This window comes from Lytechinus pictus, chromosome 7, assembly GCF_037042905.1.
Source record: "Lytechinus pictus isolate F3 Inbred chromosome 7, Lp3.0, whole genome shotgun sequence".
Taxonomy (NCBI): Eukaryota; Metazoa; Echinodermata; class Echinoidea; order Temnopleuroida; family Toxopneustidae; genus Lytechinus; species Lytechinus pictus.
Genome location: NC_087251.1, coordinates 22,723,168 through 22,795,256, shown reverse-complemented (window position 1 = coordinate 22,795,256; position 72,089 = coordinate 22,723,168). Strand labels below are relative to the sequence as shown.

General features: G+C 35.3%; 3 protein-coding genes and 1 long non-coding RNA gene across 8 annotated transcripts in view; all 4 read right to left on the bottom strand.

Moving 5' to 3' along the window:
* Window positions 1-10,394, bottom strand: part of LOC129264739 (uncharacterized) — a 25,251-nt gene extending 14,857 nt beyond the window's left edge. The window contains exons 1-3 of one of the 2 annotated variants that reach the window (XM_064102232.1): window positions 10,251-10,394; window positions 2,243-2,323; window positions 1,638-1,778 (exon numbers count right to left, since the gene is read on the bottom strand). In XM_064102232.1, the coding sequence (XP_063958302.1) occupies window positions 1,638-1,640 (3 nt within the window). In that variant the 5' untranslated portion in view covers window positions 1,641-1,778; window positions 2,243-2,323; window positions 10,251-10,394. Of the gene's footprint in view, window positions 1-1,637; window positions 1,779-2,242; window positions 2,324-10,018; window positions 10,181-10,250 lie in introns of those variants that run through there. The other variant, XM_064102231.1, reaches the window with a different exon arrangement.
* Window positions 10,395-28,158: 17,764 nt separating this feature from the next.
* On the bottom strand, window positions 28,159-37,165 carry LOC135154735 (uncharacterized). Its single transcript, XR_010294125.1, has 2 exons — window positions 37,038-37,165; window positions 28,159-31,579 (listed from the first exon to the last, which is right to left on the bottom strand). It is a non-coding gene; the product is annotated as an uncharacterized LOC135154735 (long non-coding RNA).
* Window positions 37,166-37,793: 628 nt separating this feature from the next.
* On the bottom strand, window positions 37,794-40,578 carry LOC129265907 (retinol dehydrogenase 13-like). Its single transcript, XM_054903818.2, has one exon. It carries the CDS (start codon window positions 40,432-40,434, stop codon window positions 39,622-39,624), a length of 813 nt encoding a protein of 270 aa, XP_054759793.2. The 5' UTR covers window positions 40,435-40,578; the 3' UTR covers window positions 37,794-39,621.
* Window positions 40,579-41,953: 1,375 nt separating this feature from the next.
* LOC129264741 (cleavage and polyadenylation specificity factor subunit 2-like) lies at window positions 41,954-71,817 on the bottom strand. Of its 4 annotated transcripts, none has more exons than XM_064102230.1 (20): window positions 71,766-71,817; window positions 63,838-64,054; window positions 62,366-62,525; window positions 61,721-61,826; window positions 60,733-60,978; window positions 60,201-60,289; window positions 58,869-58,967; window positions 58,241-58,363; window positions 57,066-57,233; window positions 56,183-56,283; window positions 55,739-55,838; window positions 55,192-55,356; window positions 52,366-52,402; window positions 51,509-51,557; window positions 50,264-50,351; window positions 49,835-49,969; window positions 49,308-49,488; window positions 48,415-48,494; window positions 46,828-46,962; window positions 41,954-45,199 (listed from the first exon to the last, which is right to left on the bottom strand). In XM_064102230.1, exons 2-20 carry the CDS (start codon window positions 63,984-63,986, stop codon window positions 45,107-45,109), a joined length of 2,304 nt encoding a protein of 767 aa, XP_063958300.1. In that variant the 5' UTR covers window positions 63,987-64,054; window positions 71,766-71,817; the 3' UTR covers window positions 41,954-45,106. The 4 variants fall into 4 exon arrangements, with proteins under 4 accessions (XP_063958300.1, XP_063958298.1, XP_063958299.1 ...); XM_064102228.1 differs by having other exon boundaries at window positions 56,910-57,233; window positions 71,766-71,806; XM_064102229.1 differs by lacking the exon at window positions 71,766-71,817 and adding an exon at window positions 67,141-67,354.
* Window positions 71,818-72,089: the final 272 nt, after the last annotated feature.

The following is a 72,089-nucleotide window of genomic DNA, read 5'->3' as shown; positions in this document are numbered from 1 at the left end:
AACATACTTGAACATGATAATATCTGTTCCAATAAATCTACAGATCAAATTATTTCAATAATGAAATTTAAACATCTAAGCTTTATTTTACAGTGCATTTATTATGACCATATGAACAGATGTCTTTACAGGACAAAGAAAAGTATCAGAATAGTCTATTTAAACAGTAAGTCTGCATACAAAATTTGAATACAAGAAAAATTATGCATAAGTTAATATTATAAATAAAATAATTCAAGAAAAAATAAATTTACAAACTAAACTTGATGAATCAACAACATAACTAAACATGAAAGATAAACATCAAACTGACAAAATGTACATCATTATACTAATCAAATCTAAAAGAATAATTTCAAAAATTCTTTTTATTTGCATGAGTGCTGTGATTCTGTTATACAAGGACTCATCACTCTCTTTTAAAAGGGTGAATCACAAAGCCTAGAGGGATTAGAAATATCAGTCGAGGTGATTCTTTCTCATAATGATGAGTCACCAGGGATAATAACACTCGCAGCAAGTTTGAGTAACAATAATCATAATGTCTATGGGACAGTCTTTTGAAGCTTGTTCATTTTTATGATAGTGATATTTACATACTGCGTGTTTATACACTACTCAAATACATATCACTCTGAATATGATTACAGAAACAAACGGAACAATCTTGATTATTGACTTATCTTGAAAATTAAATCCACCCAAAAGTTAATTAAACATCTTAGTTGAATTTATCGAGATAAAATATTGAAAGTTCGATTGGAATAGAAAAATCCATTACAGAATGGCTTGATGCAAATCACTGAACCAATGATGTCATAAGCTCAGGTTTCTGCATGTTATGTGGAATTCAAAATATCATTAAATTCATTCCCTGACACCTTAACAGCTACAAGACGATCTTCTATAATCGAACCTGCCAATAAGGTGTTATATATAAGCCAACTTATTAATGTAAATTAATTAGCATAATCAGTGGATATATCAAAACAGAGGGCACACAAATGCCATAGTAACAAACATTGATTAGCATGCTGTGATAAAAGTGTGCATTTATTATTGGATGCTTTCTAAGTGCAATCAATTAAGCTAATTAATGCATGAAGTTAAAAAAAATAATGGTTAAAACCATAGATTCAACACCACCTTTGTGAATTGAAGTCATATGGTGAATTCAGACCGCCTCTATCACCAGAGTACCTGTGAAATTACTTGTTCAGGCTTGCTAAGAAATATCTGATAATTAATTTCTATGCATTCACACCGACACAAAGTACACCTTTTCGGTGTAAGTTCTCAAAGATACGAGCATGTGCAGTATGGTCGGATTAGCAGGCAAGGCCATGGCGCTCACACCCACATGCTGTATGGCTAAAGGTCTTGTAATTTGATTTCACACTGCCAAAATACCTGCGACCTTGGAAAAATCCTTGCAAAAGTTCCAATTATTTCAGCAAGAACCTACTATTGTGCGGGTATTTTCTTTTGGGGATATGAAGGGTATTTTGCTTTCACATAGGCAAAAATTTGTATTTTTTGTAAAATTCTGGTATTTTAAAATTCCAGATCAGAGAATATCTGGAACTCTTGAACTTCAAGATGGTCTGAATATACCAAGTTTTCCCCCATATACTTACCATTGCACTGGATGAAACAATAGCACTTGATCCATGAAGACTGTAGTAGCTCCCACCAAGTCTAACCTGTTTCTCCCAACACCGGAGATCATGTTGGACACCTAGTAGCTGCCAACCTGTGCTGGAATCTATTGGGAGAATCTGCAAATTCAAGTTTTTACGATACAAAGATTATCTCTCCAGTACCAGCTTGTATTCTGTGACATCACAGGCCCTCTTGCACAAAAGTTACTTTATGGTAGCTTTGCCATCCTACTTTGTATGGTTACACTGCTCAACATTCAACAACCAATCAAAATCAAGTTTAAATACGATTACAACATTACCAATATCAACATTTTAATGTAACAATGCCCAGACCAAACTGAACAATAGAGACTGAGTGAACCTAGATTGTGAAGAATGCACAGAGATGGTAAATTGGATTACTTTTTTTTCAACACCCAATATTGTAAATGTTTCAAAAATTATATACTTTTGTTCATGTACAGTAAAAAATTGTATATGAATTACATGAAAGCAAAGCCCCTATAAAAAATTCAAATAGCTTTTAATGATAATAGTAGTAGTGATGATGACGATGATGAGGAAGATAACCAATTTACCTTTTGGGAGAAGAGTTGTTGGAAGACTTCTAGTCCCTGAGGTGGTTGCCCAAGATCATCTGTATGTAGTCCTTCATTCTCCTATAGACAAAAATAAGAATAAAAGGAAGAATGCTAAGGAAATAAGAAGAAAAATGAGAATATCAAATCCAAATCATGATAAAAAGAGGTTGACAACTACTTTTTTAGTGCAAAGAGAAGCAAAAGAATGGAGAAAGCCAGTTTGGGTCTCAGTTTGTAATTTCGAAAGAAACATGCAATTGTTGAGATTGAAGTATCCTTGTTCTTTAAAGGATGTGTCACTTTATCTTTTAAACACAGCTGCAGCCTAGAGCAAGTTCAAACAAGTGGAACGCCTCTGGCAGTCTCGCCTGCATTACGCAATTTAATATAGCAGCAGTGCTAACTTTGAAAACTACAATCAAATAATCATTCACAAAAACACCATTCATATAATGACATAATACCACGTTCATTGACCATAAACGACATTTGAACGGTGACTTAAGACTTGTCAACTACACCCATGTCCACATTTCATTCACTCTATCCATAAACTTTCAAAGTTATGATGGCAATTCAACAATTACCCCAACATGGCCTAAGTTTATTGACCTTAACTGACCTTTGACCTTGGTTTTGTGACCTGAAACTCACAGGGGATGTTCAGTGATACTTGATTACTCTTATATCCCAAGTTTTATGAACTAGATCTATAAACTTTCAGAGTTAGGATGGTAATTCAACAAATACCCCCAACATGGCCAAAGTTCATTGACCTTAAATGACCATTGACCATGGTCATGTGACCTGAAACTCGCACAGGATATTCAGTGGTATTTGATTAACCTAATGTCCAAGTTTCATGAACTAGATCCATAAATTTTCAAAGTTATGATGGTAATTCAACAAGTACCCCCAACTTGGCCAAAGTTCATTGACCCTAAATGACCTTTGACCTTGGTCATGTGACCTGAAACTCAGGCAGGATGTTCACTCATACTTGATTAACCTTATGTCCAAGTTTCATGAACTAGATCCATAAATTTTCAAAGTTATGATAGTAATTCAACAAATACCCCCAACTTGACCAAAGTTCATTGACCCTAAATGACCTTTGACCTTGGTCACGTGACCTGAAACTCGAGCATGATGTTCACTAATACTTGATTAACCTTATGCCCAAGTTTCATGAACTAGGTCCATATACTTTTTAAGTTATAATGTCATTTCAAAAACTTAACCTCAGGTTAAGATTTTGAAAATAATTCTCCCAACATGGTCTAAGTTCATTGACCCTAAATGACCTTTGACCTTGGTCATGTGACCTGAAACTCAGGTAGGATGTTCAGTAATACTTGATTATCCTCATGGCCAAGTTTCATGAACTAGGTCCATATACTTTTTAAGTTATGATGTCATTTCAAAAACTTAACCTTAGGTTAAGATTTGATGTTGACGCCGCCGCAGTCTCGCTCTGCTATGCAGGCGAGACAATATATATTAACAGGAATATTTTATGTTTTTCAAAATTACATGACTGAAAGTCTGTTACTAAATAAAAAATATTTCCTCATGTTATTCTGCAAAACCTGATATTTTTCATTTTCACTCCCATTTTGAAAAAAACAAAACACTTTTGTATATTTATCTTCATATTGAAATACTGTACATGTAAGATAACTTCAGAAGTGAATGAGAGGCAAAGCTTAAGTTGTCATTTCCTTCATAATTCCATTTATTTAGCTACATGTAGTACAAAAGTTTGTTAACCTACAAATTTTGTGGCAATCTGCCCAAATTCTCTGAAATTGTGTCTCTAATCAAATCTTCAAATCTCCATACTACAATGAAATCTTCATTGAAGTCCTTTGTCATTAATGCTTATGTCTAGATAGCCCCCCCCCCCCACATGATTTGAAGAAGGAAATATTTACTGGGTATAAAGGGTGTGTTCAATGTCGATTTTCAAATTTAAAAAGGAACATGAATCATGATTGAAAACTCAATAACAAATCACCGAACACAAACACGATCAGCAGTGCATTGTTCAGTGTTCAAATTATAAAGCCGTTTATATGTTGATCGTCTTTAAATTTCCCACTTTTGTTAATATCGCAGTTTTAGAGTGCATTTTGACCAATCACAAGAAAGGTCAGTTCTGGCACCTGTTTGTGTAGGCTTCCACTGCAAGAGCAAATTTAAAGACGTTTCAAAACTCAATTGTGTTCAATGTCGCATTCGCGATGCTCAAGGTCGTAAAATATGAGCTGTTCGCTTTTACAAACGCATCTTTTTCAACCTTTAAATTTTTCTCAGAATCATGATTTTACAGACATTTACTTTTACCACCAGGAATGGAGGACATTGAACACATTCTTTGTTTCTCATTATATCCGCATTTTGTAATCACGTTTGACGTTTTCACTAACGTTTCATGTTGCCGTTTAAATTTGGAAACCGACATTGAACACACCCTTAGATTTTAATGACAAGATGGTAACTTATTTAAAGAGAAGGAAAAGTGGAGAGTGGAGAATAATTTCCCACTTTAAGTTTGAGAGCCTGATCTCAACTGTCATCTAGGAATACAACTGCTATCTTTTCAATACATATGTTTGAAGGCTGCAATAATTGATATACTAATGGATGGGAGACTGTCCATTCTACCAATTGCCAACGTTGAAATGCCTGTAAAGCAGAGTCCCCAGTTTTCTAAAATGCGAATTTTGTGCTCTTTGATGACATGTAAAAAAAACCTAGATGATAATGGAATTAAAAATTGTAACCTTTGGTTCCATTATGTACATGTACACACGCACTACAGTATGGAGAATAAGCTGGTCGAACTACATGTAATACAGGCACGACTGGAAGATTTTCCACTGATGCACATTGGTTATCAGATTTTTTCTTTTATTTTCATTGTTTTTTCGCAATTCACTTTTATAATTTGTTGGCAGTTTCTGTGAAATTTGGTTCTTCCAAAATTAGATTAAATTTTTCTGTTTTACGCATTGCAGAAAGGTGGGGACTTAAAGTGTAAATCAATGCTAAAGACTGAAAACCATGCACTTGTTTATCATATCATAAGATGGCAGTACATGTATGTGACATGGCCTTCTTACTTTCATACTTTCATTAAAAAAAAAGTCTCTGGGTTTCCTTTCAGCTACAGTACACAGTAGGCGGTGCTGCACCATCCCAAGTTTGCTCAATCTCGAGACTTTAGCCCAATCGGCCCTCTTCGCGATTAATCTTGAGATTCAAGAAACCCCATCTCCACCATCGCAAGAAGAGCGATTCCTGCTCGAGCGAGGCATTGATGCATTATGGTCTGACGCCGTGAATAAGTAATCCTGAGTGCGTCTGCACCTACAAATTAGCGCGATAATTCGTAAAATAGCGTGCTATTTTGCAAATAATCCCAAGTTGACTTGGGATTGCAATCTCGCGATTAATCCTACGAACTAGCGCGATAATTGCGTCTCCATTGCAAATAATCTCGAGATTGTTCAGATCAGGATAATTTGCCGGATCAGATATAGCGCGCTAATTTGAAAACTTGGGATGGTGCAGACGGCCCTTATAGGCCTAAACCTCAGTATCTGAAGAAGGAAACAGGTGTAGGCCTACAGAAGGAAGGATGACAGTGGTGTTATTTACATTACCCTGACTAGACTTTTGAGCTGTATCCCTCATGTTTCCTTATTCAAAATATAGTACATCAAAGTGATGACTTCACTATTATTTTCTTTTTAGTTCGTAAATGACTTTTAATGAAAATGTCAGCTCTAGGAGCATGATGAAGCCATCAACAGTCCAACTTTGACAGGAATCCATTTGAAAGGGACCACATAAATACCAAATGAGCCCAATTAAAGTCAATGTGTGTTTGGCTGGTCGTGGGAGTATGTTTTGTTTTTTATGTGTGTACATGTATGCCTGTGATGGGACTTGCACCTGTCCTTATCTTACAGGACAGATCAGATGTTGGAAACCATTTCGCATTTTCTTGGAATCTTTAGGGTAATTGAGGTATAGATCTACAAATTTACCAGGAACTGATTCAGAACACAGAAGTTGTATTTTCAATTTCAAGAATGATTAAATTTATCTTGTATCATGGATTGTGGATCTGAAAAATATTTAAAGTGCCCTTCTACAGACTGGAATCTAATATGCACAGTACACTGACATAGAGTGATTGGAGTCACTGCCTTTAACTACACATGATGATTGTTGACAGGAAATACTTTTAACCAGGGTTGAGACAAGACTAGATCCGGGATTCACTTCCTCTTACTCTCAACACTTGATATCCATTGCACTTGTTTATAACATGCAGTTAAGAAAAGTAAACACCCAAGGAGGCCCCTCATATATTTTTCGAAATCCCCCATAAACACATTTTCAAATTACTTTCTTGGTAAATTTCACAAACTTTATTGGTAACCCCGAACATACTGTAGTGTACACACATAATAGTAGAGCGGATTAGCTCCAAAAATCACAACAATTGTGCAAATTTTGACTAAAGCATGAAACTTTCACAAGTATTAGTATATGCCGTAAGATTTATTTTAAAGGTGGGAGGTAAATTTCAAAATGCCATTTTCGGCCGTTGCCATGGCAACGGATTAATTTATCAAAAATGACATACATTCCCATGTAAATGGTAAATAAACATGACATAGATGACCAAAATGATAATTTTCAAGTTCCCAATTGAATATATATAAAATTTAGAAACATTCAAAATTAACAAGATAGTTCCAATTGGTCCGTTGCCATGGCAACGGCTTGTTTTTCCCCAGAAAAATAAACAAACTGATTAAAAAAACGTTGTAGAATAGGATTTATCTTTAATTTCCCCTAATTTTACAGTGTAAAACAACGATATTTTGGTTGCTCAATGTATAAACTACATCTCAAGCCATTGCCATGGCAACCAAATAACATCTAATTTACAAAAATAACATGGTAAACTAGACAATGGACAGGTGGAAAATACAACTGGAAATGACTTAATCTGTATGCTTAAGTTTTGACCCCCTCATTTGAACAAAAAATACAGAATGTGTTCTGCAGGAGTTCTTTATAAAGATAAAACATTATGTTGCCTTGGTAATGCTTGAATTAAATTAAAAAAACGAATGTTGCAAAGATCCCGTTGCCATGGCAACAGTTTATTTCCCTCTAGAAAGGTAAAAATATTGATAAAAATATAGAATACATGTATGATCATCATTCCATTTTCAATATTTTTAAGGAACTAATCAAAATATAATTGTGACTACATTTATAAATATAACATCTTAAGCCATTGCCATGGCAACGTGATAACATCTAATTAAAAAAACAACAGCAGGGATGACAAGGTTATGGATAGGTGAAAAGTACAATGAAAATTAACTTATGTATATGCATAAGGTTTGACCTACTCAATTAATTTAGGGGAAATAATACAGTGAGTGTTCTGCATGAACTAATTGGAATGATACAGATTGATGTTGCCTTGGTAATACTTGAATTCAACGATAAATATCAATGTTGCAAATTGCCTGTTGCCATAGCAACGGATCATTTAGTACCAGTTTTTATTAAAAAAGGACTATAGAATCTGGTTTTTCTTGCATTTCCCCCAATCTTAGTGTGTTAAACATAGATATGTTTGATGCAAATTGTTTAAATAAAATCTAATGCTATTGCCATGGCAACCAAATAATATCTAATTCACAAAAAAATAAAAATTTGGATGACAAGATCATGGACAGGTGGAAAATACAAATATAACTCAATATGCGAAAGGTTTGGCTAGTCATTTAATTTCAAACAAAAAATTCACTAAGTATTCTGCATGAGTTCATTAGAATAATAAATTGATGTTGCCTTGGTAATTCTTGAATTAAATGATAAATATTAATAATTCAAATGTTCTGTTGCCATGGCAACAGCTCATTTCCCCCAGAAAAGTATCAGCAGCTTTGATAAATAAAAACATGATAAAATCTGATTTTTCTTTCATTTTAAGTTAAGGGTGTTAGAAAATATATGTTTGCAGTTAATATGTAGATAACATCTTCAGCCATTGCCTTGGCAACCAATCAAGATGTAATTTATAAATACAAAAAAAAATTACTGTTGAAATGATAATGGTCAGGTGGGATGTAAAATAAAGGTTTACTTTTAAAAGCTCCATAATGTTTGACCAGTCATTAAAGGGGAATGAAACCTTTGGAACAAGTAGGCTTGTGTCGAAACAGAAAAATCAAAGAATAAGAACAAAGAAACAAAAGAAAAATCAGACAAATAATAAGAAAGTTATGAGCATTTGAATATTGCAATCTCTAATGCTATGGAGATCCTCTCATTGGCAACGCTACAAGGATGTGTGATGTCACACATGAACAACTTCCCTCTGATGGACCCTGAAAATGTGTCTTTTTGCTTTTTCGTATGGTGATACAAACTCTTTATCCATGATGTATTCTTTAAAAATCTGTATTACATGCCCTCCTATAGAAAGAATACATGTTCTACTGATAGATGTAATAAAAGAGGCAATTTAAGTGAAATATATACTAAAGTAATGGGGAGAGTTGTTCAAGAGTGACATCACACATCTTTGTCGCATTGCCAATGTGAGGATCTCCATAGCATTAGTGATCGCAATATTCAAAAGCTCATAACTTTCTCATTATTTGTCCGATTTTTCTCAAACTTTCATTGATCTGTTTCTTAGATTTTTCTGTTTTCACACAAGCTATCTTGTTCCAAAGGTTTCATTCTCCTTTAAGTTTTGAACGAAAATTACAGTAAGTGTTCTGCATGAGTACAATAGGCAATTTGGACAACTGGATATCATTGTAACAAGTCTAAACGTATTTTTCGAAACTTTAAACCAAAGTTTGAACACCAAAATCATTTTTCCTTGGTTGACTTTCAATGAACTATGTCAATTTTTAAGCAACAGACTCCAATTAAACCCCGATTGTTTGAAGCCATCTTAGATGTTTAGACATATTGGATTACTCACTGTCCTTGTAACTTGTTCCATGTCATGATGTATTTACTGACTTTTAAAACCATGGTTTTGATATCAAAATAATATGCCCTTGGCAGATATTACACGAAATATGTCAATTCTTTAGTAACAGGGCTATTCTATAATCCATTTTTTGAAGCCACCTTGGATTTTTGACATACTTGACCACTGAGTGTTCTTGTAACTTGTCCTAATGTATAGTTTGACACATTTCACCATGGCATAAACTTATTCCAGGCTATTAAACAATCTACGTTTTTTTAATGCAGCAGCAACAATTTTAGACTCTATTTTCAAAGCCATCTTGGATTTTTTAAATATACTGGACAACTGACTGTCCGTGTAACTTGTCATAGTGTATTACTTGACCATTGAAACCATGGTCTAGACACCAAATCATATATCCCAGACGGATATGAAATAAGCTACAGTATCGCTCGAAATAAAGTTGACAGATAACGCACGTGAAACGCGCTAATCGATGTGGGTCTGACTATCGCAATATTCACGCGCGTGAACGTCAGGCCAGTCTGTGGCAGATATCGCCGTGTTCTTGCCGGTGATTCGGCGCACGGCCACGGCCGCGAACTACTGTCTCGAGCTGCGATAATTATCGCGATAGGACTCCAATCAGCGAACCTTTTCTATATCATTCGCAAAGATTATGGGCATAGATTATTTCTTTCAATTACATTTTCGATAACTGATTGGCTTGGAAAACAACTCACATGTAGCGATCAGTGGAATCGCTCTGCTTTAGAATAAGAATCTAGAATCTACTCGGCCGCGCATCACATGCCTGGCCAGGCCAGCAAACAATCTTGGTTCCTGGCCTCAGTTCTCCGCCGTACGCGCGTGCGAAATGAAATGGGTTGATAGACGCTGACTACGAGTTTGTATGCCAGCGCAGCTGTCCCAAGCAAAGTACTTAAATTGTTAACGTTGAAATAAATTACTCACAATCGTCCCTCAGACCATGGACCTATTACATGCTCAGACCCAACCAATAATTATCCATTTTGTTCTTTCTTCCTTCTCCAGCTCTAGCTAGGGTCCGAGTATCTGCCTGATGTTGACTCTTTGCTGGCTGAGCCAAATCTCAAGGCCCGTATTTAGAGTCACATAGCTTTTTGCATCATTATTATTACTACTACTATTATTTCTATTATCATTATTATCATAATCGTCGATGTTATCATTAATTCTACCACTATACCGGTTTTTTTTTTCAAATGAGACCCGAGCCCTATAATGGATTGATTTAACTTGCGTGCAATTACACGAATGTAAGCTAAGAATTACCAAAATATGGACCTCTTAAGTGTTAAAAAATAGATTTAGTGATTTTGTTTCAAGCATGATAATTGTTTTGAGGGAATATCACATAATTTACCTCCCTATAATTCTCTCTTTTCTTCCTATTTCTCCGCCTACTATGATCCCCGTTATGATAATTTTGTGTTCATTCATTAATAGAGAGTATACTGAAAGAAAGAATAGAAAAACACAATTACAATAATTATTATTTGCAGCTCATCAGTACGATGCAGCATTGTACCTCTCTAAGAGGTATAACTTAAGCTTACGTTTGAAACAATAATTGAGTGAATAATTCGTCGAATTAGGCAGTCTTTAAATCAGTATTCTGAGTAACTTACGTGATGACAGTGATGGTTATTATGATCGTGATGACAGTGATGGGTATTATGATCGTGATGATGATATCGAAAAGAAAGGTAATGACGGTGATCATGATGGTGATGATTGTGATTGTAATCCTAACGATGATGACAATGACAAGAATGGTGATGATGATAATAATGTTGAGATTATGATGATGGTAATAATGATCTTAATAATTGATCATTAGAATTATGAAATAATCCCGATAATAGCAATAATAGTGATGATCATGGGCGGCGGATCAGAAGATAATATTTTGCGGTGGGGGACAAATATTGATGCACCCTATGAACATAGGATATATCCCTGCTTCGGCCCCCTCGGTGATGATTAATTAATGTTTTATGATGTTGACGGTGATGATAGTGATGAAGGTGCCGATAATAATTATGATAATAATCCTAAAAGTTTGATGATTACAATAATTATATGTCAATGATGATTATGGCGATGGTGATGACATGGCAGTGGGGAGGGGGCATGTATGCATTTTTTATTTTTTTTTGAGATTCCATTTGAAAATTAAAGGTAAGTCCTATATACTGAACAGTTTCACCGCGTGTTTGTCACCAAGGCGAACTTCTACTTCAAGCTATCGGTAATTACAGAGCTGCAACTCTCCAGTTGGTTCGGGATTCCACCCATAGTGAACGAATGAACAATAACCAGGTAACATAATCAATGGCATACGATGTCAATGGACAAAATTTTCTCCTTATGTCTATTTTTATCGTAAGGTTTCCATTACAGTGAGGCAAACATTATTTTGATTACATGGTGACTTCTTAAAAGTTGCCTAAGTGTGGGATTTTTAAGGGGAAGGAAACACGCTGCATGGATTTTCTCCAAGAAACGTGATTTTTTTAACTTGTAAGAATGATGGTTTTTGGTAGGACTACATTTTCCAAAATTTTAAAGAAAAATTGAATTATAGGCTTGAAAGAAGGTCAAAAAGAAGAGGATTTGTTCTCACAATTAGGTAATTGGCTGATCTACTTTTCCACACCTGTCCTTCCGAGCTAGCATGTACCCCGGGCATGTACACCCTTTACATGATGTCCTGATCCTTACTCTTAACCTAACAATAGATATCGATCGACCTATATATCTTTATAAACCACATCCGGTATAACGTATGCATCCACACGTTTGCTAAGAATTTGATGTCCGACTTTGTACTCGACCCCACCCCCCCCCCCCCCCCATAAACAGAAAATTCCGCGATTTACCCCCAAGTTTAATCCTGGCCAGACATTAGTACCAGAAAGTACTAATTAGTTCAAATGCCCGTAAAAGAATAACAATAAAATAAGCAGAGAACGAAATAAACGAAAATCCCTACTCCACAACCTGAGCCTAGAAATAGAAAGGCTCTGCCAAAGATCAGGCAAAAGCAGAACTTGTTCTTGTACTTTGTAGTTGGACAAGTGACTAGACCCTTTCACTCCAGTCGAGACGACGGTGGATCTACCGGTACCGGTAGGCGGTACATTACAGTCAACGGGCTCAACGCGTGTGCAGCCGTCCGGACTTGGAAGTTGTGTTAAACAATTCCACGGCACGCACAAAATTTACAATTTGAAGCCAGCCCTAGGAGAAATATACCAAAATCGCAAACAAATACATATTTCTAATACCGGTATAAATAAAACTTCAATGCATGACCGATTGCGGCCCTTTATGTGGTAGTCGCTTCTCTCCAAGACAGTAGTTGGATCTAATTTTAATAGATAGACACGAGTCTTAATATGGTATCTGCAAAATGCAAATAAAAAATCAATGCAGTCGAGCCATAATATAAAAATTACGAGGAAATTAATTACGAGCAATTAAGTCAAATATATTAGCGTTCAGAAAATTTTGAATACCTTCAGAGCCCGGGGGGGGGGGGGGTGTTCTCACGAAATAAGGCATACGGGGATGTGCCGCTGGAATGGGTCGCTTTTTTTTTTGGAAGAAATCCCTAAACGTGGGGTTTGGTTTTATGCTGGAAATTCCCTAAACATGGCCCTAAGTTTTAGATACTGGCCTTAAAAATGGGCCCATATTCTCCATATATATATATATATATATATATTTTTTTTTTTTTTGGGGGGGGGTTCAAATTTTAATAAATCCCTAATAATGGGTACCTTTTAGCCGAAATGACCCTGAGTGGGTATTGGTTTTGAACCTTCAGCCGCACACCCCTGTCCCCCGATGTAGAGGCAGAGGAAACGTTGAAACGAATAGAAAGGAAGAGAGTAGTTGGAGCCGAGATTGGGCACAACGAATGGTGAAAATAAAATACAATAGAATATAATAAAAGCCATTTTGTCAGGATTAAAACATGTTCTACGCAACCTTAGAATAATAATAAATGTGGACAGTGCATGGGGCCTCAGATCAGCTTGCATAATATGTTATACCCCCTGGTTATTTTTCCCGTATTTTATATCCCGCCCGGGGAAGGGGGTCTGATCAGGCCAATATAAATTGTTATTACCCAACTGTTGGACCAGCTAGATTTGCACCACGGGGGGGGGGGGGGGGGGGGCTTTAATTAACCAATTTGTCTATACTATAATTTTTTTTAACTTATGTTTTATTAATAAATTATCACATACCAATCCTTTACATCAAAGTGTTCACAATAAATTTAATGATAAATCATAATTACGAAAGATTGAAGTGATCAGGAAAATAAAGAGGGGAAAAAAGAGATAGAAGGCAGAGTACATACATATCATTTCATTTAAACAAAATTATACTTTTACTGTAGTCACTTGCATCGCATGTAGGCCTTTTTTTTATTATAACGTGATTTTTTTTTAAATTTTGAATAAATAAACTTGAACTTGCTTTTGATACAGTGACCTAAATGTTTTTTATAATTGGTTATTTGGCCAACCTCTCCTTCCGCCGCCCCCCCCCCCCCCCCCGTTCTGTTTATGTTTCTTTCATTTTATTTTTTAATATTCTTTAACAGATCCTTACCTTCCTCTTGCTCTTTCTCCCCTCCATCTCCGACTTCTCTGAGTAATCACTTTCTTCATTTCCGCTGACAATGGGGAAGGGGTGCAGCTCCTTTGTCTCCTTACAAGGGGAGTTGCACCCTGATAGGGCAAAATGTTTTCCTTTTAAGGGAGACCACCCTGATGTGCAAGTTTAATGAAGTGCATACTTTCAAAGTAATGACATTTCAGAAACTTTTTAAATTTTGCTGAGATTTGATATAAACGAGACGACACTCAAAACTTCTTTTTCTAAAATCTTGTACCATTATTTGAGAACTCAAATGGCGTATTATCAATAAATCATGTCATCGACCTTGCCCACTGGGCATTTTACCTGACATTACCCGGGTTGTAACAGGTAATAACATGGATATTACTACGGTAACAACAGTGGGTAATAACAGGGAAATAGTAGACCAATCCTTCCCTCTTATTACCTGGACCTGATATTACTCCATTTACCCAATATTTCTCAGTATGATGTAACTACTATTTCCAGCATTTTAATGATATCACCACCTCATATTACTCTGTTTACCCAATATTACCCAATTAATGTCGGCTCATTAAAAAAACAATTAGTGTCATTAGGGTCATTGAAGCACATTTTTACAACTCCATACTCTAAGCCATATCATCTTATCCTATCCTAAAATCCTACATCCTAATCCTAATCCTATCCTACACCTATCCACCAAACCCTGTCATTTACTTCTATATATTGAGCGAGTTTACAACACTTGACAAATTATGGTTAACAATTATTCAACCCTAAAACATTTTTCTAAAATTAATGTCATGATTATGACTAATATGATATATAAACTACACATTTTTCTGAAAATTTTCTGGGTGGAATAATTGCATAAACATAAACACATTAACTATTACAGCTATATTAGCTAAAATTTTGGCCATTTATTGTAGTAATGAATATTCATGAGTAACTAATATTCCCAGCATTTTCCTGATATTACCATCTGATATTACTCCATTTACCCAATATTAATGGGTTCCGCATGGGTTGGAGGTCTCGTTTCCATCTGAGTCCTATCTGGGCACCATGTGGGTTCAAGTATATGTTTTCATCTGGGTTCCATGTGGGCCCATATGGGACCCAGATATCCCAGATAAGAACCGTATGTGATCCAGATACGTTGCTGTCTGGGAATGGAAGCGTTTCAACATTACCCATTACCCCCTTATCAACCTGTTTGTAACTGGGTAAAATGTTGGTTTCATCAGGGTGATAACAGTAATTTTTTGGACTTTGAAAATTTCGCTGGGATTGCTGTAAGATTGCTCTTATTACTAAAGTTTGCAATGTTATAACCAATCAAAGTCATTCAACATTACCCTTATTACCCCTCATCACCCTGTTGTAACTAGGTAAATGTAGGTTTCATCAGGGTGATAACAGTAACAGGTATCAACAGGAATTATAATTTCGGTAATAACATGGTAATAACGGTAATATTTGGTGTTACTCAAATTTCCGGGTGATATTACCGGTAATAACCGGTAAAATTGGTAATCGGTAACAAATTGCCCAGTGGGTGGCACTCTTCATCAATACAGCAAATAAGATGTTCAATCGATACACGTTTGTAAAAAGTAAAACACATACATTAATTATTTCATTGATTTATCCTTTTTTTCTCATAACTGTCTTGAAGATAAAATAGGCGTAATGTTTTTTTTATCATAAAGACCATTCAGGGTTAATTCACATTCAAACCGCTACGCAAGAGATCTGAGCATAACTTCAATTGAAACGGATTCTTCCTATTGTTGGCTGCTTTGTGATTTTCACACCTTCGTCCATTGTTCTCAAAACGTGCTAGACGGCGTAATTGACGAATATTGATCCCAGTCAGGTTCAACGGGTCGTAGTAGCTATATAGGGTCATTAACTTCAACCATACACCAACGCTTCTATAACACAGTACATGATAGACGTGCAGGCACATTATGGCCCACTCTAGACCGTTGCATGAAATCACTCATTATGCAGTGACTATATTTCTTAGTTCTTAAGGATCAAGGTATATGAAATATATTTTAATTCCTTTATTAGCACCTCAAAACAATTTTGAAACATGTCCTGATCATTCGTTCATTAATCTGAGATGTTTGTGACTTCTCTTTTATTTTATTTCCTTTTCGCCGTTGACGGAATATGAATGCTTCTTCTATATTTCTTAGAGAATTTATAACGAAAGGTATATAAATATATTTTAACTCTTTAGCAGAAAGTAAAATAAAAGAGAAGTCACAAACATCTCAGATTAAGGAACGAATGATCAGGACATGTTTCAAAATTGATTTGAGGTGCAAGGAGTTAAAATATATTTTATATACCTTTCTTTATGAGCCCTCTATTGGGGTGTTGCAAGAAACTTGCGATCAATTGCAAGTCTATTCTTGGTCCCAAAATCAATCATAAGTCTTGTAATTAATTGCAAATTAGTGATTGATTGTTAATCTGCTCCTTGAAACAAGAAGTTTAATCTGATTTGCTACAGCTAACGTTGTAAAAATCAGTTGTGAAATTGCAACAGAATATTTGCAATTGAATTGCAAATATTTTCTTGCAACACCCCCTAAGAAATATATATATAAATATGAAAACGGCAAAAGGAAATAAAATAGAAGTCACAAACATCTCAGATTAATGAACGAATGATCAGGACATGTTTCAAAATTGTTTTGAGATGCTACGGAGTTAAAATATATTTTATATACCTTTCGATGTGAACTCTCTAAGAAAGATAAATGAAGCACTATTCCGAGAACGGCAAATAAGAAACAAAATAAAAGAGAATTCACAAACATCTCAGATTAATGAACGAATGACCAGAATATGTTTCAAAATTGTTTTGAGGTGCTAAGGAGTTAAAATGTATTTTATATACCTTTTGTTATAAACTCTCTAAGAAATATAAAGAAACATTCCGACAACGGCAAAAGGAAATAAAATAGAAGTCACAAACATCTCAGATTTAATGAACGAATGATCAGGACATGTTTCAAAATTGTTTTGAGATGCTATAAGGAGTTAACATATATTTTATATACCTTTTGTTATGAACTCTCTAAGAAATATAAAAGAAGCATTATTCTGACAATGGCGAAAAGGAAATGAAATAAAAGAGAAGTCACCATGATGTTCCCCCTCTTTTTGTGTTTAAATATCACGCATTGAGCTAATAATGCCCGAGCACAACTATAAAAAAATCCTGTTCGTGTTACCATGATATGACCAGGAATTTTTTTGTTCTTGCCCCCATGTATCCGTGAGTTGGTCTCGCTTGCACAAACTACACGCATTTAAAGAGAGTGAAACAAGATAAGAAAATTGAGAATTCTTAAAAAGTGACACTAGTTAAAACGAGTATATTAATGAATCATGGGGAAAACAACTGAACTCCAAATCAGAACGGATCGAGCTTTCTCATGATTTTTTATTTTGATTTGAATTTATTTTTCTTCTACATAACAATATAATATAACATAAATGTAACAAACATATATTGACAATAAATCAGGTATAAATCATTTAGCATAAAATTAATAGCAGAAGATGGATTGCCATAGTAAGCAAAAAAATGCTTGAAAAATATGACAAACCGAAACATATTTTAACCATATAATCATATTATGAGCAGAATGGACAATAACAAATTATTAAAGTATCAATTAAGTATAATATAAAAAAGAGAAGAACAAAATCTAACAAGCCAAAACTTGCTATAATATATATAATCAAGTAAAAAAAAAAAAAATTATAATAATGATAATGACAAATGAAGATGATGAAGATGATGATGATGATGATAGTGGTGACGGTGGTGGTGGTGGAAATAATGTTAATGATGATGGAAACGGAATATTGGATCACGATTATGACACAAGAAAGTTTATTTTACATATTCCGATAGTAACATGACCTTCACTTAAGCTTTGAATGAGTGTAGGGAGCAAGAGGATTTAATTGAGTCTGGGAGAGGATTCCAAAGGTCAGGACCATGATGTCTTACGGATCTCTGGGCAATACGTAGTTTTGGATTGACTAAATGTAAATTAGAGGAATTACGGGTGGGGTAATCATGAATGGTTTTATTCAAAGTATAAAAATTTTGAAATGAATTTGGTAGCATCCCATTTAAATACTTGAAAATGAACAATAAACTTTGTAGTGTATTAATGTCAAATACTGTCAGAGTTTTTAATTGGTAAAATAATGGTTTGGAGTGAGATAAATATTGTGAACCGGTACAAATGATGGCACGAGACGACGAGTGTTCTGGCATCTCCGAGGTCTGGCCAAACCATGTCACCTCCTCCGAGACGGCTTGAGTTTGTTGACTTGTCAACTAGCGCACCGTTAATCAACCCAAATCGACACCCTTGGATTTCCTGGATTTCGATCTCCGTGAGGGTAGTAAATTTCAAGATATTTACACGAGGTTTTAGTAAAACATCGGCGCGCCGATTCATCTTATTATGACAATCTTCCTGTTTATTGCGCTATTATCGCGTTCATTGTATCGCGATAATAATGCGACGTACGTCTACGAGGTACTTTTTTTTTGGTTTTTGTTTGATATCCTTCCGCGCTGGCAATAACGCGCGTGAACGTTAATGAAAAAATAAACGCAGTACGGGCCGGTGCGGCGTTACGTCCGTTAATGGTGTCAACTTTATTTCGAGCGATACTGTATGTCCATTTATATATCAACAGCCATTTCAAACTCCATTTTTGGAAGCTGTCTCAGGGTCTTGGACACATCAGACCACTGGCTGTCCTTGTAACTAGTCACAATATACTACTTCACCCTTAAAACCATTGCATATAAACCACATTAAGCCACTGGAATTAGATGTAATTTGGTTGTCATGGCAATGGCATAAGTTATTTGTATATCAACAGCAAACATAATGCTTTGCACTCTAAAATTAGGGGAAATTTATGACAAAATGCAGATTCTAAACTGTTTTTCGATCAAATTTGGTACTTTATTCGGGAAAAAAGGAGTCATTGCCATGGCAACGGGCTATATGTAACAGTGATATTTATCATTAAATTCAAGCATTACCAAGGCAACCTCAAATTTTATCATTCTAATGAACTAATGCGAACCACTGTAATCTTTGTTCAAAATTAATTGACTGGGTCAAACCTTGAGTTAATGGATTGCATTTTCCACCTGTCCATTATCATGTCAACCATGTTATTTTTTTCAAATTAGATGTTATTTGGTTGCCATGACAATGGCTTAAGCTATAATTTGAATGTTAACAGGAAACATATCCATTCTTACCCTAAAATTAGGGGAAATGAAAGGAAAAAATCGGATTCTACAGATTTTCTGATCAAAACTGGTACTTTTCTTGGGGAAATGAGTAGTTGCTATGGCAACAGGTCATTTGCAACGTTGATGTTTATCGAATTCAATTATTACCAAGGCAACTTCAATGTTTATCATTCTTAGAATGATAAATAGTTCATGCAGAACACTCATTGTATTGTTTCCCCTAGATTAATTGAGGTCAATCCTGATGCATACAGTGATGCACATCAAGTGAATTTTCATTGTATTTTTCACCTGTCCATATCCTTCTCATCCATGTTGTTTTTTTAATTAGATGTTATCTGGTTGCCATGGCAATGGTCTAAGATGTTATATTTATAAATTTAGTCACATATATATCTCGATTAGTACCTTAAAATTATTGAAAATGGAAAGATGATCATACATGTCTGTATTCTAAATTCTTATCAATATTTTTACCTTTCTAGAGGGAAATAAGCTGTTGCCATGGCAACGAGCCCTTTGTAACATTTTTAAAAGAATTTAATCCAAGTGTTACCAAGGCAACATAAGTTCATATCTTTTTAAAGAACTCCTGCAGAACATTTTAAGTACTTTTTGTTCAAATGAGGGGGTCAAAAGTTAAGCATACAGATTAAGTCAATTCTAATTGTATTTTCCACCTGTCCATTGTGTTGTCAACCATGTTATTTTTTTTTCAAATTAGATTAATTTGGTTGCCATGACAATGGCTTCAGATATTGTTTGTATGTTAACAGCAAACATATCAATTCTTACCATTAAATTAGGGGAAATGAAAGAAAAATCAGAGTCCAAAGTCCTTTTTCTAATCAAAACTAGAACTTTTTTGCGTAAATGAGCCGTTGCTATGGCAACAGGTCATTTGCAACATTGATATTTATCGTTGAATTCAAGTGTTACTAAGGTAACATCAATGTTTATCATTCTAATTAGTTCATGAAGAACACTCACTGTATACTGTTTCCCCTAAATTAATTGAGTAGGTCAAAACTTATGCATAAAAGTTATTTTCATTGGATTTTTCACCTATCCATAACCCTGTCATCCCTGTCATTGATTTTTTTTAAATTAGATGTTATTTGGTTGCCATGGCAATGGCTTAAGATGTTATATTTATAAATGCAGTCACAAACATATATTTTTATTAGTTCCTTAAAAATATTGAAAATGGAATGATGATCGTATTCTACATTTTTATCAATATTTTTACCTTTCTAGAGGGAAATATGCTGTTGCCATGGCAACGGGATCTTTGGAACATTTGTTTTTTAAATTTAATTCAAGCATTACCAAGGCAACATAATGTTTCATCTTTATAAAGAATTCCTGCAGAACACTTTCTGTATTTTTTGTTCAAATGAGGGGGTCAAAACTTAAGCATACAGATTAAGTCATTTCCAGTTGTATTTTCCACCTGTCCATTGTCTTGTTAACCATTTAATTTTTGTAAATTGATGTTATTTGGTTGCCATGGCAACGGCTTGAGATGTAGTTTATACATTGATCAACCAAAATATCATTGTTCAACACTGTAAAATTCGGGAAAATTAAAGATAAATCCTATTCTACAACGTTTTTTTAATCAGTTTTTTTATTTTTCTGGGGAAAAACAAGTCGTTGCCATGGCAACGGACCAATTGGAACTATCTTGTTAATTTTGAATGTTTCTAAATTTTATATATATTCATTTGGGAGCTTAAAAATTATCATTTTGGTCATCTATATCATGTTTATTTAGCATTTACATGGGAATGTATGTCATTTTTGAGAAATTAATCCGTTGCCATGGCAACGGCCGAAAATGGCATTTTAAAATTTACCTCCCATCTTTAAAATAAATCTTAGGGCATATACTTATACTTGTGAAAGTTTCATGCTTTAGTCAAAATTTGCACAATTGTTCGGCTAATCCGCTCTACTATAATCAGCTAATTCTACGTCACACAAAAATAAACATAAAGCTTAAAGGACAAGTCCACCCTAACAAAAAAATGATTTGAAGAAAAATAGATAAATCCAACAAGCATAACACTGAAAATTTCATCAAAATCGGATGTAAAATAAGAAAGTTATGACATTTTAAATTTTCGCTTAATTTCACAAAACAGTTATATGCACATCCTGGTTGGTATGCAAATGAGGAGACTGATTACGTCATCCACTCACTATTTCTTTTGTATTTTATTATATGCAATATGAAATATTCTAATTTTCTCCTCATTATCAAGTGAAACTGATTAATTCCTCCCTGAACATGTGGAATTAGCATTGTTTAACACTATATGATTCAGTCAAGTCGGTCCCTATGGTCAAATCTGCAAAAAATGAAACATTGTATAATTCAAACAATCAAAATCACTACTCTTTCAAATCTGTTTAGGAGCCTACATGTACAATATGATCCTGTGCATTCAAGATATTATTTTGTCTTTTTAAAAATATAAGCCTTTAGCACCTTGGGACCATCACAAACAATCTATTAAAAAAAGGGACTTCTGGATCCAAGATCAAAATAAAAGTACAAAACAGGGAATGCCCAATAATGCTGCAAATTGTATACATGTTTAATACCTTTTGGATATTTCCCAAAATGTATAAAAATGAATTCCGGCTACACTAGAAAATGCTGACTTCTTTGAAAACACTATTTCATTAGGCATACATTGTACACTGTACCCTCCCAACTTATAGGCAAGTAAAGGTCTACAGAATGAAACTAAGGAAGTTGAAGCAACCGCCAGTTGTGTGATCTGAATGAAAGCGATCATGTCAAATCAATGGACAGTTTCCTTCCTAATTAAATAACCATGATAGTGACACCTTTCCTGACACTTTTCACAGTTTTATGGCTCAACAAGCTCACATTAAAACCATTGATCCTTGCTATAACCCACATGAGAAAAAATGTTTGTTTCACAAATGACAGAAAATGTAATTTGAACAATTCATTAGCAAAACTGTTTGAAGCAGTGTTCCTAGGATCAAATACAATACATGTATGTCTGAGAATACATGTAATTTCTTATTTCATTATATTTCATATTTGGTGACAAAAAAAATATATATTAACAAGTAGAGTGATGAGATTCAAATATTGTGTAAGGCATACAGTATATACAGTGCGTATCAAAAAAAAGTTTACACTTCGAAAAAGCCCTGGGAATAAAAAAATATACAACATGTGGGTAATTTTTTCACATATAATCTTGGGATTGGGTCTCATGTATCCAATGAAAGTAAAAGTTTTGTCAGAATGTTACACTTGAGTGAGCACTGTCCATTTTTGTAAAGCTCGCAGAAATCTGTTTGCGCAGAAATGCTTGTTTTTACGCTGTGTCAAGGGGAAAGGGCGAAATCAAACTTACCCTGCGAAACATTTCTCATACATTTCCCTTGCACTTTTAGTCAATTGAAATAAAACTGATACATTCAAGCCTTTTGTAACAATTTTGCCACCCAAATTTAAATTTCAACACTTAGTAAGCACAACCTTAATACCCTGCCAGCTGGATCTGAGGACATACCTGAATCTGAACAAAAGTTTATATCAGACATCTGCAGCATTTTTTTACTAAGTTTTTATCATTTAAAGTGGGTTTACATTTCATGTTTCATTTAATACTTGTTTCTCCACACTATTCCCAAGCTTGGCAATGATTAACAAAATGAAAATCAAGCTTAAGCCATTCCATGTAATCACAGCTCAGTGTAAAGCAAATATCGTCACGATGGCCTCGGTGTGTGGGGGAGTGGGGTGGAGCGAAATGCACTCTTCGAAGTGTTTTGGGCAAGAAAACAAGTAAAAAAAGGTAAAAGATATTTTCAAATCAATTTTACTAGCTAAATTCCACGTGTTCTTCATGATTAAGGTCTACTTTTATTCGCATAACTATACACAACAAAAAAAGTAAGTCCCCCCTAAATCAAATTGCTGTAACTTTTGAACGGAATTATTTTGAGATATGATATTCTGTAGGTGGTTTTCTACACTCATTAAGCAACTCCTGGGGAAAAATAAGATTGATCAGTTGAGTCATGCATGAGTAATTAAAGATTGAATTAAAAATAACCATTTTTAAAAGTCACAAGAGTCGTTTTTCAGATTGTGCAAATACAAAGTTGGGCAAATGTTGTCTTTAGGTGAATTTTATGGTGTTATGCTGTTTTACTATCCATCATTTAGCCACTCCACAAACAATTTTGATATCATATGTTCATGGTTGAGTGAGCACAATGTATTGCAGGGGCCGCGGGGGGGGGGGGGGGCTGGGCTGGGCAGGGACCTTCAGTTCCCCCCCCCCCACTTTTTTCCAAAAGCATGTAAAAAATGTAAAAATGACCATACGATTGTGATTTTTGGCATGGTCAGCCCCCCCCCCCCCACTTTGAAAACCCTTCCCCGGCCCCTGTATTGTGACGTATCATCATAGGGGTTTATGGTATTATCCTCTACAACTTGTTAGATCATGTTAAAATTTGAAAATGTTGGTGGCTCCCACTATTATACATGTAGGCCCCTCCCCCATTTTAAAATTCTGGACCCACCACTGATTTGTCCATAAATTAAACTGATCATGAGAAATTGTTAGGAAAAGAATACATTTATGCAGTGTAAAGAGTATTCATTCCTAGGTTTTCGAATGTGCTTGCTCAACCATGAAAATGTTTAAAGTTCGGAAAGTGTGTGGTGATAGAAATGATGTATGATAAAAACATTGGCAATTAAAGTCTTATTTGAAACAGAATTTGCCCCCAATATTCACTTTATTATCGAATAATAATCGAATCACATGAACTATGCAAGGAGGTTTGTGACAGATATCCATAGTAACAAATTGCATTTTTTCCAATAACGTACAAAAGAGCTAATCGCATTCCACATGTTCATTCAAGCGTGGATATTTAATTAAACGCCTTTGAATCATTGAAGCATGTTAATTGGTCATGACCATAACGAAAAAGTTGAGAAAAGATCATTTTCAGTTCCCAAAATGAACCAATACTTGCCTATGATATTTGAAAATCGTATTTTTTGTTTTCAATAAATGTTCATTGAACCGTGAAACGATGAATATTTTTTAAGAAACTCTTCCAAAAATAACTGTCATCATATTCTATAATTTTTATTGATATAAATGTGTAAAAAATCCAATTATAGCAAATTTGGACTTGTGTTTATTCAACCGTGAAATTTAGCCAAAAAAGTTGTATCGTCTTTTAGAGAGTACCTTTTACAAGCCTTCTGACTATTTTTTATGATGAGAATGTGGAATTAGTTCCAATAAAATGGAATCAAAGTCATGATATTTGGCTTGTGACTTTTGAAAAGTGACATTTTTGCCTTCTGACGGTGCTCACTGAAGCATGAAGTGAAATACGTTCATAACGTTTACTCAGAGGGTAGCTTATAAAATTACCTACACGCTCATGTAAAAATATATTAAAGACTCGCATTGGTTCGGAAATTATTGATGTTTGTTTAAGGGGGGACTTACTTTTTTTGTTGTGTATATTTCAAAGTTCTGCGCAAATCATTTTTCACTAACTTTTCAAAAGTAAGTGGTGCTCACTCAAGCGGAAATATTTTTCGACAGTTATATTGTCATTTGCTTAAATGGATCTGTACCAATGTTAAAATGTGGAAAAATCTTCAGGATATTACAAATGTATAATTTTACAGGATTTTTTCAAAGTGTAAACTTTTTTTTGATACGCACTGTATAGTGTACATCAAACTTTATCAAAGCCATGTAAGACACCCCCTTCCAGTGCCTTGAAGGGGACTTTAATCCTACTGTACATATAAATCTATAGTTTCATGCAATGTACTTGTACTGTGGATAGAGAATGGTCATGATAAAAGAAGACTTCACAGAATCCTAATGACCTTTCAATCTATTTTTTTTTTATTTAAAGTTTCGCCATTCATTAATCGATCAAATTCTATGGTACCGGTATCAAGGTTTAATTTTTTTCATACATTGTAAGTGCTGGCTTATCAGCAATCTTGATTTTGAAGGTACAATAACATCATTTCTTGTCAATAGACTTTGTTTCTCTACATTTGTTTGGAATTGAAAAGCACTATAAAGGAACCATATTACAAAGGCCTACATGTATATATCCCAACCACTGACCTTTACATGTACCACTGTCCCTGGACCTACATGTAAATAATAGAAATCAATAGTAGTAGAAGGCTTTCTTTTATTGTTGAATTAACAAAGAGTGCTTTCGTCCCAGGCTCTTTCTAAGAATGGCTGTATTCACCCTACCAATAATGTACATTTTCCTTCTGACTGTCACAATAGAGGTGCTCCTTGGATTGTTTTTTTCTCGGCTTTAGAAAAAAAAATTATTTACTAGGATTTCACTCTTTGAACATACACAATAGGTCAAACCTTCTGACCAATCAAAACACTATAAAAAACTGCACCCCCCACAGTACAAAGAGGTCAGCAAACTTTCCTGCATAAACTTGAAACGGTGCCAATACTTGGGATGAACACACTTTTTAAACTTGAATTCCTGTAGGTACAGAGCACACTCCCAAAATAAAGTTCTGATAGTAAATTCAAGCATGCCTTTTCAAAAGTTTGCTGAGAGACAAAAAAGCAAGTCGGTGCTCCTTTTTCTCTTGATTTTTTAGTAGGTTTTTGTGGACAATAACAAGAATTGAAAACTTCTAAGATTTCAAGGATACTTACAAATGGCATGCAGAGAGTTAAAAGTTAAAAGATAGGTCTTTGCCTGTATTTTCTTGGCTTGTAAAGCAAGCAGAAGTTTGAATGGTAAAATTGCAAAATAAAGGTTTGGAAACTTTCCCAAAAAGTCATTGAAACTTGAAAGAAAAAAAAAGAATAATCAGAGTCCATTTGCATAACTTCAGGATATTTGGGGGAAATTCTAAAATCCATTTGGGATCATTCATTTTGAACAGAAAAGAAAAGAGAAAGCAATTAATGCTATTCAAATTACATGTACAGCACATTACGGTACACTACAGCACCACTCATGAAAATTCAAAGATCTATTTCCCCCTATCAAAGAACTGGTCCTCAAATTCACCATGGACAAACCCTCTGCCAGGTCAACAAACTTTTTGGTGTATACTGTCACTACAGGAATGCCATAGCAAAGAGTCTTGGGGTGTTACAATCACCTGCCCAGCTTGAGCTTGGTCTTTAGTGTTTGGTAAACAACTTTCCCTTCCACTTTTTCCTTATCCTTTCAAATCCTCGAAATGCATATATTTGTGAAGTCAAGAAATGAAAATAGATTCAAGAACTTCATCCCCAACAGAATGCATACTGTACCTCCAAATAGAAAGCCTGCATATACAGTATAATACTATCCTGACCTGACAAAAAATTGTAAAAATTGTTCATTGCATGAAGCATAGAAGTTAGAACCATAGATAGGCCTAAATCTGAAATTTGATAAAATAAAGAGTATTAAAAATAAACAATATTTCATCTTTGTTAGTTATTCAATTCACAGAATAATTTTGATAAACATGAAATTACATTCAAATTTTCTTTAGATTCTTTTCCCCTGCTCCCTCCCCCTTTTTACATTCTGTCATAGTGGCGCTCTACATCCACAAGGTCACAGTGTACTGGTGTAGCCCCCTGGAGGCGAAGCCACATTCAGTACATTATAAGCACATTTACAATAAAAAGGCCAGGTCAAGCCATGGCTGAGACAAACTCCAGAGCTGGGCCAAATGCACAGGCAAATTGAGGCATTTGGCCTTTTGCTCAACTCAGCCTTCTTTCACTTTAAACTGGGTCAGACTAACTTCTCATTTTTCTCTGGAGAAACACGCTAATTTGTAAATGTAGGCATAAAACATCATGGATTTACAATGCTAATACATATAAAAAATAAAAATATCAATACTTGGAATACCACCCATGGATCTTTCCTGAAAAGTGCAAACATGATGAGTAGCTGTCTAGTCATCGCGTGCATTATAAATTCTGCTGCTGGTGTAGATGCTTAATGAAGCATGCTTACATGGAAGACTACATGTACCCTGACCTTGAGGCTTACTTACAGCCAGTTGAAATCTCCTAATACCCTTTTCATACTGCGCTTTTCCTAGTGAACTTCGCCAGTGAAGGGGGAAAGTGTCAAGTATGAAACTGAAAGGTACACAGGAGAACTCTGCAAGCACAGACTCTTTGACACTTCATCCAATTACACCAGTCTAGAGTGAAGAATAAACTCTCTGCATGTGTCAAAGGGTGCGTTTATCCGCCACTTTTTTACCCTAGAATCACGACTGCGTTTAGTCGAAATTGAATATAATCATGATTAGAATCACAAACATGAAACACAAAAAAAGGGGCGTTTGGAAAGACGTCTCTGCAGAATCACGTACGAAAATGTTCGAATAAACGATATCGTGATTACAATCATGATTCTATGACCTCACTGTTGTGTCGGGCTACTGTCGGTTTGACTCTTGCCAAGCTCAAGGCGCTCTATTTGCTCATTGTATGTACATGATTATGTACTACGCATGCATTTCTTGTCATGTTCAAGTTCTGTGTTGGTCATCGCATCGTCCACTACTTTTCACTTTTTGGTCATGTCTTCAACTTCAAGTTCTAGTAAATGAATTAACTGGACAGACAATGATCTCAGTTGTTGTTGAGTATATAGAGTATCAATATTAAATTGGATCTACGCTGAAATTCACTTCCGAACACCATTTTGGATAAACTAACAAGATGAATAGAAGCATATGGACCCTATATGATAAAAGTAAACAAAATGAGGTATAGACTGAATTCTGGAAGCAAAAGATTTTTCGAGAGCCGAAACACACGTGCGAAAAACTTCCTCTGTCAAACTGCGCACTGGATTGGCCCGAATCTGAGGAGAAACAGCATTGGAATGAAGGTCGTCTAAACGCTGATTCTGTGATATTGTGATTCATGTTTGTGTTTTGAATCTTTGAATAATGATTCAAATCATGATTCAAATCATGATTCTGGCTTGAGGTCGCATAAACGCAGCCAAAGAGCCAGTCACAGTACAAAGTGAATCTAGTCTCACTACTTCAGACTCTGCATTATAAATGCACTATGCGAATTGTGAAAACCCAAAGGTCTGTGCCTGCAGACAGCATGGGAACTTGCATAAAAAAATGTAATTAATTACAACTCACAAAATCATTTGCAACTCCTAAATGTTTGTTTGGATGATTGAAAATCAAGTTGCATGCTGTATGATTTTAAAGTTAGGGGTTGATTTCCAAAACAATGGTATATAATAAAAGTGAGGGACATACATGTCGATTTAATGTACAGTACATGTACACTGAAATTTGCTGGAACCTGTGAGTAAAATATCAGAATCACATTCAAGGACAAGGCTGATAACCAACACCATATTCAGTGAATTTCATTTTCGGATCGATTACACTGCTGACAATGGATCCAAGTTTTGAGCTACACGATACCAGGATATTGTGAGAATCCAGTGCTGTGATTGATCAACTTTCACTTCTCTGTAAACACCATGAAGTGGATGAATGAAAGTGGATTATTATGAGCACTTGAGTACATGCAATTAGGTGGTTTCAAACTGCCTCGGTTACAAGAATCTCCATTAAAATTACAAGTACTTTTTCAGGCTAAAAATACAGAACTTTAATTATTCCCACATTCACATCACACCCTTCGGAATAAGTTCCTCAAGTTACGAGTGTTTGCAGTATGGTCTGATAGTGAAGAGCATCAAGGTACAAGATTCAAAATCGCTAGCTCAGCAGCCACCCACAGCGCCCACGCCCAACTACGCGCTGGGCTAAAAGTTCTCGTAATTTGCTTTCACACTGCCAAAATACCTGCGACCTTGGAAAAATCCCAGCGAAAGTTCTTGTAATTTTGACAAGTAGCCTACATGTACCTACTATTTAGCGGGTTGCTATGTTCTTTCGGGGAGATTACGCGTAATTTGCTTTTACACTGCCAAATTACCCTGTATTTTGTGATAGGGGTAAATTTCCTGATCAGAAAATAACTGGAACTGACAAACTTTGAGGCAGTCTGAAACCACCTATTGATACTTCTGTTGAGCTCTTGGAAAATTTTGTGTACACATATCAAATAAACATAATACTCGTATAATCAATATCAATAGATATTTAAGTTGGGTAATGATGACCACACCAGTACAGGTAAAATGTTGCCGACAATGTTTCTTAACATGATAATCCTTAAGGCTTAGATTTCACCATATCATGACATCAGACAATCATGGCTAGACATCACAGGCTAGCCATGATATACACCTTTGAATAATGTTAAGAATTGATGACGGTCTATACTGCTCCTTTATCAATAATATGTATTTCACCATGTCCATGTGCAATAAAACAAAAAGTTGTTGAGCTTTGTCCACAATCTGAAAGAGGCTCTTGAGTCTTGACTTGTCAAAAAATAATGTTGAGTAGAGGAAAAGGTGGCACTGTGGATATTTTTAACTACACTACTTGTCATCTACAATGAAAATGACAACTGATGTTACATGAAGATCGGAAATTACAAACATGGGTACCATTTGTTTGAGAAAAATTAGTTCAGAAATGGCTGAAATATGCAAAATATAAACATTGAATCTTGTACTGTTTGGGTCTTTTAAAAAGCCAATTGTATGGAGAACCAAAAAGATTTCCATTACAGCAAATATATGTGAGTGATCTGTGTGCATATTAAATGTGGGAAGCTCCCCACCAAAAAAAAAAACATGAGAGCACTGAGCAGACTGGGAACTGATAGTTGGTAACATTTTAATTCTACTGGACATTGAAGATTTCATCATACATGTATATTTAGACAACAGAAGAATTTGAGACCTAATTTATCCGTCAGCATACTGATGTATGTAGCTCCTTTTTTATATCACTTTGTGAAAAGCCTTTGAAGCATCTTGATCTAGACTTCTTGGGGGGGGGGGGGGAGCAAATTCGATGTACCAGCAAGAAATTATCCAGCCAAGCCTGCTTAATAGCTTCGGACAACTGTCCTGTCAGGCCAGGAAAAGTGAGATAATGAATGATGACTTTAATACCATAAGGCAACTTCCAGTGACATTACACAACATCAACAGGTTATAAATGCTGTTCTACTATGGGTGATTGAAATATGAATGGTGTCACATTCTACATAAAACCCCCTGCTGACAATGTGCCTTTAAATGAACCTTTACAAAAAAAAGTTTATAGACTTTAGACATGATAATGTATTGAAAAGCTACATCTACTGTTCTCCATCTACCGGTACTCTTTAGCCTTGGCTCATTCACTTATATGAAGATTTAGTGCATACATGTGAACATGAGTTACAGGAGTGAAATATAATTTGTGAGACTTCTGATAGTGAAAATGTGTTTTCAAAAGGAATAAACTTGCTTTAACATAGCAAGGGGCAAAAGGCATGTCTGGTTCATCTTTCTCCTTCATGGAAAAAAAAGGTGTTAATGAACTCAAAATCAATGAGTTAGCAGTAACTCGTAGGTCTACATAGTACATATATGTACATCTACTAACCTAGCACAATATTAGTATCAATATACCATAGAATTCAATCAATTGTGAGACCCTATCGGAAATGTATGAATAAGAAATTGCACATACATGCCAGTTATTACAATGGCATCCTACAATGTAAATGTATTTTATGTAAATGCCAAATGACAAAGACCTGATGTTTTATCAACTCTAATAGTTTTCTACATTGTAATTGTACCTTCAATATCTGAAAAGATGACTATTGGGAAAATTAAAAAAAAAGTACCAAGACTTACCTTTATTGTGACAGGCAGGAATAAACTGATCAGAAGAATGGATACAAGGCAGAGGGAGAAAGTGATAAGACACCAAAAGAAGAGAGCGATCCAGTCAATGCCTGCCAGGCATCCCAGAGCTTCCCACACCACTGATGATGACCCAACACTGGTCATCCTGATCAGCCTCGTTTCTCCTCACTTTTACCGTTTAACGTCTGTCCTACTCCTAGCCTTCCAAGTGAAGAATTACAGTGTAATCTCAAACACTAAGAGCCAGCAAATTCAGAGGACTGCTTACAGCATTTGTTTAGCCTTCAGGTTGATCCGACTGATACCAGGTCTGAATTTTAAGTCTCCCAGTCGAGCTTTGGGGCACTCATGCAAGGTTCATGTCTTATAAGTCAGCCTTCTTTGACAGGAGAATTTGAATCTTTTCAAGTCACAATTTGTTCTGTACACATGAAGGAAGAAGACAAAGAAACGCATACGTATGTAAGCTCAACAAAACCATATGGATGGCAAAGAAAGATATAAAAAGTCTAACTTTTTCTCACACGAGAATAATCTCATAAACAATGCAGACTTTACTAAAATCCAAATTTTATGTCAGAAACATGAACACAAAATGACAGGAACTTATAAAATATAACATACGCATATCATAGAAGAAAAATTTTCTTTATGAGAATTGGTACTTCAGGGGCCTGTTGCATGTAAGGGTCTTTTCTATAACACTTCCCTGGTAGAACCGTTCTACGTAAGAACGAGATATCGCTCGACTGTTTCACAAAGCCGATTTGGGCGATACGAAGAATGGTCCTTGGAAAGACACCTCCAGACATGTCCTACGTAGGCATGATCTTTTTTGCACACCGCCTGCCACCGTCGGCATTGAGAGAAAATGCGTTTACGGTAAGCCACACTGACATATCACCTTTAAACATTTTCGGGGTCATTCGATTGCACTTTGATCAGGGTTGGCATGTTTTAAACGGTGTGTTTTAAAACATGTTTTAAAACACATTTTAAAACACCCGTTTTTTTTACAAAAAAATGTTTTTACAAAAAAACATGGGTATAGGCTTGTGTGTTGTAAATTTGCATGGATGTAATTTTAGATGAATGTTTTTTTCATACTTTTATTTCTGAAGTGGTGTATTAATTCTTCTAACTAATTAAAAATCTTTCTCAACACCACTACTTTTCTCCTCTTTCTCTTTCCCCCTTTATTCTCCCCTTTTCCAATGCTTTGTCATGTTCCTTTCTTCCCAGTTCAATTGTGTACATCAATCCATATTTCGAATATTCTCATTTTAACAAACATATCTGAGTGTTGTGCTAACGTTTTGGACAGGGAAAGAAAAACTATTTAAAATAAGCTCAAATACATAGTAGTACTTTAATGAAATGGAAGTGTTGCACAAGCATAATAATATTTTACGAATAAGGGCACTGCGCGTCGCCTTCCTGCATAAAGGCCGTTAGCGCGCACTGTTAACTGCACGCTAACGGCCTTTCTGCGGGAAGGCGTCGTGCAAGACACGCTGACCTTTGTGCGGGAAAGCGACGCGCAGTGTGCACTAACGGCCTTTGTGCTGGAAGGCGACGATTAATAGATTGTGAATCTGACATCGTACACTTGAGGTACACACGAAAGCATGTGAAACTTTGCGCTTTGTAAAGATGAAGAAAAGTACTTTAAACAGTATAAGATAACCAGCTAGCAAACCTTAACCCTAACAATTCCAGTGGACCCCAATGGCCCCCTCAAAAATTTATATGATAAATCTATAAACATGACAGGGCCATGCCATATCATTCAAGACCGCATACCCATGCATGCATGGGTATGCAGTTATGATATTACACAAGTGCATGTCAGACCCCGAATTACTCAAGAATGTGATTCATGCATAAAGCCAATTGTAAATTCTCACCAAAATTTGTATCATTTGTACTTTTTGTTTATTATTGCCAATAATTTCCATTAAAAAAAAAAAGATATGCATTTGATCTAAATTCCTCCAATTAAAAATATGCAGTTCAAGGACTTTGTTTATAGATTTAACTAAAATTGGCATAATTGATTCAAATGAAACAAAGCATTTCTTGATTTAATTAAATTAAGCTTTGAAACCCCATAGATTACAGTATGTCATTTTCTTCCATTGTGCAAATTCTTCTTGCCCCCCCCCCCCCCCCCGCTAGATTGACAAGACTCAATATACCCCGAGACTACATGTATAAGGAATGAACTTATAAAATGTCAACTTTAGAGGGTTTTTTTTTTTGGGGGGGGGGCATTTAATTTCCATGATTTAGTTTTTTTTTTTTCTGTTGGAAATTCAGTAAAAAAAATTGTAGTCTTCTCTTATTTACTCCCAAAATATATTCAAAACATCAAGAGCTTAAAGGACAAGTCCACCCTAACCATTAGTTGATTTGAATAAAAAAAGAAAAATCCAACAAGCATAACACTGAAAATTTCATCAAAATCGGTTGTAAAATAAGAAAGTTATGACATTTTAAAGTTTCCCTTAATTTCGCAAACAGTTATGTGCACACCCTGATCGGTATGTAAATGAGGACACTGATGACGTCATCCACTCACTATTTCTTTTGTATCTTATTATATGAAATATACTAATTTTCTCCTCATTGTAAAGTGAAACAAAATTTTTTTTCCTTCCTGAACATGTTGAATTACCATTGTTTTGTTTTAATACTACAGTGCGTATAAAAAAAAACAGGACAGTTTTGAAAAGTCTATAGAAAATTTGTTTCAAATTATTATATCTATATTTTGATGTTAATAGATGCTCTGATATCTTATCTTTGAAATGCAATTTAAAAAAATATATTTTATTCATGCTTGAGCGAACATGGGACGTTTTTGTCGGGGGTTCAAAAAGAGACTTGCGCCAAAATGGCAGAAATGAGAAATTTGATTATTAGACTTTTGGCCAATCAGCAGACTTCCTCTTAATCTTGTCATTATCTATGCCATTATTTTCAAATTATGCTGTCAAATTTCATTTACAAATTTATCTATTTACCTGAATTATTTTGTTTTTCATTTAAACTTCTTTTACCTTTGAATTTTCCTTCATAAGTAAGAAAAGAAGACTTTGTCAACCCAAGTAAGAAGACTTGCATTATTAAGTGGGAGAATTTGTAATCATTCAAATCCTTTTATTATGTGAAACAAATTATGTTATGGCACCTATAAAAGACATGAATCCTATTTTCAAGGGGTTATTGAATCCTTCAAGTTTAATTTTGTGCTTGGCAGGACAAACAGGAAAGGATTCATGTCTTTCAATGGCAATGGTGTAGCCTATTGAGTCGATTTTGAAGGAGCAAGATAAGGCAGATCGGGTAAAATGTAAAAAAGTTGTGAAGCGAGCAAGCAAAACATTTCCACTTTTTTTATTAAAATATCAAATTTTGTGATTTTGACATAATATTCAGAAAATTATATCATATTTCACTTTCTATGTTTTCTGTGATTTTCCTTTTCGCTTTTTTTCTTGGTCATGATTTTTTTTTTTTTTTCAGTATGCCACTGTTCAAAGGCACCATAACCTTTGTAGCACACAATGAAAGGATTTGAAAAAAAATTGACGCTCTCCCATACTTCGGTTGAAAAAAAAAATGTTTTTGCTTAGAGAAGGAATATTCAAAGCTGAAAGAGAACATTAAATACGCACAACAGAACTTTTCAAGCAAATAAGTAGATTTGGAAATGAATTTTGACTGCATAATTCGAAAATTATGGCAAAGATAATGAAAAGGTTAAGAGGAAGTCTGCTGATTAGCAAGAAGTCCGACCATCATATTTATCATTTTATGCCATTTTGGCGCAAGCCTCCTTTTTAACCCGACAAAAACATTCCGTGTTCGCTCAAGCATGAACAAAACTAAATTATTTTGATGGTATTTGAAGGCATTTGAAGGATAAGACCTCAGAGCACCTATTGACACCAAAATATAGAGATCATAATTTGAAAAAAAAAAATTATAGACTTCAAATCTGTCCTGTTTTTTTTTATACGCACTGTATGGTTCAGTCAAGTTGCTCCTTATTGCCAAATCTGTAAAAAATGATATATTGTATATTTCAAACAATAAAAAACAAAAAAAATAGTGAGTGATGGACATCATCGACTGTCTCATTTGCATGCCACTGAGATGTGCATATAACTGTTTTGCGAAAAATAAGCGAAACTTTAAAATGTCATAACTTTCTTATTTTACATCCGATTTTGATGAATTTTTTAGCGTTTTGCTAGTTTGATTTTTCTCTATTTATTCACATCATCATTTTTCTGGGGTGGACTTGACCTTTAAATCAGACTTTAATATAGTTTAATTGATTTACGGAAAATTGCATCATTCGCTGGAAAAAAACGATTTAAAACGTTTTAAAACAATAAAAAAAGTTTTGTTTTTTTTAATTAAAAACGTTTTTTATTACAACCCTGACTCTGATGCATTTTATCTGGGATGACGCCAAGTCATTTTTATATGGAGGCTGTCATCAATTTCACGGCAAAACGGATGTCATTTTAACTTCTCCGGGGTAATCTTGGCCCATAGGGGGCCAATATAATTTTTTTTTCTCCCTCTTTTCCCCACCCCTTTTGTCCATTTTTTTTTCAACCAAACTTGAAATATCAAAATGGGCTGCAATCTCTCTGACCCCTCATGCTCTATCATTAGATAAACATGAAAACAAATTTCTCAAAAAGAAATTATGTATGGTAAAGAAACATGTTTATAACGTTCAGCAAACAACAAAAAAGTGTGATACAAAACTAAGATGTTACTAAACCTGCTAAATCATTTATTTCTTTTCATTTCATTTTCATAATCATTATTTTTTTTGGCTGAGATTAATTTCAATCAATGAAAATTGTGCTAACTTAATTGATATATGATGAATGAAACAAAAAAAAATCTGCGGTAACAAAATAGCTAATTGATTCCAGAATATTTTCCCAGGGAATATTTCTGGAATTCCATGAGCCATCCAATATAATATAAATATTCATGCTGTTTGACCTGTGACCCTCGAGCATGCACATGCGATGTTTTGAAATCGGCCGTGAATAATACGCGTGAGGAATTAGATACTGGCCCAAAATCACAAATTTTGATGATAACCGGAGAGAAATAAGGGTGTAGAGTAAGAAATTAAGCTTTTATTCATTCTTGATGTATTTTTTTCATATAATTTTTACGATAAATATCCTTTTTTTCCCACCTTTGCCACTCTGAGTATAGGTGGAGCGTAGTGTAGCGGCAGTGAAGTGGAGCCTGCACGAACATCACTTGAGGTAGGGTATTATCTACTATTTAGTCTTAGACTAGATCTAGTACTAGAGTCTAAGTTAAAGTCTATGCCATGCCTTATGACTTTGTTATGTCTGGCCGTTTATTTTCGACTCAAAGACAACAAAAGCAAAGTGTGGCTGCAGGTTTTGTTTTTTAGCGCAGCATAATAATAGATCTAAGCAGTCGCAGCTGTGACTGAGACGTAGATTTAGACAAAGTTAGACCTAATGCATGAAAGCAGACGAGATGGGACGGGACAGCTGAGGTAGCCAGTACTAGACTACAGTCATGACAGCTAGCAGCTACAGTCAAGTTTGATGCACGTGCACTGCATGCTGCAGTGGCTAGCTGAGACGTTCCACACCCAAATCAATCTGGGCCTAACGCTAGCTCTCGCGCTCGGGAGCTGAGCGGTACACTGCACTGCCACTGAAGCTGTCTCGCACCCTCGCCGCGCCTCTGCCTGCGGTACGCGGTTCTGTGTCATAATTATGTCTTTGAGTCGAGCTAGCGACCGATAATTTAGAGCTATCACTTTATCATTTACAAAAGTATTATTCTCAATATTTTACCTGAAATATCGTTGAAACTCAAGAGGCCAGTCCAAGAATTAGAGAATGTCTCGGGTATGACTTTCCCTTGTCATCTTCGCACAGCACTCCGTTGTTCCGATCTACGCGTACTACTACTAGTTCATACTAAAATACGGTATACCGTACGATACGGCGGCGGCGCGGCCGAGCCAGCAGCATGCATGCGCTTATGCATATCGATGCGCTATATGCAGCCAAATGCAGCGCAGCTTGCTTGCCTGTGTACCAATATGTGTGTGTGATTTTTGAGCAGCTAAAGAAGTGTGTGCCATGTAAAGTAACTGTGTGTCGATGTTGTGGTTCAACAAACTTTCCCCCATCATAAAAGCAAGGGGCTTCCCCCACTTACGAACTGCAGTTGCAGCGGTGATTCGAATAGAACAACTTCACAAGATAATGGGAAATCATGATTTTCATAATAAGTTTTCAAGGTTTTCAAGGAGTAATAGCGATTCCCGGGATTTTCATGTGTATAGGCCTTCTCCCCATGTATAGATTTATACATACAACCAAAACACAATAATATTCTGAAAACAAATATCCTGAAAAATATGTGCTTGCCTGCTCCACTCTCTTGCAAAATTATGGACTTTGAAAGCTAAAATTGTGATTCTTCAAGGAGAGTAATGACATAACTCAAATGAACACATGAAGAAAGAAGGGGAAAAGAATGGCAGAGATGAAGAAGAGTATACATTGACCTAACAAGAAAAACAAGAAAAGCTTTTGGCCGTGTAAATCTGTATTTACCGTTTAATTCAGAATAAAAATAATAATTGAATTCAGAAAACTATGACGCCATATTTAGATTGTTTTGCCCCTCCCCTATTGAAATTTCCTGGCATCACCTTGGACACTTCCTTTGGTAAACTGACTCTTGACCCGAATAGCACAAGATAACAGGAACTTATAAAATATAACATATGCATCTCATAGAAGAGAAAAGACACTTTTCTTTATGAGAATTGGTACTTCAGGTGTACTAGAAAATAGAAATGCGGATACGGGGCATTCCAACTTCTGCCATGAACTGGGCCTACAATAATAATAATGACACAATTTTACCAAGGGTAGCCACTTCAGTTCCGAAAACTGTTCTACCAGCAGGCCCTGCTTAACATGATATAATGTTATCATCACCCCGGCTTTAGCATGGCAACCTTGACCGGGTACTCAAGCATTCGAGGAATTTTTTCCTACTGGGTACCCATTCACCTCACCTGGATTGGGTGCAGCAGTGTGAATAAATTTCTTGCTGAAGGAAAACACGCCATGGCTGGGATTCGTACCCGCGACCCTCTGTTTGAAAGGCGAAAGTCAGAACCACTATAGACCACGACGTGCCCACTATGAACTCTACACCTTGTAAATGAATGTACAGTGCTGCATACTTTTCTGTGCATTCAAGTTAAAATTCTGATAAAACATTCAGTAACTATTGTTAATACTTTAAACTGTTGAAGAAAATACATAGGAAAAAGGAAGGAAGGATGGAAGGAAAGAAACAAGAAAGAAAGACAGAGAGAAAGAAAGAAAGAGAAAATGCCAATTATAAAAACAGATAGTAATTTTCAATTTTATTCAAAATATATTTTAACTGGTACTAAGTCCATGATTTATTTACCAAGTACATCATTTTGACGGGTGAACATTAGGAAATTGAAATGGCCCCGGAAATGCCAAGAAGTTGCATAAATGGACTTATTTAAAAATTCTGGCTTTGACCTTCCCTTGCATAATATGTCAAACACCCACTTCCCTCATATTACTACAGTATATTTTCATCCAATGCAGCTCATATACATGTCATATGTTATCTTGTCAAGCATTTCATTATTGTTTAAACTAAAACTTTATCTTATATTACTACATTTTCTCTTAATTTAAAACAAAATTAATATTTTTGAACTATAATAATAAATCATAAATAAATACCATGATTTGACAAATGAATATCCCCCTCCCCATGCAACATGTATCCCCCCAACCCATAGATGGCACTATACCACTTTCTCTGTCATTCAAATGCAATTTCAAATTTGTGTTTATTGCATTTCCAACAAATAAAAGAAATACAATGACATTGTATATTATCTACAAAGTACAAACAATACAAATTGAGATATATTTTTCCCTAGGAGTAACTTAACAATTTTTTTAACAACCTTAAATAGGTGCAAATGAATAAACATACACATAAAACTAATATTTGGAGCTCTGAAGAAAATTCTGTTAAAAACAGCAATCATACATACAAAATCCATCAGTGAAATGACTTTTGATCTTTGACATACTATACTATTTTTAGTAATGTAAAGAACAGAGTATTTCAAATAGCATTGTTTTGCAATACATATTTGGAATTAGATAAAGATAATTTTGCATGTGTAAACTATACCAAAAAAAAAGATTGAATAGCAAATTACATTTTTCTTACTTCAATAATTTAAATTTTTTGTCACCTCACATATCTGGAAAAAAGAAATGAAACTGAATTTAGAATGGATTTAAACTACTTGTACTGTAAAATGAAAAAAAAAATGAATTCATATCAAAGCATTTTTTAGTCATATTGGGCTCCAGTTATGTTAATGAGATGCTTCCAAAGTTTTTCTCTGAGCTTCTTGTCATAAGCAACTGTAGATGCTCTAGTTTTCCTCATATCCACAAAGTACTCTCCGGTGACATTTTCATATTTAGCATCAGTTGAAAGATGATATTCATTATCTGCCTCCTCAACAGTAATCCCTACTGGGCCCCAGCTTTTCAGCAACATTTGGGTATTAACAGTTCCTGGGTCGAGACAGTTCACTGTAATGCCATCTTTATGGAATCGTTCAGACATGTCTATGGTGAACATTATCTCACATATTTTTGACTGTTCATATGCCTTGTGTCCATCGCCATAATTGTCTTTAATTTGGAAATTATCAAGGTCAAGAAAAGTGGCCTGAGAGATGGAACTGACATTGATGATTCTGCTTTTTGTACCCGCCTTCAGCAGATCCTGAATGAGAGATGTCAACAAGAAAGGTGCCAAGACATTCACTGCAAAAGTCATTTCATATCCATCATTTGATTCCTTCCTGACATCTTCAAAGACACCAGCATTGTTGATTAGGACATCAATGTGTTTATGAGAAGCATGAAGCTCATCTGAGAGTCGACGGACATTTGCCAGGTATGCCAGGTCAGCAATGTAGCCTTTGATGTTTTCATTGCCTGTAACCTTCTTGATGTCCGCTACAGTGGCATCAACCTTCGCCGGAGCTCTCCCGTGAACAAGAACCGTTGCGCCGGTCTTGGCCAGTTTCAGGGCAGTGTGCTGTCCAATGCCATTTGTAGCACCCGTTACCAAGAAAATGCGGCTATTCATGTTGGACAACCACTGTGCACCTAGTCGTAAAAGCAACGCCACGTTTTTAGATGATGTCAGATGACACTGGATGTAATTATGCGTTGTCGATGTCAACAAAATTTAGAAGACTGACTTGTTCAGATTTTGGTACTCGACTAGGATTACGCCAAGGCGCAGCAATCATGATGATGATCGGTGGAAGTAAAAATTTACATAATTTCTACTCGAGTTATCTTAATATTGTACTAATATATATGTAGAAAAGATATATATCAAAACGGTTGATTTTAAATGCAGCAAAATAAATAAACAAAGGAATTTAAGAGGAATAATTCAATTAGGTAAAGAGGGTCAATTATTAAATAAAATCCGCGAACAGACTAACGTTAAGGGGGCGTGAAAATCGAACCTTGACTACTGATGGGCGTGGTCTTTATGTTGCCACCTTGCTGGAGAGCTCGAGGAAAATTCTTTTCGGTCAGGAAGAGTTGTAGAAGGGTTAAATGATCAGATTGGCTCGAATATATTTTGCGGGATGTTTTGTGTGAAACTGAATGTAAAAAAAAAATATAACTTGCAATCATGATTATCTCTTTTTGTTTCACATAATATGTGATATGATTGATTGTACTCTCATATAAGAGGATCTTTACTCTCAAGACTCAATAATTCTTATAAAACGACTTGTGTTCATTGGGGTTTCTTTTGTTTTTTAAAGAGAGAGATTATTTGAATAAAAAGACTGGTCAAATAAAGGGATCAAACCCTTGTTGCGTTTGTAATTTTTGTAGTTCATACAAACTTGAAAATCATGTCTACATGGTTTTGAATGCTGTTGCCAGTTACTTATGCCTCTGTCACATTTGCTCTACGGCGGCCGTACGGCAAGTCGAAAACAGCCGTTTTAACATTTTTTGTACCAGCTACATATAGGTGGTTTGAATAAAATGGCTGAGTTCGACTCGCCGTGCGGCCGCCGTAGAGCAAATGTGACCATGTTATTAGGTTTAATATTCAGGGCTAGGGCTTGATAAAAAAAAAGTCTGAAAATTATCTAGAATGGCCCCTTTCGTGTTTTCTATGGCTAAAAGAATTCATTCTCGGAAGTTTAAAAAGTGGCATTCATAAATATTGGTGGTCACAATTGAGGGATGAGGTTCAGAAGAGTCAATGCAAGTGTGCTCAGTATTGTATGGTTCCTCACCATCACTTGGGGAGCTCCTCACGACTTCTCTGCTCCCTTCCACATGTCACCATCAATGCACGTTTCTTTCCCTCAACTTTCTCCATCAACCATCTCTAGTCTTCTCTCTCCTCTAATATATATATCTTTTTCTCCATCGATTATCCTTTTTTCTCCCCCCCCCCCCCCCTCTTTCTCTCATTCCACCCCACATACTTATCTCTCTTTCCATTTAAAAATCCACATTCACATACACTGTACCAACCATACATATCCATGTGAAACTCAAAATGTGATCGTTCGACTTATGGCCTGTTTTCTTATTCATACAACGTAGTTGCAAGGATCTCATAGAACAATATTTTTATTTTCTTGAAAATTTTATTACATATTTACATTAACTTCACAAAACATTCCCATTAATCCTGTGCAAAAACCTCAGATGACAATTGTGTTGTTGACTTGATAGAAAATCTCTGGAGTACATTTTCATTAAAAAATAATGCGTAACATGTTTAACTTTGGGAGCTCCTTTTAATTCACTTAATAGAATTCCTGTTGACCTGTATAAGTAGTTCGAAAGAATATAGTTTCGAATCAGTGAAAAATCATCATTCTACACAAATAAATTGTTACTTTTGAATCAATTAGAGAGAGGGCCTTGGATTTCATTGAAATACATAGTTCATTTTCTTACAAAATATAAAGAGTTCCTTTTTGATAGCTTTAGTTGAATAATGTTTGCAGCACTGTCAAGCTACAAAACAAATTTGAGATATGTGACCTTCCACCTCAAGACCAACACAAGTTACTCAGATTAATTTTGAGATTTTTAAAAGCAAGTTGAAAGCTTTTATATAGTACAAAGCTTGTTAAATTGATAAAAAATTACCCACGGTCCTAAACAAGTAATACAGCTTCAAACAATAAGGAGCAAACAGGGTTTGAAGTTTAGGGTTCACTCAAGCATGACATATGCATATTGTTCAAACTGTGTTAAATTTCCAGCAGTCCACAATAAAATGGTGTAAAAAAGAAGCCTGTTACTTCTCGTCTTCGGTTAAAGTCAACAGCTTCAAATTTTTACAGATCAGAGACAAAAGAGATACAATTTCAGATAAGCTTATTTTCAAAATTTTTATTTTTGAAGACAAAGTAACTATTTTGGCTAATTACAGAAAACCTTGCATAGCAAATCATTATTGGTTTCAAGGAAAAAGGTCTCACATTTGTTGTTCTATATTTGATTGATGAAATAATGTTGATATTAATCAATCCAAAGTTGGCATTCATTCATATAAAAACGAATTCTCAATAAAAATTGAGTTCACAGTTATAAACAAATTACATGGGTTTTTTATGAGTATCACCTTAGGAAAACCATCAAATTATAAGATGTAATCTTAAAAAAAATTGAAAATGACTTTACTTGTGCATTTAATCTATTCGATCCAATTATTCAAACACACTTCTAAGAGGAATATATTTCAACCATTATGAACCAACAAAAACTGGGAATCTATGGAATTTATATAACATGACATTTGGGGCAGCTGCTAACATATGATGACACAAATAGAAATTGAAATAATCTGTAACTCTGCTTATACTCCGATATATTTTCATCAAACCGTCATGCTTTTCTATTTTTATCTTATCTTGCCAAGTTGACTTATAAAAGGTTTTATGTCATCATGGCAAAATATATAGTAGATAATGGTAATATAATACCCCATGACAAATTTTTACAGGTTGACTTGGCAAGATTGTATTTCACCATGTCAACATACAAAGGCTAATAATAAGGTTGACCTGGCAAGATAAAAAAATCATGCCATCTTGTTAAACAGATGGCACTTACAAGCAACCGTAATACAACAATCAAAAACATATTTTCAATGTTGGTATACTACATTTCGATGGTCATTTGAGTTACAACGGAAACAAGGGAGTCGGAATGCTGAAAGCATATCATAATCGATTTGTTCCTTGGCAGTATATTTCGTATGGAATACATACTTATGAAAAGGAGGGGGAGCTGGATCGGACATGTACTCAGAAAAGAAGTGGATGACATAACAAGGACAGCACTGCAGGGGACCCCAGAAGGAAGGAGAAAACAAGGTTGGCCCAAGAACACCTGGCGATGGACCATGGAGGGTGAAATGTCTAACCTCCAACAGACCTGGGGGTCACTTCAGAGACTGGCCCAAGGCAGGTGGGAGTGGACTAGTGGAGAGCTTCTGTTGCTGCTCTTCATGCCAGGAGGCATAACAGGCAGTAAGTACATGTAAGTATGTTTCGCGGCGGTAAAGAAACCAAGACAAATTGTCATGATTCTATAAATTACAAAACAAGATCCCTTTCTTGTCACAGGCACTGCCAATTTAAATATTGTTCATTTCAGTAAAAAAAAAATTGGGTACAAACAGCTGAAGTCTAATACTTAAAGGACAAGTGCACCCCATCAAAAAGTTGATTTGAATAAAAAGAGAAAAATCCAACAAGCATAACACTGAAAATTTCATCAAAATCGGATGTAAAATAAGAAAGTTATGACATTTAAAAGTTTTGCTTATTTCACATAACAGTTATATGCACATCCTGGTCGGTATGCAAATGAGGAGACTGATGACGTCATCCACTCACTATTTCTTTTGTATTTTATTATATGAAATATTCTAATTTTCTCCTCATTGACAAGTGAAACAAAGATTATTTCCTCCCAGAACATATGGAATTAGCATTTTTGAATAATATATGGTTCAGTCAAGTTGGTCGTCATTGTCAAATCTGTAAAACATGAAATATTGTATTATTCAAACAATAAAAAACAAAAGAAATAGTGAGTGATGGACATCATCAACCGACTCATTTGTGTGTCACTGAGTTGTGCATATCACTGTTTTGTGAAAAAATAGCGAAACTTTAAAATGCAATAACTTTCTTATTTTACATCCGATTTTGATGGAATTTTCAGCGTTATGCTAGTTTGATTTTGCTCTATTTATTCAAATCAACATTTTTCTGGGGTGGACTTGACCTTTAAACATCTTCCTTCACACAGTAATACAGAGTGATTTCAAGAAAGGCATTTGGTGAGAGCAATATTCACCATAACTTTGCTGTCAGATCCAGTTCCGACAAGATTAGCTGTAACTTTGGCTGCCACGTTGTAAGCAAAATCGATTATTCCTCGAAATACACAAAAATACAAAACAAACAATAATGCAGACTGAAAAGTTGTATTGTGTTGTGAATGATACTATTGCGATGATACTGTCCGGTCACTGTCCAGTACTTTGTTTAAAGCTTGACTTCCCCTCATGACAAGCCAACTCCTCCATACACAGATGCATGACAGAAATACACAGTTGGAACCAATTGTGAGGTAGAAGTGCAATATATTAGGTGGCCTGTCATAGCTTGGCTTTATGAATTGTATCCAATGGAAGCATGGGAAAAGTAACAATTGAAAGTTCTTCAATGTACCATGTGAGGCCTTCCTCATACAATGGCATACTGCTCATACAAAAGTTCTCTAACGGTGTAGTAATCCTCACATAAAGCTCCTTCCAGAGTCAGATGGCCTTTTTCATTCTGAAAATAAAAATAGAAAAATGTATTAGGACAACATTGCAGTTGTGAACAAATATTTATTTCTCTTCTTTTTTAGGAGTAGCAATAATCTGACGAGGCCTATTATCAGATTCCAATAATGTGTAATAGCAATGTAAGTGATAGTAACAAAATTCATGCTTATGAATTCTATCACAGCGAAATAAGATAAATTCTAACTGAAAATACAAAGTATTATTTCTATTTATATTTCTCACAATATTCAAATTATAATTTACACCTTTTATCAATTAAATCAAAATATGAAAGTGGAATTGCTAAGTTATATTTCTACATACTGATTTCTAATGAGTTTGATTTGTTGGGAACACAATTTTTTTTTTTAAATTTTATTTTGCTCTAATTTCAAACATCCATCTATTGGAATACTGGTTTCCAATTGGTAAGATGCCATTGGAATCCAGAAAGAAAAATGTCTGACATGACTTGGACCTAAGATCTTTATAGCTCTTTACAATTACTATTGTTAAAAAGTTCATGAAGTCATAGAATCAAAGATACATTTTAACTTCATAACAGTCCTTCGTAAGAATAACTGTCTTGTTTTTAAAGGTCAAGTCCACCCAAGCAAAATGTTGATTTGAATAAATAGAGAAAAATCAAACTAGCATAACACTGAAAATTTCATCAAAATCGGATGTAAATAAGAAAGTTATGGCATTTTAAAGTTTCGCTTATTTTTCACAAAACAGTGATATGCACAACTCAATGAAATGCAAATGAGTCAGTCGATGATGTCCATCACTCACTATTTCTTTTTTTTTATTGTTTGAATTATAAAATATTTCATTTTTTACAGATTTGACCAAAGGGACCAACTCGACTGAACCATATAGTATTAAACAATGCTAATTACACATGTATAGGGAGGAATTAATCACTGTTTCACTTGACAATGAAAAAATTAGAATATTTCATATAATAAAATACAAAAGAAATAGTGAGTGGATGACATCATTAGTCTCCTCATTTGCATACCGACCAGGATGTGCATATAACTGTTGTGTGACATTAAGCGAAACTTTAAAATGTCATAACTTTCTTATTTTACATCCGATTTCGATGAAATTTTCAGTGTTATGCTTGTTGGGATTTTTCTCTTTTTATTCAAATAAATTTATTGTTGGGGTGGACTTGTCCTTTAAATCAGCTCTAAAACAAAAGCTTTCAAAGAAATTTAACTTGATTTGACAAGGTGCTGAACAATACATATTATTACAAGATACTTTTTTCTCAAATACATATAACTAGCAAAAATCATGATGTGACATACAGGTACAGTAAGGGTAACAGTAATGAAAATGAGAACTGGTGATGATAATGATGAAAATGATGGTTAAGTAAATGACAATAGAAAATTTGATGATGATGATAATGATAGGGATGATGATGATAATGAAGATGATCACCATGGGGATGATGATGATGAAAAAAATCAACATGATAATTGATGGTAACAAAGTTGATCAAGCAACAAATCACAGGGGCAAAGATAGAATCACACCCAAAATGTCCAAAATACAGTAGCCCTCGTTTACGGAGACGACACTGAATGGAATATCACTTTAATATCTTCTTTATATCCTCACCCTCTTTATAGCAACAGTGTTATTACAGACAAGAACACCACCAGTAAACTCAGCCCTGATTCCATTCTTAGCTAGCACCTGCTTGAAGTCTAGGAACCTTGGTGGATTGATATACACCTGCCTGTGGGGTGTTACCTACAATTGTATGAAGAGGAAGCAAAGAAACATGATTAAATTTGGGTATTTCCATAAAGAATGTACATCCAACCCTATATTTGGAACACCTTCCCTGAACGATTCATCTCTGCTTGGTACTACTAATGAAAAGTTATAATGCTCTCAAAGGCTAGATTGGTACATGAAGTGTAGCAAAATTGCCACCTTTCGCAATCATCACGGACGCTAATATTAGGGTCCCCTAACACAAAAGTTGACGCTTAATCATACACTTGATTTTAAGATTGATTGTACATTATAGTCAATAGAATCAAACGTAGAAAACTGCTCTACAATCAATGCTAAGATTTGTGTTACAGGGGGGTTACAGGCCCTACAGATCTGCTTTTCGTGTGCAAAATTCTTTCCCGCGACACCCGCGCGCCATACATGCATGTATTACGACTGATGGCTGGAGATATTCGAAATGCAGGACCTAAAATAGAATATGACATGGATAAGAAAGTGGTTTTTCAAACAAATCGAGTACATATTGAGTGAGGAAAAACTTGCTAAATTAATGGTTAGATATAGATCATTACAGTCCATCGAATCGATATTGCATTTAATGTGGATTATTGATGGATGACTGGCAATTGATTCCATGGGTCAGATCACCTCTCAAGCCGAACCCATTTCGCACATGTACACAGCGTATGCAATACGATTGAAAATGCAGGTTTCTTTTGTTTCTTTTGTTCACTCCTTCTACACAAACGATACGCCTCTAGCACACGATGTAAAGGGTATTATGTTTTACTTTCCCCAGAAATGGGGGGTTAGATTCAAATTCCGGGGGGACCACTTCCATTGATGAGTGGATACCAGGCACGACCATGCAGTTTCGAAAAGTACCCTAAACAAGGGAAGCAAGTCTTTTCCAGATTATGAAAATGCATCTTTTAACAATTAGATTTCATGATTTCATACAAATCAGTTTATGCAACCATACCAGATCTAGATCCACGATGATATAGTGACAATTAATCTTGGTTTTGCAAACTTTCTCGTGAAATCAGTGTTAACTGCAACTACTTTCACTTATCTGTAATCTTTCAATATTTATTCACTGAAGTCATCCCCCATGCCCAAATTTTTAAATAAAATGGTACTTCAATCACCAAGGGCAAAGGTGTTTGGTACATTATAATTTCATCTGAAAAAAGCTAAACATATATATTTGCGGTTTTACATCACACAGCACACAAACTTCAGAAGGCCTTGGATCCAAACCCACAGCACCCAAACAGTTAAATATACATATAAATATACACACACAAATTTCAAACACTTGTAGGATATGCAAAGCTATCTCCTGTTAATAAATTTACATCACACAACAATATGCTATAAATTAAATATCCTCAGACTGAAATAAAATGCAAATCATCATATATTAGAAAATATATACAAATAACAGTATGAACCCACATCATTTGTTTGGACGGCATCAAGTACTGGAATGATATCTTCTTCATCGTCACTTGAATCATCACTTTCATTTCCAAGTCCTGTAAAGATTAACAATGAAACAATTTCTTATCTGTATATTTTCTCAAGAAGTTTCTCAAGTCTATTTTGATAACTTTTTGGACAACCAGTTTCTTCAAAATATAATAAAAGCTGGACAGGAGTTGATTAGTTTGGAGTTCGTTTAGCTATGCCACAATTGAAAATATTTTGTTTGAAAGTACAGATACTTTGTTTCTTTTCTGATAATAATATATGAGGAGTAAAAGATGGTCAAATAAGCAAATCTTTTCCACGGTTTCTAACCCATCCCTTGTTCATATACTAAAGCTATCCACAAACATGCCGCAAATGATGTAACCATTTTTTTTTATAGCTATATCGTTGATAGGACCTTCAACAGAATATTGCAATATTACCTTAATAATCAATAAGCAGGGCTCATAAACTGCACCCGAAAAAGTCACAAATGTAGCAGTTTTTTCAGATATGTCATAGAGCATCACTTTGTGTATGCAACCATTTCTTTGGACATAGAGGAAACATTTTGCTAGATGGGCATCGATCATGTAAATAAGAACATACTGGCTGCCACCCCACACACATATCACAATTTTGAAGCAAGGGTGCAGTATTTACAAAACTTCCCAATCCATTTAACTGGAATGATTTTTTTTTTCAAAAACAGTGAAAAAGATAATTTTGCATAGGATTAAGCATTAAATTTATCAAGAAAAATATGACAAATATGTCGAAACAAGATGTCAGAATGAAAAAAAAAATCATATTCTTTCCTCAGAATTTGGAATGGTTAAGAGGTCTGTTTACGTATATTGAGTAGAAAAAAACCCTACCGAGTCCAGGCGTTTTCTTCTTGTCATCTCCATTGGTTGAGGTATCTGTTCCCTTGATAGCCTTGCCTGCAAGCTTGTCTCCAGCTGATTGTAGATCCAGACAACCATCAATCCAAGATAACTCTGTTTCCCGAGTCTTGGAGAAGAGTAGAGAGCTAACAAGACTGTCTTTCAGTTTCACCTAGTGCAGTTTGAAGAGAAATTTCAGATACATCTCATCATTGTTTTATTCATTCTCAAAAGATATTGGACTGTGCTGGGAATGTCAATTTTGTAAATTTACAGAGAACTGTGGCTGAAAAGACCCACCATATAATAAGACATGTATATTATAGATATAATCAATTCTTCTACAGAATGAAGCCAAGTGCATACTATAAATCCTGTCTGTAATTTGATTTTTTTCAAAGATTGTCAGTGTTTAATATGAAAATTGTTAGAGAGGAGTGGTTAGAGAAAATTGATGATGGGGGTTAGGTAATGGAGATGGGGGGGGGGGGGAGGAAGAAGAATGATTAAATTCTAACCTGATAAATATGACTTTCCATAGTAGCATCACATATTTCATTCATTCTTGGTATAAAGACCTTAACTCCAGCAAGCTGTAGATGGCAGTACTCAGCAAGATGTTGTGTGGCATTCATCTGACCTCGAACTAATACCTAGCATTACAATAAAAACAAAAGAATTAAACATATCTATTTGCTTGTCATACAAACCACATACTAACAGAAAATAATCATTAATTTCAATATAGATAAGACACCAAAGACTTTTTTGTCTATATCATTACTAAAACACCTTTAAATCAATTTTCAGATGAATCTAATATGTTGATAGACAATCGATCATAACAGTGAAGGTTGAGTTTAGCATTAATATAGCATACCAAACAGAATAGTATTAATATGAGACAACACACATGCAAAATTTATCGTAAAAAGCTGACATATTACCAGTTGTCTTGGCTTTACTTGGGTAATAAGTTTCTTCATCGATTCTCCATCTGAACGACCTTCAAAGTCAATGAAGGTTATCGAACATCTGCAATAGAAGAGTGAAAGAGTTTACAATATACAAAACAAAATAACCCAATAGGGATGAAACTGGAAGATAATTTCATCTCACCTTTTCACAATCTCATTTAATTTATTTCAAATCTTTCAATTTTTCTAACTTTTTATCTTCATTTTTTTTTATGTCACATGATTGTTCAAATATTTAGAGGAAACAAATATGAAGTTTCATTATCTTTGGCACTTGCCTGACCAATTACATTCTTTGCTAGTTCACTTCTTATGAACAAGAGATTAGAAATCAAAGTAATTAATTCCTAATATAGCTCACAAAAATTTGTGAGACACATGCTAAATTCTCCTTAGCAAATAGCAGTGTGGTAGCACAATGATTATTCAGCACAAATTATCTCATAATTGAATCACTTGACTTTGAACATTCGGTATAAAAAAAAACACTGTTCAATCACTTTAAGACTAAAAGTGATCTTTTGAACTGAATGTGAGCAGAGGTTCACTGTTTGTAGATTACATTCCTCCTTGTTTACAAATTCTTGACCTTTAATTCCTCCTTGGTTAATTTCGTGTACATAACTTCATTCTATGGGTGTAAATATCACCATCTGGCCAAGAAATCTACTCCTGCTTGATTAGATTTCACCTGTGGTATTTCCTGTGTAATCTACAATCTAAGCTGTCAAAGTTACCAGTGAATATGTTTGGCAATTTTTTTTTTTTTTTTTAATGAACATGTCTCTTCCTCTGTCTGACATTCTTACAAGCTCTCTGACGATGGATTTTTGCATGAATTAGGTAATAATTTACATATAACATCATAATGGAAATGAGTGAAGTGACAAAATCATTCAGAGTTCTGATCTTATTTTAACTTGAACATTGACTTTCCAAATCCAATAATTCTATAGCAAGGTGAGATTCTTTATTTCTTATCTGCACCTGACAACTGATATTTTGCTGATTTGCACAATTGAGTATGACACAGGTGAAGAATTAGGAAAATGATTTGAAACTTCAATCCAGGGAATGGGATGTCAAGAGATTAGATTACCTTCAAAACCTTCCAGCAAAGCAATATTTGCAACAAAAATAAAAGAGAGAAAATGCAATTTCATTTAACAGACATTACAATGAAAATTAAGAAGAAACTATGAATTAATAACTTACTTAACATCAACAATGATCTGGCTTGCTACACACTTTGTTGGTATATCACCTGTATAAACAAAGACAAGAAGAAAAAAAAGGTTAATGATTACTTTCAAAACAAAAGTAATTAATATCTTTGAAATAAAATGAAATCAATCTGTCTCATCCTTCATACAAAATTATGTATACAAATGACGGAAACAATTGCACCAGACACTCACTAACTCTTGTGAATTTAAGTGTATGCATATGAAATTTTTCAACTTCATACTTGTATATTCTAAAACAATATTTGAAAATATATATTCTGTATTGTTACACATAATGATCCCAATAAGAGCTTGATCTGTATAATCAAATCTAATAAAAGTTGATATATCTAATATTCCACATAATACTAATAAAATACAAAAATAAGGATTGTGAGACATCATTAGCATGCCAACCATGTTGTGCATATATATTAAGTGAAGCTTGAAATGTCATATTTTCTTATATTTCATCAAAATTATGATTAGATTTTTCAGTGTTATGCCTGTTTGCTTTTCTCTATTTATCCATAACAATTTGAAGCAGGAGTAAGATTGACCTATAAGTTCATGCTTTCATTTTTGCTTCCATTCATTAAGTTTCGATGAATGGGGAGCTAACAAGTTATAATACGGAAGACATTAATAAATGTTCAATAATTCAAAAAAATATTCCATGCTTCTATGTTGATTGCCTTTCTTTATTCTACTAAAACTTCTACTAGCAAAACAAATTTGAAAAAAAAGATAAACAGCTTTGTATTGTAACAAGGATCAGAAATCCAGGAAATTCATTATAATTCACAATATCACATGACCTATAAAGCTTCACCCCTAGAAACATACCTTCAGCTGCATCCTCAAAATCAGCAACCTCATCTTCCTGCAAAAAAAAAGGATAGCAAACAGGAAGTATCCAGATTAGATTTTTCAATGCCAATTTCCATAGTTTGTATAATATAACTAGATACGATCTTTCATCCATACATCCACTTTCATTCTTTTGAATGACACACATTTATACATCCACCTTTCCTATTCCTTAAACATCCTCTTTCTTTAGATCTTTCAATAAGATCACTTTGGTCAGGTAGTCTCAGTGCTGGATGATCTCTCTACATGATTATATGAATAAAGAAGAATCTCGTCACCATCGCCCCATCCATCTATTCATTCATCCATCAGTAAGGTTATTATTATTATTATTTATTATTTGTACTGCGCTTTTCCATTAGGCCCAAAGCGCTTACAAATAATTAATTAAATGTAATATTTTAACAAGTGGAACGCCTCTGGCAGTCTCGCCTGCATTACGCAATTTAATATAGCAGCAGTGCTAACTTTGAAAACTACTATAAAATAATCATTCACAAAAACACCATTCATATAATGACATAATACCACGTTCATTGACCATAAATGACATTTGAATGGAGACTTAAGACTGTCAACTACACCCATGTCCACATTTCATTCACTCTATCCATAAACTTTCAAAGTTATGATGGCAATTCAACAATTACCCCAACATGGCCAAAGTTTATTGACCTTAACTGACCTTTGACCTTGGTTTTGTGTCCTGAAACTCAAAGGGGATGTTCAGTGATGCTTGATTACTCTTATATCCCAAGTTTTATGAACTAGATTCATAAACTTTCAGAGTTTGGATGGTAATTCAACAAATACCCCCAACATGGCCAAAGTTCATTGACCTTTAATGACCTTTGACCATGGTCATGTGACCTGAAACTCGTACAGGATGTTCAGTGATACTTGATTAACCTAATGTCCAAGTTTCATGAACTAGATCCATAAATTGTCAAAGTTATGATGGTAATTCAACAAATACCCCCAACTTGACCAAAGTTCATTGACCCTAAATGACCTTTGACCTTGGTAACGTGACCTGAAACTCGAGCAGGATATTTACTAATACTTGATTAACCTTATGCCCAAGTTTCATGAACTAGGTCCATATACTTTCTAAGTTATGATGTCATTTCAAAAACTTAACCTTCGGTTAAGATTTTGAAAATAATTTTCCCAACATGGTCTAAGTTCATTGACCCTAAGTGACCTTTGACCTTGGTCATGTGACCTAAAACTCAGGCAGGATGTTCACTAATACTTGATTAACCTTATGTCCAAGTTTCATGGACTAGATCTATAAATTTTCAAAGTTATGATGTCATTTCAAAAACTTAACCTTAGGTTAAGATTTGATGTTGACGCCGCCACCGTCGGAAAAGCGGCGCCTATAGTCTCGCTCTGCTATGCAGGCGAGACAAAAACTACAAAGTACGAAAGAGATGAGTTTTTAATGACTTTTTGAAAATTGTTAATGTGTTGTAGACTGTCTAATTATTAGTGGCAGGTCGTTCCAGGATTTTGAAGCCGACACCGTAAAAGTTCTGTCACCAGCTAATGTACGAGTTAATGAATATGTGAGGCGAAGGTGATCACTGGCAGACCTAAGTGCTCTAGTTGGTGTATACAGATTCAAGCAGTTACTTAAATACTGTGGAGCCTGTTTATTCAGTGTTTTGTAGACAATCAAGAGTAATTTGAACGTAATTCTCTGTTTAAAAGGAAGCCAGTGAAGAGAATTAAAGAGTGGTTGGGAAGGATGATCTCGGGAAACCTGTAAAATTAATCGTGCTGCCCAATTTTGTAGTCGTTGAATACGGATTAATTGATTAGAGGGAATTGTAGAAAGGAGCCCATTGCAATAATTGATACGAGACAGAACCAATGAACGAACAGCATTGTGACAGGCAGACTGGTCAATGAACCTTCTGATTCTAGAAATGTTCCTTAAATAAAAAGTGACTGTGCTACAGATATGAGAGATATGGTACGACATTGACATGCGGGAATCAAATATGACACCAAGGTTTCGTATTTTTTCTGATGGTCTAATGAGTGTACCATCAACATCAAGTTGAACATTTGGAAGATTGCGCAAGTTATAAGTAGAGGCCGCAACAAAAAATTCATTTTTTTTGTCATTTAATTTTAGCTTATTCACTATCATCCACTGTCTTATATCTGATATACAATTCTGGAGTTTAACCAGTGCATTATTGAGAGCTCCAGGAGTCTTCGGATCAAAAGAAACATATAATTGTATGTCGTCGGCTTAAAAATGATAATTGATACAGTGATTTCGGATGATATCACCAACTGGAAGAGTATTGAGTAGCCTATGGGTCCGACTATTGACCCCTGAGGGAGTCCAAATTCTAGAGTTATGGGATTTGACAATGTGCCATCAATATCAACTTGCGAAGTCTAACAGCACCATAAAAACTACATTATTTGAGTCGAGAGAAAACATGATGTCATTTACTCATCTTTCAATTCCTACATGAACATACATCTTGACTTATCTCTACCTTTTTCTCTTCCTCTGTCTGGAATGTCTCCCAAATTTATAGTTTTTAGAGTTGGTGATATTAATATAATTATTGATATATATGCCCCCAAATTGATCCACCTATTCTTTTATTCATACATTCACTCCCTCAACCTACAAAGTACATAACCTCCTTTCACTTTTTTCTCTGTTTTCGAGTCTCACTGATGATCTATCTATCTATCCACCTTCTATCCTTCTTTCCATCCATCCATCCATCAATCATTTCTTCATTCCAGCACATACAATTTACCTACCTTCACTTCTTTCTCTTCTTCTGTCTGTAAGGTCTCTTTGATCATGTAGTCTTCAGGCTTGATGATCTCACCATAATCGTCCCATCTTAACCGCTCTTCATGGAATGGAAACATGGGGTAGGATTTTTTCAGTGTCTTGAAGAAACTTGTTCCTTTCTTTCCAGTCTGGTAACAAAAAAGGATTTAACAGCATAAAATAAGATTAAAAGGAAAGATTAGAAGGAAACAAAATACTGCATATTTTATTAATTCAAAAGACCCCCTCCCCCCCCCCAAAAAAAATATAGTATTTCATTCAAGGGATTTAACTATACATCAAGAACTTTGACATAGATCCTACACACATATATACCCCCTTTTTCTGAATGATTTCATGAAAGAAAAGAAAAATAAAACAATGAACAAATGAATGAATGAATATATGAATTAATGAAGGAAGGAAGGAAGGAATGGATGGATGGATAAATGAATATATGGCTAGTTGAATGAATTATTGAATAAATGAATGACTGCATAAAATGAATGACAAACCCACTACGAAACTTACATCTGTATTCATCATAAGATCATGCTTGGTCCTTGATCTTCCCATATCATCAACCTCCATTTCTTCTTCACTCTCATCACTTGAATCTCCTTCTAATCGCCTGGAAATAAATATATGTCAATACACATTTACCATTCCACTTGTACAATGTTCATCCTGTTAAGTCAGCCTAAGTCAACCTCCCATTAGTTCCAAATCATTCAGGTCAAATAGATTTTTTAGACAGCATTAGGCACATCATGCAGTGCTCTGTAAGTGCAAATGCTTAACGGAAAGGATTGAACGTGTTGGATCAGATTATTGGGGTAAAAATTGATAGCTATATCTCTGCTATCATAGACCACTAACTGAAATTGCCTCTACAGCCTGACAAATGGTCTAACTGCTCTAATATTACAAAATCAGAGACATTGATAGTAACAAATATTCAAGCTTGTCGCTTACCTCTGAGCAGCCTCGTCTGCCTTCCTCTGTCTTTCCTTCTCCTTTTCATTAATCCTATATTCTTCTAGTTCTTCTTTCTCAAGCTTCACTCTTCTGCTCACCTATACAAATAATAATACAAAGTGAATTTAATTCAAAAAGTGTGGGGCAAATCTCAAAATGACACTTAACATTTTTTTTAAATATTAACATTTTTATTTATTTATTTATTTAATTATTATTATTTTTTTTTTTGGGGGGGGGCAATTTATCCCGAACATGCTGCATAATTTCCTGTTGCATAGCTTAGATCTTTTGAGACCACTTGTCATGGTATTCCTCCTCCCATCTAAAGTAATCATTTTTCATCATTGTTTTTCAAGAAATTAATAACGCTGAAAAGAAATATAAGAGAACAATTTCCAAGTCTCGACAGGAGCTCTGTCGATTGAGGTGGATTTCCCTTGAGTTATAATTGGTCCTACAAGGCAAAGCTTTGTGCACAATTTTGTGCTGACCAACCCCAAATCATCATATTTTGACTCCTTGTAAAACAGTGTCAAGAATAACCATGATCTCACAGCACTTTACTCTTGAGTTTGAAATGGTTTGGGTTGGGTGTCTCTATTAACCTCCTAGCTAATGTACCATGTGAAGTCCTGTTGGTTAGGATGACACTATTCTTAGCATTACTACTCCATTGAATGAATAACTCTCTTGAATAGCCACAAAAAAACCTTATACTTACCCTGAGTTTGAGTTGATTTGGGTTGGGTGTTTCGATTAACCTCCTAGCTAATGTACCATGTGATGTCCTATTGGTTAGGATGACACTATTCTTAGCATTACTACTCCATTGAGTGAATAAATCTTTTGAATAGCCACAAAAAAACCTTATACTTACCCTGAGTTTGAGTTGATTTGGGTTGGGTGTTTCGATTAACCTCCTAGCTAGTGTACCATGTGATGTCCTATTGGTTAGGATGACACTATTCTTAGCATTACTACTCCATTGAGTGAATAACTCTCTTGAATAGCCACACTCTAAATCTGGAACGCTGGCTAACACAACCTGAATGGGATTACAAACAAGTGCAAATTTACATTAAACATCTGGGGTATCATACGTGTAGTGCTTCTGTATGAATATTTTTTTTTCATTTCAACAAAAATATTGGATACATTTCATTTCAATTAAGTATTAAGCGATCATTTTTCTCTGAATATACTTGGTTTTCAGGAAGAACAGGTTGCAATGTAATAAAAACAAGGACAAAAAATGGGTCTTATTAAAACTGAAAAAAAATTCTGAGTTCGCTACATGGAATGTTATAGTGCATAGAATAGAAATACTCTTTCAAAAATACTAAAAATTGGGTTTATTTCCGATTCGTTTAATGCCAATTCGTCCGATTGCCAACTTGTCTAATATCATTTGGTCTACCATCAGTTCGTCCACTCACCACATGGTCCACTTTCATTTAGTCTAATGCCATTTTGTCTAATAACCAGTTGGCCCAATAGCCATTTAGTCCATTTACCATTTGGTCTAATTGGACTAAAGTGTTAATTGTGCAAAATGAATAAAAAATGAAATGGACATTAGACCAATTGGTTATGTGACGAAATGGTGATTAGACAAAGTGATGATTGGACCAGATGATTATTGGACCAAATGGTTATTACACGAAATGTTGATGGACGGAATGGCATTAGTAGACCATGTGGTGAGTGGACGAGTTGGCAGTACACGAATTGGCAATTTACCTAACAATTGATATTTGACCATTGTGATCACAACCACCCTTGATGTCTTCAACTGAAAATCGCACAATGCTACTTTTTGAGGGTTTTGCCATGTCTGGTCACAATTTCAACTTGCTTAGTATATAAAAGGTTGATGATTTTTTTTTACATGAATTCAGACGAAAAGAGTTGAACACACTACATCATCAAATGAAATGGTGGGTTCAATAACTTCACCCTTAAATTTTATGAATCAAGCAACTGCTTACACCACTCCAAAATTGGCTTTACATATTATATCCCATGACATTCAATAAACAGCACTTCTCTCACCTTAGGGTCAGGAACTTTGGCCAATTCCTTGAGGTTGTGACAAAGCTTCAGATGCTTGAACTGGAAGGGATTATTTCTTCTGTCTTCAAATGCTCTCATTACCTTATCACTCATCCATTCAACCTTAGATGTAGAAAGGTAATCAATATGAGATTTTCTCATATGCGTTTTATAAAAAGCAGAGCATAAAGGACAAAATATGACAAAAATAAATAAACCTGTGACATTGTATATGAAAAAATATCTTGGTTTCATCTTAACCTACTTGTGTAAAGTAACAACACATGAATCATTTGAAATACAAAGGATAAAATTACAATGGGGCAATTCCATAAAATAACCCTTTTTTGGACATCCAACCCCCATTTTTCTCAATTCCTATGTCACAGTAACTACCTAATAAAGTCATGATCATCTGATAGCATTAAAGACTGTCATAGGAATCAGAAATCAGAGACAGATAATTTCAGAAAGGTCCCAAATACAGGGGGTCAAATGTGTACATTCTATGGAATTGCCCAATAAAAATTATTGATTTTTTTTTCAAAGTTAGTATTCTCAGCTCTAATGTCAAATGAATTTTCTCATAAAATTAATGAAACACATACTTTATCTATCTATCACTTACCTGTGATTTTGCAAATTCTACAACGTTGTAACTGACATTGTTGAGCATTGCCAATGAGTAGTTTCCTAATCCAGAATCCTGATTCCTCCATAGTTGATCCTGTAATTCATTACCAATGAAATTAGAAATATAAACCACTAAGCATTACTTTTCTTTTATCCCTCACTTATTGATATATCCTGTATCATGGATTCAGTAATATGTCTACAAAATTCCACACAAGTATCAGCAATAAGGAGTGGTAACACATGTAGTTATGCAGAAGAAAAACCAATCCTGTACAAATTACAAAGAAGCAGTTCAAGATTTTTTATTTTTATTTATTATTATTATTATTTATTTATTATTTTTGTTTGGCGTCACCTGTGCCTGGGAGGCGAAAAGCGAACTGAATCACTATGACCCGCAGGTCTCTCCTCCCGATATAACTGATTGGGGGGAATGCAGGTGGACCACTACACCGGGGTTTCCCCCTACTCTTATACGAATAGTGCAGTGGGTTCTTAACGTGCAAAGGGGGTGACTCTCCTCTACACGGGGCCTCAATTTAACGTCCTATCCGAGGGACGGAGTGTTTTCCATTGTAATATAAACATAGCCTGCATCTATGAAACATGGGAGAGACGTTTACACACAACGCACTGACTTCAGTCATCCGCCTGGGGTGGACTCGAACCCACGATCTTTGGTTCGACGGGCAGACGCGTTACCGACTGAGCCAACACCTTTTGTCAGAGTTTTCGATGTACATTTTCTTTTAAAAAAATCTCCAAACCAAAGCCCTCCAACAACAAAAAATAATTTAGAATTACATTTATATATATATATATATATACATTTTAAAAATTCTTAAGAGCCCTGGGGAGCGTTTCATCAACATTTTCATCCGACAAATTGTCAGGTCTGACAACTTTCCTTGAGAATGATTGGCTGAGAGTCACTGTTACCAGGTAACTGTCAGATAAAACGTCTGACAAGTCCTTTCATGAAATGCTCCCCTGTTCTCTTGTAATATGGCGGGGGGGGGGGGGGACATAAACCATTTAATGTAATGCATGACTTCATGAACAACCAGAGTGACAAAAACAAGCCATAAATTTAGTTTGCACAAAGTTTGACAGTTTCAGTACTTATCTCATTTACATGAAAAATGATCACAAAGTCATAACAATGTTGGGAAAAAGTATTGAAGTATTTCAACATCAGCATGGTTCAGCTCGTCTGTTAAAAAAAAAAGGGGGGACCGAGAAACCCCTTAAGCTTGTCGTATTTCACTCGTTCATAAAGTCATGCATAAATTTAGGTATGGCTTCATGAAACACCGTCACTTACCAAAAGAAGTGAGAGTTCTACAACTCTTCCTGCTGTATCAACTGATATCAGAACATTGCCTTCATTCCTCATTGTATTCAATATAATATCTAAAAAGAACAAATGGTTCAGCAGGTGTTAACATGTACTGTCAAGACTGTGTATCATTGCTGTACATTTATGTAATCTATTTACCTTGGTGAATTCACTGTATACTTCAGGACATCTGTTTTAATGTATACTGACAGAAATGGATTCTCTTGTTCAAGAGCTTCTTATTCTGTTCTGAAAAATATCATTCCTCAATCACCGATCACCATGACAATCATCAATCATATTGTCACATGTTAAACCTTGAGGAAATCTATTAAATTAGATATTTCCCACATTCAATACAATGACTGAAAGTGAAACAACAATTTAACCAGATATTATTAATAATTCATGTTGCATCTACTGATATAATGCTACAGAAACATGCCAACTTTGAATATCACATCATTTTTAAAACCTAAAAATCATTTTTTTTTAAATAAGGTTTTAAATTTCTTACCCATCAGTTTCTCATCCCTGGCCCTTCGCCTTGCCTGAACATACGTCGCATTGAAACAGTCTGTGATGAGGAGACTTGGTCTACTAATACTCTCCAAAACTGCTCCATTAAGATGGCGCTCTTTCTTGTGATTATAGTCAACAGCGTAGATTATCTCCTCCTCTCCATCCTTCACAATCTTCCAGATTGTTCCGCCGATCATGTGACCTCCAGGTAGAGGTGTGATGGTTAAACCATGACCTTTACCTATATATATTAAAAGTCCAGAAAAAAAGTCAAGACAGAGATCGTATTACACTTATTGATATACTACCCAGCATGTAGGAATACACACACACACAGTATCCCAGCCATGGTGTAATTTCCTTCACCAAGAAATATATCCACATTGTGCTGCACTCAACTCAGGTGAGGTGAATGGGTACCCGGTAGGAAGAAATTCCTTGAATGCTTGAGCGCCTAGGCAGCCCAGCTAAAGCCGGGATAATATAATTAGCAGGGCCCACTGAAAGAACAATTTTCAGAACTGAAGTGGCTTCCCTGGGTAAATATAGTATACCTATATTATCATTATTATATTATTATAACCATCTGTAAGTTTGACTAATGAATAAGGATTTGATGAAATCCTGGAGTCCTAGGGACTTGCTCATCTTTGACAAAGATGCTAGACTTGACTTTGATAAACAATCATACCAGACAAAAAAGTCAGTCAAACTGATACTCCACAATTTCAAATACAGGTTTGTTACTTTAAGAATACACATCCATGTTCATTTTTCATTCATGTTAAGATACTGTATATTTGTCAATACCATTCACCAACGACTTAAATTGCAAAAAAAAAAGAATTTCTATTAAACTCATAAGTATCAATTGAGAAGAATTATTCCAAGCTGTAGTCAGGCAGATGAACATAATCACAGCTAAGAGACACCAGAGAGAGAGACATGTCCAAGATATTATGATAGAGAGGTGATAGTCTTACCTTTTAGGCTGATACTTTGAGAGTACTTGAGTTGAATGATCTTATCAAAAGCAGCATCAACATCATCCAGATTAAACAAATCAAACTCTTCATAGTTGTGTTTAGACTGTGAAAATATAATAAATAGGGAACAGTGTAGCAATCCAGCATATACTTTTCTTGACATTAAATTGTTTGGTTGACAATCTTATAAATAATAGCTTTTTAAAAATGATAGAACATAATAAAACTCAACTTATTCACATTAAAGAAAATGATCCACATGCTAACCAACCATACAGAGAATCTTCCAGACTGGAATATACAACCACTTTAAATTAAAAAAACCATACTGAGTCAAACTGATTGATGCACTTCTAAGAGATTCATCTTTACCAGAACTACCCATAATTCTTCTGGGACCCAAGTGACAGAGTATAAATTTTTCACGAATGAATCTACGCAATTACATAGGTAATTTCCAATAATTCACAAATGTACAATTACTTTTCAAAACAGCTGGATTGCAATGGAATGACCTTGTACCGGAAATATTATCACTGCAAAGATTTTAAAGCAATTCTGTTTTTCTATTTACTTCAAATGATTTCTAATAAGAGCCTGCGGGAACAAATGTATGTGACAAGAAATTGCTTTTCAACATACCTGATATAAATCATACATAAACATCTGTCCCATCTTGTAGACTGGAATAGTAGCATATATAGGACAGGTCAGATTGCATTTGCCAACCAAGTAGGGCAAGGCTCCAAGATGAAGATTGTCAGGATATGACAATAGAACAGCATCTACCTGATGAATGTGCCTAGACATGGAATAACAGAAAGATCACATATCAAAGGATGACAATGTGAATTAAAGGAGGACCTAATATTACATACATTTAGACTGAATTCAAATGTTAACCCTCAATCTCCCGGGGTATTCTGATTCTTGTCATTCCCCGGGGGGGGGCCATTATGCCCCCCCCTTAAGATCTCAGCCGTGGATTGCGCGATCACAACGAAAATTTGCATGATGGTAGAGAATGACGTAATCTACGCAGTTGCATTGGTAAATTTCACTGAATTCGTATATTTTTATTTTATATGAATTAATTATGCTAATTTATTCATGAAATCATACTTTTTGCTCTGATTCACTACATAAAGCTCCTAGAATGCTATTTTTTGGTGAAAATATTCTTTATAGCATTCCTAACAATTGTGAATGAAAAAAATTCTGGTACCAAGACCAATTTCTTATGTATTTTATTGATTTTTAAATTTCTTATGTATTTCTATGTTTTTTTACTTTTTGTTTTTTATTGTTTTTTCAATGGAAATCGTTCCAGACTTAATTCTAATCATAAACAAGGCAAAATTAATTGAGTTTGATCATTAAAAGTAGAAATAATGATACATTTATGAATTTTGGCCAAATACACAATTTGCATTGGATTTGTACATGAAATCACGTTTATGAGCAATTTTGGGTCTGACATGCACTTACATAATGTTGCGTAATGTCGTAACCGCGTACCCGGGTGTCACAAATTTGGTCTCAAAATTTGCGCGAGACTTGAAAGTAAAAAGTCAGTGAGCGGCGAGGTCAAAAAATTTTGCGCAGCAGATATATCGCAAAAATTGTCGAGGGAGTGGCCATAATGGCCCCCCCCCCCGGGAGAATTAGGGTTAAATTATTATTCATACATTGTACGCGCTATGGTACTTTTTGTTTTTAGCGACTCTAAATATCCATTATTATTATTAAATGAAATACAGAAACAATTTCAACTATTTCCTGAAATTAAGCTTAGGTCCCAATTATTATTTTAACTGAATAAACTTTTATCCACCATCATATTGGACTGTAAAATTCCATACTGTACTATGTCAAATGTAGACATGTTACTTGTTTTTTACATCTATACTCAAGTTCCTGCATATTGATCAGGTAAAAAAGTACTCTGAAAATATAAATGCAAATTTCAAGGTCAAATTAAAATAAAACCTTTGAATGTGATGATAAATAATCCCAAATTGAGCATTTCAATAACCTAGTCTCATCTGCCTTCTATACCTTGTAACGTACACCTCTCACAATACCCAACTATGCTCTTCAGCTAAACAACTTACTTTTTCAGTCCTTCTATATTCTCCATAGTGAAATGTTCATCCCATCCACAATCAAGTAGAAACCTGAACTCATCTACTTGAAGCATGTAGCAGGGTGGAGATTCATCTAAAACCCCAGAAAATGGGATTAGCTTGATGATAGATGTCATCTTGTCGATTTAGTTCATGTATATGATGCTTTGGCTATGATGATGGTGTTTTTTTTTTCAATCCATATCTAGAATAATTGACAAGAAGAGTCATTAAAATCACTTTGAATCTATGAAAACATTATATTCCTTCAAACTTGCATCACCAAAAATATTTTCTCGATCTTTACATAACTAGCTTTCAATCATTACTTCAATCAGAATTTGGTAAGTATTCCTGGCTGTTTTAAGACCTTATTTGCCTGAGAAACATCCATGGTCATGGTTCTTTGGATAAACATTGTTTAATTTAGAGGCTGTCTGGGTTTTTTGTAAACACATGTGACTATAGAGTAATCTGCCCATGATTGATGTTGAGCTTTTCTACTATGTTTTTTGTCCTACACTTTCCTTTCACAAAATGGGATTTGAACCAATGTTTATTAAATATATCTGTATATTTTTGTAATGTTCATTTTCAACTTGTATCATTTCTTACAGGAAAACCCAACCTTGGTTATAAAATGTATTGGAGAGGAGAAAAATAAATAAAACAGACTGGTGTAAGTTTTGAAAGAAATCAGACAAGCAATAAGAAAGTTATGGCTGCTATAAAATTGAGATCCCTATTAAAGACTATACAGTGTATTTCAGAAAAAAGGTAATCCAATTCTAAAGGGCCGGTATTCGAACTATATTTAATTTTGGGGAATTATTCTGCATGGATGTGAAAGAAAAACTCATTAGCTTTCCATTTACACCCCATATGTACCATTTGTGCCACGCATGACCAAATTAATTGATGTTGAAGACAACAGGTACAGATACCACTTTTTCAATTTTTTTGAAAACTTGATGAAAGGGTAGATGCAGATGTAAATACTTTCATCGATGCCTGAGCTGGCAAAAATCTTGATTGGACCTTTTCCTTTCAAAGGAGTGTAAATGGGCAAATGTAATTGCAAATGATTAATGAGCAATCGTACCACAGTCGTTGGACCAAAATTTTTAGAGGCAGAATCGAGGAGTGAACCTGCATCTTTGGTGGATTCAGGACTAGCACTCCTGTGTTTCGTTCGAACATCATTCGAGATTGACCCAAAGAACTCTTTGGACATCAAGTTGTTGCCCTCAACCATGACGTAGAAAGGCCACCAAGATCCCCTTACCTCACGCCCTGTGATTATTTCCTTTGGGGACATTTAAAAAACAAGGTATTTTTAATTCCTCCTCAATATCTTGATGATTTGCAGGGCCGAATTCGACACGAGGTGGATGCTTTTTTGTGCAATGATCCAACAATGGCAAGACGAGCTGTCCAAGATACCCTTAATCCCTCCATGCTACCAGTTTTCTGTATCTGTATCGTTCAGTCAGCAAAATACCAGGGTTGGCACATCACGCTAACTTGAGGAGCACGCTAAGTGTGGGGTGGCTCGAAGTATTAATTGAGGTATAATTTACTTTTGAAGGAGTCCAAAGATAATGAGTTAATTATGTCTGCAGGGAGTTTATTCCAGTCAAGTATGGTTGATACAAAAAAAAGAGTCTTGGAAGGCACTAGCTTTATGCCGGATCTGTTTAAACTTTTTGGGGTTGTGTCTCGTAGATCTTTCATTGAATTGGACATAGTCCTGAATGGGGATTGAGACTAGTCCATTCACCATCTTGAACATCATGCAAAGCCTTCGCTTGGTTCTTCTAGCTTTGAGTGTAGCCCAGCCTTAATCCATTAGGCCCCTGTAACAACACCATCTTCTCTTGTGTAGTTGTTAGTGCAGAATCTCGCTGCTTGTCTTTGAATTCGTTCAAGTGAGTTGATGTTTTGCTCAAGTGCCGGGTCCCATGCTGCAGAGGCGTATTCTAGGATGGGCCTTAAGGATTTATATGCAGTGGATTTGACCTCCTTGGTACATCCCCAAAGATTTCTTCTACTAACATTCTGAACCCTCTGTGCCTTGTTAGACATATTTGGTATGTACTGTAGGTTGGTTCCATTTCAGTTTTGTGAGCAAAGGAGAGGAGGAAATGTTGAAAATAGGTGATGGTAAATAAGACATTAACCTTTCAATCACCATTTCAGAGGAATGCCTCGACTCTTCATTAAAAAATTACTTCTTTATTTTATTCTATCAAGCACACATTACCAACTTTACCAGAACTTGGAAAAAGTGGTAGGCCTACCTGCACCTGCTGTCTTCAACATCAACTAATTTGGTCATGCATGACACAGATGGTACAAATGGGGTATCACTATCAGTGGAAAGCTTATGAGTTTCTCTTTCATACCCATGCAGAATAATTTCACAAAAATACATATGATCCGAATAACGGCCCTCTAGATTTGGATTACCTTTTTTCTAAACGCACTGTATAGACTATATTATAGATTGTAAATTGCTAACTGGGTAAGTAAATGATTACACGATGTATCTTCGATGATGTTACAAAATGCCGTATTGAAGAACAATTTATAGATGAAAATTATTATTTAACAAATAATTTGAATTTTGATTATACAGTGTTATAATAATGAAGCGGTTCAAGGTATGCGCTAGCATGGCCTGGCTAGGACTACGGCTACGTAATGTGTCAATATTTTTTAAATATCATCACAGAGTCCTCACAAGACAAGGCTACATGAGAACAGCATTTAAAAATTCAAAGCCTGACAAAGACAAAGGTGCTGCTGCGCGCGCGCCAATAATAATTAAAGGCCTTATCTCCCAAAAATATTTTAATGTCACACATGATTATTCAAATTACCACAACCATGACAACCATCACAGTTCACACAGTTGCTGGAATACACATGTCGTGTCTGTAAAAACTCAAAAGTCAAAGTCAAACATTCACTCACGTCACTCATTTTCAGACCTAAGTAACGTTAAACGGTTAAGTGCCAAGTGTCTTTGTTGCTGCCCTGATCAGTGTCTCTCTCTCTCTTACACACACACTAAACTTCACAAAAAGCCGGTGATGTAGCTCATATACAATTTGAATGCTATAATCACGAAAATGTGATATCATATATGCATGATACGTGCAAAAAAAATTGCGTGCACAATGAATTAAGGCATTACCAACAACATGACCAGTTGCAGCAGTGGAAAAAAGCTAATTAGGATAAAAACGCCCTTAAGACTAACAGAACGGCAAGTCCAGGGCTACTTACATTTAAATTCTTCAAATTCAGTTTTATTTGACGTAATTTAAAGTTGTTAAAGGCGTTATTTTCAGCGAAATTATATATCGTAATTTCTCAATTCTCCCCACTCGCACGTTTTTCTAGGTATCGTTACCGGTATACCGTTTTTCTACCAATGCAAACACGGTCGCGTCGAGTGATATGGATATGGAAGGCCAATAATATCGTAATTCGTACTGCCCTCAATCGTCCCGTTGTGAGTGAAAAACAGGATTTGAACAGATGGAGTAAAATTAGAAAAAACAAAATACTTAACTAACTTTCATCAAAACCGGACAAGGAATGACAAGGTTGTGACATTCTAAAGCTTTACACCATTGCGGTGAAAATTAGAATTTTCTACGTAATTCTTCATGAATATTCAATGAGCAATTTGATTTCAATTTCAATTTCATTCATTTCAATTAATCTTTGTCGATTTTTCATATTTACTATTAGTGGCGTAACTACGGGGGGCATGGGGGGCACGCCCCCCCCCCCCCTATCGGATGGGAGAAAGGAGAAAGGAAGAGAAATGTAGAGGAAAAGATGATTATGTTATGTTATATTACATAAGAAACATTTTTTCATAACTTTATGAAACATAATTTGTTCAGGGCTTAATTATGTCTTCATTATTCATGGTGCTCGCATATTCTGTTTAACGAGATATATAATCATGTTGTACTAAAACCTTCCGTTTTCAAGTCAATATACATCAAATATATTTCCTCGCACTTCGAGTTATTATTGTTTTATATAGTGACATAAGCTTCTTTTTCATGACTACTTAAAGTGATTGCCTCATTTTAAGTTTAATATAAAGCATTTCATGTCCGTGCTTACGTTCGCATTAGTAGATTGGTGAGGATATGTCTGCTTTTCATGAATTCCTCTAAAATCACACTGTAAAAACTGCGGTGTTAAAACTGACACCAGTTGGTGTTAATAGAGGACCACACCGTGAGGTGTTAAAATTACACCCTAGAGATTAAAAATAACACCAAAGCGTGTAAATGTAACAATCAAAGGTGTTGTAATGACACCTATAGGTGTAAAACTAACACCACCAATTCAACACCGGTGTAAAATAACTGGTGTGGTCCTCTATGTACACCGGTTAACATCACAGTTTTTGCTGTGCAGTCCTTAAAATGTCCCTTTTTCTAATATGAATATCATAAATTTTCAGCTCGCGCTCGCATCATTTAGTTAGTGAAAAACGTATGGTCTCAGTCAATTCCTACTAACAAGACTTAGAATGCCCCTCTTCAGGTCTGAATTTCCTTAATTTTCAGCTCGCGTTTCGCGCTCGCAATATTTGATTAGTGAGATGCGTATGATAATCATGATTACAATGACTACAAAAAGTGCGTCATTGTGTAAATGTAATTCTAACAAAATCAGCAAGCGCTTATATTGGCACTCAAATTAGATGACTATGGTGAGATATGATTCCTTTAAAAAATAGTCTTTAAAATATTCCTGTTTGGGGTCAATTTATACAAAAATTTATACAAAAATTTTAGCTCTCGCTTCGCGCTCGCATAATTTGGGTAGTAAAATTCGTATATGGTCTTCGTGAATTCTTACAAACAATGCTCCTCTTCAGGTCTGAATTTCCTAAATTTTCAGCTCGCGCTTCGCACTCGCATTATTTGATCAGTGAGATATCCGTTTAACGCCACTGTCCTTAAAATGTCTCTATAACATGTATTAGGTCAGTATACCTGGCAACTGAGCGCGCTTCGCGCGCTCACTAAGTGACTAAAAATGTTTGCTGGTGCCCCCCATGCCGTGACCCAAGGTACGCCACTGTTTACTATGATGCAGTTAGCACAACATAATCTCGTATCATTACAATGAGGAGGAGGAGGTGGCCAAAGCAGTGGCTTGTATGTGTAGGCATGCAGGTCGGGTCGTAGGCCCTGGGGGAGGTACGCTAGGTACGCTAGTGTATATAGGCCTATAATACTTTGTTAAAAATGTTTATAATGTGAGCAAAACTCATTTCCATGTGGACAATAAAATGAAATAGAAATGAATGATTCAATTCAATTTTAATTTATCAACATGTATTATGTTCATGTTTCACTTTATATATTCAATGCCATTCCGTCCATCAACATTTCGTATAATAACCATTTTGGTCCAATAGCCATTTCGATCCAATCATTCATCTAATCACCAGTTCGTCTATGAACATTTCGTCTCATAACCAGTTGTTCTTATACCTGTTTCATTTTCATTCACTTTGCCCAATGAATTAACACTGAGTCAAATATATGGATATGGACGAATGGCAATTGGACCAATCCCTGGGGGGGGGGGGAACTCAGTATATAATGCATAGTGGGTATGTGCCGCGGAGGGAACCTCCATTTTTACACTCCAATTTCCATTCCAAGGCATAGCATTTTTGTCTTATTGAGAAAAAGAACAAAGAAAGCCGCTCCAAAGCATAGCATTTTCTTCTTATCGAGAAAAAAAAAAGAAATCCGCTCCAAAGCTTCGCACATTTTCCGTTACCCCCCCCGGGGGGGGGGGGCACTTACATTGACGGATACCAAGCGCGACCCATTTACATTGACGAGTGGATACCATGCGCGACCAAAAAAACACGTAAAAAGGATGTATTTTTCAAGATAGGGCACGTTACTTACGTAACGTAATAAGGATGTCAAAAACACTAAAATAATGAAAAAAGGCCTATTTTTGCTAGGATCGCTACGTGTATATTTGTGAGGGTATAAAAAATTAAGACTAAAATGTTTAATAAAGGATGTACCTTTTTCCCCAAGAGTCAACACTACGTGTTTAGAGTATGATTTTCGCGAGGTGTGCATGGGAGGTGGGGCTGTACTTAAAGGGATGGTCCGGGCTGAAAATATTCATATTTTAATACATAGAGCAGAATTCACTGAGCAAAATGCCGAAAATTTCATCAAAATCGGATAACAAATGATGAAGTTATTGAAGTTTAAAGTTTAGCAATATTTTGTGAAAACGGTCGTCATGAATATTCATTAGGTGGGCTGATGATGTCACATCTCCACTTTCCGTTTTCTTATGTTATTACATAAAATCATAATTTTTTCATTATTTCATACTTGTGTGAATAATATGTCTCCCTTATAATGAAATAAGTTGCAGCAATAAATATCTAATGCACTAAATCAGTTTTCAATCCAATTATTTTAGTTCTTGGAGGAAAAAAATTGAATAAACCTAATTTCATATAACAAAATACAAAAGAACAAGTGGAGATGTGACATCATCAGCCCACCTCATGAATATTCATGACGACTGTTTCCACAAAATATTGCTAAACTTTAAAATTCAATAACTTTATTTGTTATCCGATTTTGATGAAATTTTCGGCATTTTGCTCAGTGAATTCTGCTCTATTTACTGAGCTATACATACTTTCAGCCCGGACCATCCCTTTAACCAATGATAGGTAAAGGTAAAACCGACGAACGACGTCCGTGACATAACAATTGAAATATCGTTGTACTTGTTTAGGGGTTCAATTCAGGGAAGACTTCCCTATAGTATCGTTTTGTTTCCAATACTTGTTAAGGGTAGGGTTTCACACGCCAATACTTGTTGAGGGGTGCATTTTCAGAATATGGAAAATACGTGCTTAGGGTGCTTTTCGAGACCCCATGGTCGCGCATGGTATCCACTCGTCAATGGATGTGTCCCCCCCCCCCCCGGGCGCGACCAAAAAAACACGTAAAAGGATGTCTTTTTCAGGGTTTCAAGATAGGGCGCGTTACGTACGTAACGTAATAAGGGTGTCAAAAACACTAAAATAGTGAAAAAGGGTATCTATTTTGCTAGGAAAACTACGCGTTTAGGGTCAAATTCGCGAGGGTATAAAAAATCAAGACTAAAATGTCATATAAAGGATGTACTTTTTGCCCCAGGAGTACGATTTGCGCGAGTTTGGCTGTACTAAACCCATAGCAATGATGTAGGTAAAGGTAAAACCGACGACCGACGTCCGTGACATAACATTGAAATATCGCTGTACTTGTTTAGGGGTTCAATTCAGGGAATACTTGCCAATAGCATCGTTTTGTTTCCAATATTTGTTAAGGGTAGGGTTTCACACGTCAATACTTGTTAAGGGGTGCATTTTCAGAATATAGAAAATAAACGTGTTCATTAGGGTGCTTTTTGAGATCTCATGGTCGCGCATGGTATCCACTCGTGGATGGAAGTGCCCCCCCCCCCCCCGGGTCCGTTACACTGTTCCGGCCGCTACAATGAGCCACAATTTTGGTAGCCTCTTGTCGAGGCCCTGTCGGCGAACAGTGTGAACATTCCGAGCGAACATTGCGAAGCAAGGGAGAGAGCGAAGCAGAGCGCCGCGAAACAGGGCCTCTTGACATCTGACCCGAATTTCACCGACTTTCTTTTCTTATTTTATTGTTTTTACCAATACATGAATATACCGACCAAAAACTGGTCGGTGAAAATCATCCAATGAGAGCGCGGGCTGCTATGACGTCATATTGAATATTCATGAGCTCATCTTGAATGGCGACCCGTGGATTCTTGGCGAAGAGTGACCGCCAGTATTAATAAAATAAAAGATAATTTACCAGACGGAGTATTGAGTGGGAGTGTGTGCTTTATTAACAACACGGCCAAGAGGCCGGATAAACGGATATCCGCGCGCTGTACAATGTAGCGACAATGCATTCATAATCAACACCTTGGCGTGACTCATTTTTCCTTCATATTTTCTTCTCCCTCATTATCTAAACTATCCAACCAATAGTAACAAGAACAACTCTACTAAATCTAACATAACACAATTCTATGTATCACCAACTAACATATCTAAGATTGTTAAGCAGATCTCATTTTGTTTTACTTCCTCTTTACAGCATAAAATATTAAATTGCCTTTCAACACTTTAAATC

Coding starts and splice junctions, on each gene's coding strand:
- LOC129264741 (XM_064102228.1), bottom strand. CDS start 63,986: ATGACATCTATCATCAAGCTAATCCCATTTTCTGGGGTTTTAGATGAA. Junction 51,558..52,365: donor TTTTGAGGATGCAGCTGAAG/GTATGTTTCTAG, acceptor TTGTTTATACAG/GTGATATACCAACAAAGTGT. Junction 49,970..50,263: donor AAGTAAAGCCAAGACAACTG/GTAATATGTCAG, acceptor TTGTAATGCTAG/GTATTAGTTCGAGGTCAGAT.
- LOC129265907 (XM_054903818.2), bottom strand. CDS start 40,434: ATGAATAGCCGCATTTTCTTGGTAACGGGTGCTACAAATGGCATTGGA.